The 71,086-nt window shown below is 36.0% G+C and overlaps 6 protein-coding genes across 8 annotated transcripts; 4 read left to right on the forward strand and 2 right to left on the reverse strand.

The window, feature by feature from the left end:
• Window positions 1–756: 756 nt before the first annotated feature.
• On the reverse strand, window positions 757–2,813 carry LOC147279353 (uncharacterized). Its single transcript, XM_086251492.1, has 2 exons — window positions 2,010–2,813; window positions 757–1,544 (listed from the first exon to the last, which is right to left on the reverse strand). The coding sequence occupies exons 1-2, from the start codon at window positions 2,653–2,655 to the stop codon at window positions 904–906; spliced, it is 1,287 nt and encodes a 428-aa protein (XP_086107618.1). The 5' UTR covers window positions 2,656–2,813; the 3' UTR covers window positions 757–903.
• Window positions 2,814–10,974: 8,161 nt separating this feature from the next.
• On the forward strand, window positions 10,975–17,070 carry PPK1 (putative protein kinase 1). The gene is made up of 6 exons (XM_086251739.1): window positions 10,975–11,287; window positions 11,786–12,196; window positions 12,458–13,428; window positions 14,083–14,283; window positions 15,209–15,370; window positions 16,242–17,070. Exons 1-6 carry the CDS (start codon window positions 11,122–11,124, stop codon window positions 16,803–16,805), a joined length of 2,475 nt encoding a protein of 824 aa, XP_086107865.1. The 5' UTR covers window positions 10,975–11,121; the 3' UTR covers window positions 16,806–17,070.
• A 268-nt stretch (window positions 17,071–17,338) lies between these two features.
• On the reverse strand, window positions 17,339–21,682 carry SDG37 (SET domain group 37). Of its 2 annotated transcripts, XM_086251184.1 has the most exons (14): window positions 21,547–21,682; window positions 21,327–21,472; window positions 21,100–21,234; window positions 20,952–21,006; window positions 20,747–20,865; window positions 20,444–20,532; window positions 20,284–20,365; window positions 20,048–20,152; window positions 19,762–19,852; window positions 19,529–19,648; window positions 19,219–19,325; window positions 18,569–18,638; window positions 17,897–17,960; window positions 17,339–17,642 (listed from the first exon to the last, which is right to left on the reverse strand). In XM_086251184.1, the coding sequence occupies exons 1-14, from the start codon at window positions 21,644–21,646 to the stop codon at window positions 17,483–17,485; spliced, it is 1,443 nt and encodes a 480-aa protein (XP_086107310.1). In that variant the 5' UTR covers window positions 21,647–21,682; the 3' UTR covers window positions 17,339–17,482. The 2 variants fall into 2 exon arrangements, with proteins under 2 accessions (XP_086107310.1, XP_086107311.1); XM_086251185.1 differs by lacking the exon at window positions 21,547–21,682 and having other exon boundaries at window positions 20,956–21,006; window positions 21,327–21,462.
• Window positions 21,683–21,872: 190 nt separating this feature from the next.
• Window positions 21,873–27,522, forward strand: LOC147279356 (biotin--protein ligase 2-like). 2 transcript variants are annotated; one of them, XM_086250117.1, is made up of 10 exons: window positions 21,873–22,013; window positions 22,110–22,377; window positions 22,473–22,534; window positions 22,646–22,794; window positions 23,402–23,522; window positions 23,745–23,900; window positions 24,390–24,435; window positions 25,347–25,413; window positions 25,866–25,942; window positions 27,250–27,522. In XM_086250117.1, exons 1-10 carry the CDS (start codon window positions 21,884–21,886, stop codon window positions 27,290–27,292), a joined length of 1,119 nt encoding a protein of 372 aa, XP_086106243.1. In that variant the 5' UTR covers window positions 21,873–21,883; the 3' UTR covers window positions 27,293–27,522. The 2 variants fall into 2 exon arrangements, 1 of the variants encoding a protein (XP_086106243.1); XR_015123285.1 differs by lacking the exon at window positions 27,250–27,522 and having other exon boundaries at window positions 24,390–24,450; window positions 25,866–25,923.
• Window positions 27,523–39,178: 11,656 nt separating this feature from the next.
• On the forward strand, window positions 39,179–47,958 carry LOC147279357 (Pleckstrin homology (PH) domain superfamily protein). The gene is made up of 10 exons (XM_086250138.1): window positions 39,179–40,186; window positions 40,395–40,751; window positions 44,099–44,198; window positions 44,445–44,893; window positions 45,020–45,175; window positions 45,960–46,127; window positions 46,203–46,343; window positions 46,909–47,136; window positions 47,404–47,517; window positions 47,632–47,958. The coding sequence occupies exons 1-10, from the start codon at window positions 39,617–39,619 to the stop codon at window positions 47,797–47,799; spliced, it is 2,451 nt and encodes an 816-aa protein (XP_086106264.1). The 5' UTR covers window positions 39,179–39,616; the 3' UTR covers window positions 47,800–47,958.
• Window positions 47,959–61,514: 13,556 nt separating this feature from the next.
• On the forward strand, window positions 61,515–66,659 carry PIP5K2 (phosphatidylinositol-4-phosphate 5-kinase 2). The gene is made up of 8 exons (XM_086250283.1): window positions 61,515–63,157; window positions 63,244–63,408; window positions 63,592–63,757; window positions 63,966–64,076; window positions 64,184–64,377; window positions 64,489–64,619; window positions 64,715–64,808; window positions 65,500–66,659. The coding sequence occupies exons 1-8, from the start codon at window positions 61,995–61,997 to the stop codon at window positions 65,807–65,809; spliced, it is 2,334 nt and encodes a 777-aa protein (XP_086106409.1). The 5' UTR covers window positions 61,515–61,994; the 3' UTR covers window positions 65,810–66,659.
• The last annotated feature ends 4,427 nt before the right edge of the window (window positions 66,660–71,086 follow it).

Here is a 71,086-nt window from a genome sequence, read left to right on the forward strand (position 1 = left end):
TGCTAGCGGACCACATTTTGCAGAAATTAATGTGCCAATTAATGGAGGCCAAAAAAAATGTCAATTAATGACCACATTATGTAAAAGTTGATGAGTCAATTAATAACTAATCATAATAGTTAGAGTATTACTACATAGATTACGAAAAGTTCTAACTTCTTAGCTATAAGGCCTAGTTGTTTCATGTTATGCTCATTCATATATATTCACACACTCAAAAAATATTTTAAATCTATCACTTTTGTGTTTAAGTATGCTGACTTCAATAACTATATATATACTATTCTAACAAAAGTCTTTGTACATGTGAAAGTTTCACATCACTGATCAATAATGGTGGTGAGATCTATTTGTATATGAAAGTTTCACTACTATAGTAACAATTGATATGGTATAATTACAATATGATATAAAAATATGTTCTAAATACAATTGATGTGCACCCAATCTTCCATATGCAATAATGTTATATATACTATATTTTGGTACTATCTTGTGTACCACTTCTATTAGAGAGGTGAGACTCATCAATACAAATAAGTCTCATTTTTATTAAAAAAAATGATAGACAAAATGATACTAAAATATGATATAGCTAATGTTACCCCTTCTAGATAAGTTATGTGATTACAGACAATATTCAATCCACCAATCTCATGGGGCAGAGAGAAAATTAGAAAAAGAAAAAAAGACAACAGGCTGCTCGTGGGGGCATTAAGTTCTGAGTCTTCTGACTGATAGACTGGCAGTGGATCATTCATTCACTCCCCACAAAACACCAAATCATAGAAGACAATGAAAGATTTTGCAGACCATGATCAATCAGTGAAAGCATGAATTCTTAATTACCTTGCCCATAATAACAAAAAGTGTTAAAAAAAAGCTCATTATTAGTCATTAAAATTAAAAACCTCCATATATGACAACAAAACAAGGCAAAATGGCCTTGGGATTAAAGACATACAACTCATCCAAGTTAGAGTAGACGCCCACGGCTCCAGCCACTGAGTCATACTCATCCAAACCACCACCACCACCACCACCACCACCAGCCTCCACATTCTTCTTGACCCTCCCTGCAATCACCCTGCAAACCAGCATTGCCCTCTTGTCTCCATCCTCCGCCGCGGCCACCGCCTTGTCGTGCGCCCTGCCGCTCGTGGCGGTGGTCAAAATGCCCCGTTCCGTCAACTCTGTGGCGCCCTTGAAGCCGCTCTTGATTATGCTGCAGACATTGCAGTGTGGGATTGAGTTGCAGAGGTTGGAGGAGCCGTTGAGGCCTAGTGAGCAAGAAAAGGTGGTGCAGTGGAACCTGAGGAGCTCGTTGCCGTCTGCAATGCAGCGAGGGTGCTTCTTGGGGAGCTTGGTGGCTTTGGCTTTGATGGACTCTCTGTACTCTTCGAACTTGGAGATGGTTTTCTGGGTGTTGTGGACTTTGAGGATGCGGTCGATTTTGCATATTGGGGTCTCTTTTTTTAACCAGCTTGACTGGAATATGATCTCCACTATGTTCTTGCTTGTGTCTTCAGGACCCAGTTCAGAAACTGTGGATTTTTGTGACCCAGATAAAAAAAAAAACTGATCAAAATTTGGACATGGGTTGTAAGTATAATGGTGAACACGATTTTGAGTGAACTCAGATTTGAATAAATGAAACACTACCAACTTTATTTGGTGTACAAAAGTACTATAATGACGCATCATTTGATGAACTATGGTTCACTAATTCATTGTAAGTTATAACAAAGAGCTAGAAATGGTGCATTGAAGTATGAGAGAGAGAGGGGGGTACTGAAACTGAAAGTTGATGATTTCACAAGTCCTAGCTGATAATATATAATATAAACTCAGACTCTCAGACTAAAGGTAAGGAGAAATTAATTTTTTTTTATATATATATTATCTCTATTATGAGAGACATTGAATTATTAAATTGAGAAATAAAGGGGTTTCTGTGATCATCACATGTGTGCATGATTAAAATTAATTGTTGAAAATTGTGAGGTTACCTGCATGTCTAACAGTCTGATGGAGCTCCAAGTTCTCAGCTTTCATGAAAATCTCACCACATTCAGGACAAGAACAGATGCTTCCCCTCAGAGAAGGGTCTCTAGCAATTCCAAGAACAGGGTCAACCACCATTCTACACTCATAGCAGCCAGAGAATCTTCTGAAAGGCATTGCTCTGAAAGACCCACTAATGGAGGAATTAGAAGACACAGCGAATGAAGAAGAAGAGGTGGAAACAACCCCATTGATCTCATGCAGTGGGGCTTTCATGGATCTGCTTGAAGCTTCATTGTTGTTGCTTGAACCCATTGAATTAGCCCTTTTCTTATGGACCTCAGGAGGAGACTCTGTTTCAGGCCTGTGCATGATTTTTGTGTTGTTGCACAATGAGCCAGAGCACCTCATTTTCTTGCTTTTCTTGGCAGTACTTTCCTCCAAGGCTTGCTCATGTTGTTGTTGTTGTTGCAGCTGAACTGCTTGGAGGTGTTTACAGGTCAGCAGGCCTCTCACAACTGACCAATAGGGTGGCTTCTCTGCCTTTAGGGGCTGCTGGTTCTGGTTCTGGTTCTGTTTCTGGACCTTTTGGTGGGTTTGCTTGGTGGGTTTTCTTTGGTTTTTGATTTTGGCCATTGTTGATGAAGACATGTAATAGGTGAGGTTTGAGCTAGCTAGACAAATGGTGGGTTTTGGATTTAGTTTCAGAATTGCAGATGGGGTGCTTAAGAGACATAGGAGCTGGGACAGCTTGAGAGGGTGGGTGGGGTTGCAAAGGCCAAAGGAGCTCCTTTGCCTTTTGTAGAAAGCGTTTCTAGATTAGGGTTATGTGGGGCTCTTCTTGTAGTTAACTAATTGATTCGTGCAAGAAATTGTTTTATGATAATGATGTATGAGTGATACTTGGATGGCCATGAGAGCATTAATGGGTTCCACATGTTAATAACTTAATATGTCATGTTTCAATTTGTGATTAATTTGTAAGAAAAAAATAATTTCTCACATTAACTTTTTTATGAAAACAGAAAATATAACACAAAACTATAATTACAACTTGAATCTCATCTATTAAAATTAAAAACTAAAACAACTGAAAGAGAAAGTGCATAACGTCAAATCTAAAAGGAGCTCATAGAGTGGCCAAAGAGAAATTAAAACATCATCTAAGAAGTTTGCTACACATAAAACATGATGAAGCGTGATATTTTCAAACAAAATGACTACTTATATGTAAAGAGCCAAATATTATTCTTTCAAAGGTTAATTATATCAATGTTCATTGAATTATCACACAAGTCTCACTTTGTCTCCTGAATTTCATTTCTACTCTCCTCTTAATTAATTTGCATGTTAAGTTATCTCAGTCCATCAACCCAATTAACTCTTATGTCTTATATGTTAATGTAGCACACACATGGCCATCAACAAAAATGACACATAGCCTCCTAAAATTGCCACATTAACAGTGGAGATGGAAAAGTTAATTTGGTTGATGGATTGGGAATGTGTATGCCACGTTAGCATTGGAAAAAGGTTGATATGGTTGAGGAATTAGGGTAACTTGACACACCGAATTAAAATTTGAGGAGGAAAGTAAAGTTAAAATGAAATTTGGAGAGCAAAATGAGATACATGTGATAATATGAGGGGCATTACTATAATTAATCTTCTTTAAAAAGAAACTTATAACTTTTTTTTTTTTTGGAGAAAGGGGGATCAAATTTGAGTGCAATTTCACAACTCTTATAAGTTCCAATTAAGGTACCCAACAACTACATATAAATGATTAGCAATTAAGCCATTCATGGAACTTAAAATCTTATATTAATACTAAATTATATAGATATTGATCGGGATACACTACCCAACTGGGGCTCGTTTTCACAAACCCAACAGCAATTTATGGCGAGGCAGAGATGAGCACATAAACTAGGCTGCTTAATTGGTACCATCCTAAGCCCAAGAAAGACTTTTTGGGCTAAGCACAGCGCACAATAAGGTAATAACACTAATTACACAATAATGCTGCTTTGCTTCTCAACTCTCACTCTTATGGGGAAAAGCTGCTTCATTTTGATTCCTTTTGCTCTCAAAATCATGCCATTGGAATAAAGTTGTGTACTTTAATAACCAACAAAAAATCATCCTCATCAGTCACCCCACCACCACCTTCTCCATCCTAATTAAATCTTTAATTGTTGCTTTTCACATCCTAAGCTTTAACGCCAACATTTTTCAAAGTATTTTTAACTCTACTCTGTGTGCAACTCACTAAAGAATAGAAGAAACCTTGCTCAGTTGCTCTGCTAACCGTTGTTAAGTACAAGGTGTGGTCTATGAGAATCACACCGTTAACAGTTCAAACATGCATTACTATCAAAAAAGTGAAGGAATAACAATTTGAATTGGATTTGGACCTCCTTTTTCATATTGTATTAAAACTAAGAAAGAGTTTTAGGAGGTGGAAAAAATTGTGAAAGAAATGTTGAGCACTAACCCATTTCAAACTTAAATGATCACATGCAATGCAACCATCTAGCTTGTAATTAGAAATATAATCACAAGATTAGATTTTAGAAACAGATAGTGTTATAGTGATCAGTAAAAAGTGAAAGTTGAAAATTTGGTATCCCACTTGATGGTAGAACTTGCAGTGACAGTATGTCTTTTCAACATGAGTTATTTGCTAACTGCTTAAACATTTTCAGCAGGTTATGGATTCAAAATTTCTAATCCCAATTCTTCACTGTTTTGTTAACCTGCAAAGTGAGATTGTTATTGGAAAAAGTGGCTTAGATTAGAGTTGTGTATTTGTAATCTCATATCAGTTATGACAAGTCATCAATTAGTATATAAAGAATTAAACCACACAAACTAATATTGAGACATTTTGATAAAATATTTACTCGGATAATTCAGATGGCTAAATAGGGAGAAATATTGACATGTGTGGTGTGTGTGGAATTCTAAAGATGCACGGTGAGACACACCAACCGACTTTCACACAATTATACATATATACCATAATTATACAATTTTACATACATTGTTCATATTTATTTATCGAAGGATGAGACTCTACATAAAAAAGGTTATTAACTTGATAACCCTAACCACTTAAGTTTTAGAATCCAAAGACTATCTAACAACCTTGACAATCAAATTTGTACAAAAGTGGTTGATATTGTGTTGTAAATTCCACATATTTTAGGACCATAACCCATCATTTTTTTCCTTTTTTGAGATTCCTTGCAGGCAGGGGCACGGTACTTATTTGCATCTCCAAGGCTAGTTGAACAGTGAACATTGAACACCTCGGTTGGTGAACCCTTTCCTTCTTATCTTGTTTAGTATCAGTCCTGAACAAGTTTTGCCTTAAAACTTTTGAAGATCAGACTATGAACTCGGAGGAAAAAGAGAGACTACTCATGTACTTAAGTGAAGCAATTTCAGCTAAAAATTTCTCAACAATGAAAGAAAATTGAACGGTGTTATTTTGCATTCAAAATTATGTTTTTAGAAGTAATTTTTTGATGTGATTGTCATACCGCTATGTGATATTACTAATTCACTTATGTTATAACATGTATATATTTATTAGTATTATACACTAAAAATATAAACATCGACCACTCATATTATAACACGTGGATTAATAACACTACTTGACGATATTATAGTCACACCAAAAAGGTTCTCATCTTGCTACCCCTTCAATTGTGTGATGTGGACACAACTACATATTTAACATACATAGATGGAGAGTAGAGTTTGTTTTTTTTTTTTTTTAATAATGGAGACTAGAGTTTGAGTTAACACAAATTAATTTGAAACAATTAAGGCTAAGATTTTTTTTTCTGAATTAAGTCTAACATTAATCATGTCATTTCTTCCTAAAAAAAAAAATTCTTTAAAATTTCTATCTCTCATATTTTTTTTAGAATGCTACTATTCTCATTCCTCATCTCTATTTCTCCCCCACTTTATTTTCTCACTCCCACTAAATCTTAAAAAAAATATTACTTCTACTCTTCCCACCCATCTCATAAACTCAATATACCTAAAATACTCATAATCCCTAAAGTCTATTTTTTATTTGAACAACAACCACCATTGAGTTGCTATTTGTCATCCTAAACATTCACTCAACCATCACTATCTTCTAGACCTGGCAAATGGGTCGTTTTTTGCGGGTTCGGGTCAAACACGACACGACCCGTTAAGCTTAACGGGTTAACACGACACGACCCATTAAGTAACGGGTGACAAAACCCCCAACACGAACACGACACGAATTAAAACGAATAAACACGACACGACCCGTTCTACCCGTTAAGAAAATTAATATTTTTTAAACAAAATTACAATTAATATATATCTTACAATACTTACAAAAATTACAGCCCAAAATTCCATTCATGCAATATTCCAAAATAAGTAACAGCCAAAAATTACAGCCCAAAACAAAATTCAATACATATATACAATGTTCCAAAATGAATAAACAGCCAAAACCAAAATTTATCACAATGTTCCAAAATAAAACAGCCCAAAATTCTCTAATTCTCCCCAAAATAAACAGCCCAAAATTTATCACAATCTTCCAGGCTTCCAGCCATAAACAGAACACCACTTCAATTAATGATTAATTCCACATTGCCACACCAAGAACTTCAATTAATGATTAATGCCACATTGCCACACAAGGGAGTGATACCTGCAAGACATTTGGTTCTTTAGTCAAGGAAGAGTAGCATAAAAGAATTACAATACAGTATTCAGTGGCTGCGTAGCAAGACAATGTCTTAATGAGGTGGTGCAAATTATGTTGACACATCACAATGACACCTAATAACAATTTCCAGTTTTAGAAGAAAAGATTGGAATGAGATCAAAGAGATCTTAACTAACTTATTCACAGCAGCAACAAAGCTCACATAGCCTATAAGTAGAAGGGAACAAAACATTCATATAGATCAGCTCTCCAGAAAGACCAAACTTTTAATAGTTTTACTTACAAGAACAGTGCCCTATAATAAGAACTAAGAATATATGTAATAAGAACTAAGAATCTTCAGTTATATACATACTGTGCCAAAATGGTGGTTTACCAAAACAATGGTGGAAGATGGTTCCAAGCCACTATATACCAATTGCTTCATAGTGACAGTATCAGGAGTACCATATCCACATAATCAAAATCAAGAATCTTTATAGTGGCTCTTCTAAAAACTAATGATAATGTATGTTTCTATATTTTTCCATATCAACATTGTCAGTTCCATTAATATTGTGCAATCAAATGCAAACAGAAATACATATAAATTACAGCTACAACAATAAAAATACAGCACCTTTCATCAATCATCAACAGAAATGGTATTAGAACACTGTTCAGATCTGCTTCCTCTATCCTCAATGGTCAAATTGAAAACATCTTCACTAAGTACTTCCAAGTCAGCATGTTCTTTATCAAACACTAAGCATAAAAAAAAAAACACTAATTACAAATATAACTTTATGAGAATAAAAGAACATAACAGTATAATGGCATGTAAAATTTACCTCCCTTGCCAAAAATCCAATCTCGAGTACATAACAAAGCTTGAACAGTTTCAGGCAATAATGAACTACGATATTGATCTAGTACTCTACCACCAATACTAAAGGCTGATTCGGATGCAACAGTGGAAATAGGAATTGTTAGCACATCACGAGCTAAATTAGAAAGAATAGGATAACGAAATTGCTCCATTTGCCACCAAGAAAGAACATCTAACTCTTGCTTTCTGTCTAGCCTTTCTTCATCAAAATACTTATCCAATTCAGTTTTTGTACTTGAAGCTACACCACTGTTATAACTATTATCAAAATCCTACAAAGAATTATAAAAAACATGAAATTATCAAACAAGCACTTATAAAAAAAGATAAACAATTATCAAACAAGCAATTATGAATTATATAAAAAAAACCAGCAATTACCTCAAAGATGGTGTCTCCATCTTCCGTGTGACTAGCTGTCTCATTCCTTGGACGATTTGAATTAACAAGATGTGACAAATTTTCCATGTACAAATCAAAAACAGAAGACAAAGTGTCACTAACACGTTTGAATTCATAAGAATCTTGACCATAAAGCTTGGTATAAGCCCATTCTACAAACTGCAATTTATAACGAGGATCCAAAATAATTGCAATTGCAAGAATTAAACTGTAATCTGACCAATACTTTTCAAACTTTAAGTTCATAGAAGTTCCCAGCCTTCTCATGAAATCATTCCTATCTTCCATGGCTGTTTTGATACTGTGTTGGATTATGAACACTTTAGGAAAGAACAAATTTGATGTGGGGTACTTTGTTCCAGAAAATAAGCAAGTAACTTCATAAAAATACCCCAAAAATTTTGAAATCTTTCCTATTTTATCCCACTCTTCTGTAGAAGGGCAAAAACTGAAACTTGAATCACTTAATCTTAGATTGATAAAAGCACGCTGATAAAAAAGTGCACTGTCAAGCATGGTATAGGTTGAGTTCCACCTAGTAGGCACATCTTGTCTTAAGCCTCTCCTATTACCTGCTATCCCTACTTGTGCAACACATTCAAAGAACTTTTGTTTCCTCCCAGCTGAACCCCTTATGTATTTGATACATTCACGAATCTTTAAAACAGAGGGATCAATTTCTTTAAGTCCCTCTTGAACTATCAAGTTTAAAATGTGAGCACAGCAGCGAACATGAAAGAATTTACCATTCATTAATAGTAGACCTCTAAAGTTCAATTGATTTTTCAAATGATCAACAAAACAATCATTTGCAGAAGCATTATCCAAAGTAATAGAAAATAATTTCTTCTCAATCCCCCAATCAGTCAATAATGAATTAATTTTTTCACACAAAGCAACACCAGTATGTGGAGGGGGCATATGACAAAAGTTTAAAATCCTTTTATGCAATCTCCATTCTTGATCAACAAAATGGGCTGTAAGAGTTAGGTATCCATCAGTGGTCAAAGAGGTCCATAAATCAGATGTTAAGCAAATCCTTCCTGGAACCATACTTAACAAATTACCAAGTTTAAGTTTTTCCCTTTTAAACATCCTTAAAACACATGCCTTAACAGTATTTCTACAAGGCAGCTTGATATCAGGAGATATATATGCAAATAAAGCTCTAATGCCCTCATATTCAACAAAGCTAAAAGGTAAATCATGTTTGATAATTGCTTCTATCAATAAATCTCTAAATTTCTCATGATCAAATTTTGGGGAACGCAATCCAGACTGTGATAACATTAATTGCTGCAAATCACCATGTGTTTTCTTAGGACAATTTTTCATGTGACTCAACATATTACCCGTCCCACATTGACTATCACATATATATATCACACCACATTGTCTACATTTAGCACGCTTCTTTTTATCTGGTTCCATAGGCAATGGTTCAAACAAAGTCCAAGCAGGAGATCTTAATTTACGCTTACCTACTGCCATGCCTCTTGCCCTTTTCTTTGTAGGGCTTTTATCTGCTGTATCTTCTACATGTTCAGCACTTTGACCCACATTGTTTCTCACTGAAACTTCACCAGACTCCTCAACAATATTACTTGAAGGACTAGGATTCATCTGCATTGAACATTTAATAAGCTAGTTATATATAAAAATAAAGCATCCTATGATTCAGATTTCAGAATAACAAAAGAGGAAAAAAAAGCATTTAGCAAGTCAGCCAAGTTCCTGTTTCAGTATAGATTTATATTAGCCACAAAAAGGGGTTTCGGAATTCAGAGTACCTTTGAGGCTTTGAGGCTTTGAGTCGGGCTGACTGGCTGAGGGTCGAGACGACGTCCTGGGCTGCAGTAAGTAGATCGCGACTCGTTCCGCCCCTTGTCCCCGAATATGGGTAATATGTTCTCAAAAAAAAGTTGCTCCAATCTGACCTAGCTGGCGAGCGATCCCAGTTCGCGGCAGAGAACAAGACAGCAAGAGACTCGAGAGGGAGAGATCGCAGAGGAGGGAGAATGATTCTTGTGTGCAGCTCGCAGAGACTAAGGGTCGATTGTAGACTTGCAGAGTGAGAGATCGCAGAGGGAGGGACAAGAGAAAGAGAGAGAGCCAGAGAGGGCAGCTCGATCGATGTCAATGGAGGCTGACTGGCTGAGACGACGATGCTGGGTCGATGGAGGCAGAGTCTGTGCAGCTCTGTGTGAGGTCGATTGCAGAGGAATAAGAAGAGAAAGGGAGAGATGCTGGCAAAGTGGCAGCTGGGTCGATGAAGGCTAAGGAGATTGGAGGCTAAGGCTGAGGGAGACAATCTAAGAGGCAAAGAGGCTGATGGAATGATGGATCATGGAGACATGGAGGATTGGAGGCTAACTGGCTAAAGGCTAAGACATGGAGACAACAGCTCGCATTTGGGCATTTTGCAGAGAGCCAGAGAGTGAGAGACTCAGAGAGATAAGGTGAGAGGCGGCTGAGTGTTTTGTGAAATAGGAAACTGAATGAATTAGAGATTAGGGTTACTGGGTTAGTGGGTTAGGATATTTTGTTAAGTGTAGCAAATTACTTAAATGCCCTTATTTTTAACGGGTCTTAACGGGTTTCGCGGGTTGACACGAACACGACCCGTTATCTAAACGGGTTGTTAACGGGTCTACACGATTTGAACACGACCCAATTAGCTCAAACCCAAACCCGCAAATTTGCGGGTCGTTCCGGGTCGTGTTAACGGGTCGTGATAAATTTTGCCGAGTCTAGTATCTTCATGTCCCTCCATTTACAGATTAATTACATGACCAAATTTGAATCTACTATGTTGGGCCCTGTTGGGTTGAGCTAAACTGTAATTCCAGGTCCAATGGGTATTGGGCCACTGGGCGCAATAAAAGCCCATGAGAAGCAAGCAAGAGCGCCAATAGGCAGTGTTTTCAAAATCCCATTGTTTCCCTCTCGCTCAGTCTGTGTTGTGGTTCAGGTGCTCCGACAGTCTTACTCCTCAACTCATGGAGATCAACCCCAAACCACATCCCAGTTGAACCTCTTCCCGCCATTTCCTTCTTGTTCGAATTCCCATTTTGCCCTCCTGTCCCCATAGAAATGCCGGTTAGCTCCGGCCATGGACAGGGAGGCTAACCTTCCAGTCCGACCCGCCGGGGCGACGAGTTTGAGCCGTCCGATCAACCCGGATAACACATCGTCTTCGTCTTCTTCCTTCTCTTCGTCATCTCCGCCGCACTTTCTCCGCAATGTTCAAGCCGCCTTCAAGCGCCATCGCCCTCTCGGTACCTCTCTCTCCCTCTCTCAACGTTAATGACTCAATTAGGGTTCTGTTTTATTTTGGGGGTCAATTTGGGAATTCGAATTTAGGGTTTTTCTTGTTAGGGTTCTACAGTGAGTGTTCCTTATACAATTTAGGCTTCGTCTTGATTTCGTAATGCTTGTGCCTTCATATTTACCTTATAGGTACAAAGTTAGAGCTTTTGTTTTAGCTAAGTGTTCAACTTGTGCTGCCCTCATTACAATTTAGCTTGACGATTGCGAGGCTGATTTGGGGTTTTAATGAATTATGATTTGGGTTTTCAATGAATTAGAGTTTGAAACTTTTGGTAACATTTTTATAATAGAGTATATGCATGACAATCTTCGGAAGTACCCTTGTGTGAAGTTGGGTTAAATGATTAAGATAAGATAAAGTTTTGCGAATTACTATTTCAATAATTTGAATGTGATGGGTAAATGCACACTGTATTCTTCAAGTGCTAATTCTGAGGAATATTCAGGAGTAATGCAGTCAAATAGCATAAGACCTAGGCGCATGATGGTTCCCCAGCGAGAAGTATCCAAAAGTTCAGCTTCAAGTGTGGCCCCTCTCGTTGACACAAAGAAGTCCCGAGATGTAGTTTCAATTGGTCAGGGTAATACTGCAAAGGATTCAATGGTGCAGCCAAACAATATGCCCACTGTTAAGGAAAGTCAAGAAGATGTATCGATTACGCCACTTTCCAGTTCAGGCACTATTACCCAAACCCTTGATGACAATTTAAACCCATTTGACGTGCAGATAGATCAAACCAAACCTGCCATTGGTGGTAAAGACAATAATCCTATCTCTCCCTTGCATTTCGAGTCTCAACAGATTGATGGCCAGAAAAAAGTCCAATTTTCACGTGGAAGCATTGGCACCTCCCTGGGTAATATTTCCTCACTTCTTTTGAATCTGCTGGTTTTGACTGCTGTGCTTCTATGCTTCTTTGCTTCTTAGGCAGCTCTCTTCGTGACATTGTAACAACTTTCCAAATTATTGCTAATGCTGTGTACAAAATACTATTTTGAATTTGTTGCTATACTCCGAATATTTTCTTTCCTTCTCTCTGAATATGCAGGGGCCGATGATCATATGGCCACTGGATTGGAGAACTTATCTTCTCATATGCGTTCACTTGCATTGACAGAAATGGAATGGGTTTCCAGCGGTCAAGTAGAGGCATCAGCTGTCATCAATCCCGAGTCAAAGCATCAGAGTATTCAGAACATAGAATCTGATATCTGTTTGAAGTCTGATGGTGGAACTTCTTCTTTGTTGGCAAAGAAAACAACTGCCATTCATGATCAGTTGCATCAATTCAGGAACTTTTTAAGCCAGCCTATGACTCAATCTTCAGTTGTTGGGCCATCATGTGCTACAACAACGTCTGTCCATGCTACTTCAGCACCCATGCTTAGTTCAACAACTTATTGTTCTCATTTGCATAGCAGTTCTCATGTGGCAGTAGAACCTTTGGGGGATTTGAATATAAATTCTCAACCAGTAACTCAGGGGAATATGGTACAGCCATTGAATGCTTCTTTAAAGGACACCAGTGGAATGTCAACTGACCAGATAGCCGTTGCAGCCCAAACTTCTACCTCTGCAATTTATACCCAAATGCAAGTTAAGGAATATGACCCATCTAAGGAGAAAAAAGGCTGCATGCTGAAGGAAAGTGAGATTATGAAAAATCCTATTCTTGGTGATGTTAAGCCAACTGATCAGAAAGGATTTTCAGGTGATGTTACCAATGCAAGGGATCAGGTTACTTTGCCCCAAACTTCATGTTCTGATACGAAGTCAGAGCTTTCTAAATCAGGAAAACAAGAAAAGCCAGCAAGTGGTAAAGGTGCAGCAGCCCCTCGTAAAAGGAATTATGATCCTGACTTGTTTTTTAAAGTTAATGGGAAGCTCTATCAAAGACTCGGAAAAATAGGTAGTGGAGGGAGCAGTGAGGTCCACAAAGTCATATCATCAGACTGTACAATCTATGCACTTAAGAAAATCAAGCTCAAAGGGCGTGATTATGCCACTGCTTTTGGCTTTTGTCAGGAAATTGAGTATTTGAATAGGCTGAAAGGAAAGAATCACATCATACAGCTTATAGACTATGAGGTACTCACTTTCAACCTAAAATTGCTCATACAATAACATGCAGATCATTGCATATACAGCATTGCTATATTATGTCCTTGTAAAACTATGCAATATAAATTTTGATATGCTGCAACAGAGATGAGGACCTTAGAGAAGTCAAGTTGAAATTGCTTTAAGTTTCAACTTAGAGTGTTGGTGATAAAGTCTTGACCTCAAGATGGCCAAAAGCATTTATGTCCAGATAATGGATTTTCAAAGGAATGTTTCACAAGATATCTTAATGTAGCAAATTAAGTGTTCTAACTTGACCAACCAAGTGGCTCTAAAGAGTGAAATGTGCTTATAGGAGAATCAGATGGCCAAAATGGTGGTCGATTGAAAGGGTTGAGTAAAATGAACTCGGAAGGAGATTGAGGTGGCACTAGAGTTGGCTAAGTACAGTTAGGTGGCTCATTTGGTTCTCTGATCAAGCTAAAGAAAAATGAAAAAGAGGAAATGTAGACTTAAATTCTTTTTAAGGACGTATTTGTTCTTTCTTGTTCTATATTTAGTTTGGGTTCACTATCAGTATCATGCTTTATTATGTTCTTGTTCAATTTTCTTATATTTTAGGTTTAGAATTGGTAATGTTCTTTTTTCCAAATATAATTCTAATACCTGTTCTTGTTCTAGGTGACAGATAAGGCTTTGCTCCGTGAAGTCTTGAGTGGCTCCATGAGTAATAAAGATGGAAGAGTCAAGGATGATGGGTACATTTACATGGTACTTGAATATGGAGAAATTGATTTGGCTCACATGCTGTCCCAGAAGTGGAAGGAAATGGATGGCTCCAATCAGACCTTAGACAATAACTGGTTACGATTCTACTGGCAGGTCTTTAAGCTACACCTTACCTTGATTTATAGTTGATAAATTTCTGCTGTGCTTTGTGTTGTTTTTGTACACAAAATGATGATCATTTAAAGGTTCACTTTATTTTTCCCCTAATGGTTTAATGTTTAGGTAGTTACTCGTTCTGTTTGTTTAGAGAACTGTTTTTCCATTAGGTTTTTTTATTGATAGGACCCATATAGATAACACTGCTGTTAGACTGTTATTTATTTATTTTTATTTTTTCAGAGAAGTTGAATTTCACTTTCTTTCCAGGAGTTGGATATTTATTTATTTTTTAAGATGCAGATTAATATTGTTTCAGATAGTTAACACAAGAATGTATTTATCTTGTTTAGATATTTTTTGTTGAATATTGGATTTTTTGAGGAACCAATCCATAATGTTTTACATAGAATCTGGCATGTTGCCTCTATATATTGTTCCCACCCTCCCAGAGCCACCATATATGTCCTCACTTATATATGTTTGTCCTAGCATGCGGTCAACTTAAGGTAACATTAAGTTGACCTCATTTCAACTAGTGTGATGATTGTGGTGTTTTCTTCATATTAAAATTCCCAAGTAAGAATGCTATTAAAATGACAATGGACTGAATTACTCGTCAAAAAGATAATGGACTGAGTTAATTTCCATTGTACATCCAAAGGCCCATAAAAATATTGCTTTCCACCACTTGTTGCCAATTGACTGAAGTATGAATGAATTATCAGCTTTTCTAATTTGGTTACTGTTTTTGAAGCAACCATTTCTGTATTTATATTCTAGCATTATGCTGGTAAGATTTGCCAAAGGTATACGGCATAATTGTGTCCATGCACATGTTAATTATTATGTGGAATAGATTAATTCTGATGCTTATTCTGAGTAGGAAAAAGTGAACCCATCTTGTTGAAAAACATGGCAGCAAATTCTGATGGCGGTCAACACTATACACGAGGAACGTATTGTGCACTCTGACTTGAAGCCAGCTAATTTCCTTCTTGTCAAAGGCTCCCTAAAGCTAATTGATTTTGGGATTGCCAAAGCCATAATGAGTGATACGACCAACATCCAAAGGGATTCTCAGGTGATCATTACTTACGCCCTCCCCCTTTTTCTCTAAATTTATATTTTCTGGAAATACTGTCTGTTATTATCTGTAAATACCAGTCAAGTAGAATGCATATCCCATTTAGCTTGTTCCTCTTTGGACAAACATATAATTGCAACATCTAGAAGGATAGTGTCTCATTTTCTTGTTCCTCATCATGGCAAAGGCTGCAACTCCAAATTGCAGATTTTTCATTTTGTTTGTTTTAAAATAATTTCTGAATTGCATATTGATCAAAATGTGATGGTATCATCTTTAGTGATTTGGTTTTAGGGCTATTTTACCCAAGTCAAAAGTTTCAAAATAAGCAGTATGGTATGAAAGCTGTACATGTTTTAATAAAATTTCTGAATCAAACTAGATACTGTTATGTAGTTGCAAACTTTAGAAAAATGATTTTGTAATTTACTTATATTTATACTGTTCATATTAAATATTAGAAAAACTTTCCTTCCTATATATATATTGCATGTTTCTATTAGTTGATGTAGGATTCTGAATATTTGATAAGAAGATTACACAATGAGGTTGTCCAGACATTACACTGTTATAGCCTTATAGGGTAATGGTACATTTAGGATTGGAGAAATTTTATCTCAGTGGCTAACTGGCTATATGTTAACTTTGTTTGTTATCTGGCCACTTCTTTCATAGTTGTGAATTGCATCTATGATCACATATTTTAATTTAACTCTTAGTATTTGAAACCTATACTGTATGCTATACAACACCGTGCTCTCTTCTATCGGATATGGCTCTTGGTTTATCACCTGACTAATCGGAGTGTGTTGGACGTCATGGGAATCTGGATAGCTCTTTGCTTAGTGTTTGTATTCTACTCGTGCAGGTAGGTACACTTAGCTACATGTCTCCAGAAGCATTCATGTGCAATGAGAGTGATGCGGATGGAAACATCATCAAGTGTGGTCGGCCATCAGACATCTGGTCCCTTGGCTGCATCCTTTATCAGATGGTATACGGGAGGACCCCATTTGCGGACTACAAGACTTTCTGGGCAAAGTTCAAAGTTATAACAGATCCCAACCATGAAATTGCATATCCACCAGTGTCTAACCCCTGGCTTCTGGACCTTATGAAAAAGTGCCTTGCATGGGACCGCAATGAAAGGTGGAGGATTCCTCAGCTGCTTCAACATCCCTTTCTTGTTCCTCCAGTTCCACCCCAGCCAGCTTTACCTCATGACCAAAGCTGTAATCTGCTTCAACTAATTGCCCAAACTTGTGCCAATGACTGTGAAGCTTCAAAGCTATGCTGTCAGCTCCAACAACTGCTCAAGGACCCTGTCCCTTCAATGACATCTCTGTTACGAGACCAACAATGTAAATTGCTCTCCCAAATGTCAAAACTTTGCTTTCAGCTCCAGGAACATTTAGCAAATTCAGAGAGATAATAGGTGAAGGTCCAAGCATGTGATCACAATGTCATACCCCATTTTTGCGAAGCTCACATGTCAAGAGGTATCCACTTTTATAGCTGATTTTGGCAGTAGGGAAACCGTTCTTGGTTACATCCATTCTCTTCCATCTATTTGTAATGATATGTAACAATCCTGCTGTGTTATATTGTCTTGTTAAATAGAATAGAAAAGATGCTCCGAGTGATTGGTATGTGTAATTTTTTTACTTATGTCCTTTGCACCATTTGTGTCGTTTGGAAATGAGAATTAGATTACCCGTGTGCAGCGTGATTATTAATTTATGGAAACTTATGTCCTTTACTCCGAATTTATAACTCAACTGTCAACCAATGCTAAAGCACTATTTGGTCATGCTTACGGCAAAAGTTTGACTCTTACTATCCCCTCTTTTTTTTTGGCCAAATTACTATCCCCTCTTAATTACGAGAAAAGAAATATCAAACATATGCAGAACATGATCACAGACTGAATTATTGGTTTATTAGTTGCCACTTAAAGTGAACCACTTTAATATGCTTTCAAGTGCCAATGGAGACATTTAGGAGCATCACAAACTTACAAGTTACAAGATGGTTTAAATGCAAATAGGTAGGAACACTAGCTATAGATGAAATGTACAACAACAGCGAGTTAACAGCGAGCAGAGCTTTCTACTCTATTGATGAAAGTTTATAAGAAGCTTCAGCAAGAGCCTCCTCCAACCTCATCAAAAGGTCCTTCATGAATGGCGTACTTGTCCCATGAGTAATCCTTAGTATCTCTACAGCCTTGGTCAGAGATTTGATAGCATTCTCCGTTTCTCCTAGTAACCTGTAAATATTAATCAGCTTGTTTAAAGATTCAACATCAGATTTCTACAGAAAGCATGTCATCCGTATTAAATTCGCATCACATGGGAGCTTCGTATATAACACAAAAAGTTCACTGCACCCTAGAAGTGCCAGATTACTGGTTGTATAAATTCCAAGTCGGAACCTGGGCCGACACTCCTAGCATTTATGAAGGTTTATTTGTACAACAGAAAAATGACTAAGTGGAACTGAAAGGTAAGCTAAAATACTAACCATTCAAGCTTCCCACAGGTATAATATTGCAATCCAAGCAAAGGATGGCAGCCTGGATATACTCCTATGGTGGAAGAGAGTGAAATTCGGGATGTCAGCAGCAGTATCATTTGAAATTAGCATTAGCAACACTACTACTTGAATTTCATTTATGAAGAATCAGACATTCAGTTCAAGAACAGATAACCCACTACATACAAATTCAACTATGGACGACGTATAAACATTTGTAAACAGATGAGCATCAATCATGAAAATTTTCAATGTACTTTTCTAGTAATACTGTACTGAGGTAAATGCAGTGTGCATGTCAAAATAGAAGCTTAAACTTGTATAAAAGAGCCTTGTTAGATGGACATTTTATCTCACATGTGGAGAGCAGACAGACCTCAATTGGCACAATCCACAATATCCTAACACCTTCCTTTCCCTTTCCTTTACCAAACTCAACTTATTTCTGTTGTACTTTTCAGAGATACCCATTGATTGGGCGACTGAGAACAAAATTAATTTGATCTTTGAACCAGAATGAAATATAACTTATGACATGAAGACACCAACTTGAGCAGCCAAAATTTAGGAGAAAAGTATAGGAATTAAATATCTGAATTGTGGATTCAAGCAGAAACAAGAAATATTCTCATTAAAAAAAAGAATAGAAATAATACATACTTTGATACAATGGAATGGTCAATCTGCAATATTCTAGAGCTGCACTCCAGTCTTCCAGCTCCATTAAAATCTGGAGACATGATTTCATGAAATTAAATGCATAATTTAAGTCAACATTAAGGAATTAAAAAGTCACTGCATGTTACCTTGCAGTGTTTGACGTGTCAAAATTTACTACTACCTTAGTGAATTGTGTACATAATCATTGATCTAAAAGTATGTTAACCTTTAATATCACGATGAACAGGCTCAGGACTATTGCTAACATCTTATAAATAGTCAATAAGAAACCATTTCCAAGCTGTGCAAAGGAAAACATAATATATCCATTTCACAAGAAAGTAAAACAATACCAAACCTTATATCATACTTCAATCCACAGAGGCCAACCCCACATCACTGGCATGAATCTTGCTAATTCTAGTTACTCACTCAAATCCTAATTGATACAATGCCGAGAAAGTAAAGGTTTTTCTTTGTATTTGTACCTAAAGGAGCCAGTCAAGATCTGGTTTTGCATCCAAAAAAACAAACCTTGAACAAACTCTTCTCCAGAACCATTTGATACATATATACGACTTCTTTCATTACAAATGAGTTCCACATCTCTACTTTCATTATTATACCAGGGAAAAAACTAAAGGAGCTACCTTTAAAAGCTCCTCCCGAGTTTGCATCAAAGCGAGTGAAAAAGGATGACACAGTTTCTTCTGGAGTGTCTCAACTGCCTTATAGACAGATACAGCTTCCTGGTAGTCTAAACTCAGTCAAAGATCAAACCACTCAACATCAATACTTGTAGATAAATCCTATTTCCACAGTACCAAAGTTATTATATTTAACAAGACTTTTCAAATCATGGTGATGAAATTTGAGTTTAAACCATGGAAATATTATGTGTAATCATACACCAGATTGCCACAAAGATAAGTAATTCGTAGCACAGAGAAAGAAGGATACTGTGAGAGGAAGTAGACATAAGAGCCTTGTCTGACAATGATTTTACTTCACTTGCTATGTTTTTTATCTCTTCTTTGCTCCTAACAAGTCCACATTTTTGGCATATGAATCCATTGCCATCTGCACATCCAAATTGCAAAAGATGAAATATAGTTGCTTCAGCTAGCTGCGTAACTCACTCTTATTTTCTATTTTGTTTCACCTCACTGACATGACTACAGGTAATTACGTACCAGACTCCTGAAGCAAAAAGCCATTGCATTCATTATCCTTGCATCGGTAGCCTTCCAGAATTGCACTTTCTTGGATATCATCGTACTGACCCTTCAATATAAAACCAACTTCAAACTTCTTTTTTTTTGGTACATGAATACAAAATCAACTATTTACCATCAGAAAAAGATAAATATCTAGATAATCCACTAATCCAGTATCAAAAGACAAAGTGCTACATAACTTACAAGGTAACATTATTGAAAAAAAAAAAAAGAAGAAGAAGAAAGAAATAGTCATTAGTACCAGTTTAATGCAGCGGGGGCATGTGCAAGTAAAAAGGTATTGTTCTTTTAGTGCCTTTTGCCGAGTCATAGTGCTTCCAGCAGTTTCTATGTAACTTATCAACACCTTAAGAAAATTTCACCAACAGAAAAGCGTTTAGATTTGACATGCTGTAAAAAATTATGCAAGACATTGACATTATTCACAAGAGGAAAAACACCATAGATATAAACACTTTTCTAAAATTTATACACTACCTCAGCACCTTTGGGTATATGTTGCACAGCACGTACAACAGCTGACCTCCCCTCAAATAACAAGACAGAATTGGGCAAGCAGCTACAGCACCAGAACCATTTAGCAAACCAACAGCAAGAATGTAAAACAGAAAACACATCAATCCACTAAAACAGTTACCTGTGGTTAATAATGGAAATGACAGGATAGAGTCCTGTACCCAGGGGTCTTAATTCACTGTCACAAATTGTGTGTGCATTACATGCAAGCTGCATGAATTGCGGAGAATCAAATTTCAGAAAGATCTCCTTCTAAGAAAGATTTCACTAAAAGTAAAAATCTTCCTAATGGACATGATACTGAAGCTTTGGAAAGAGAATGTTTTAAGTGTTGTAATAGTACACCTCATGGAGGCACTCCTTTTAATAAAAAAAAACAACGATTGAGAAAAAACAGAACACAAAAGTTGTTTATAAAGAACACCTTGGAGAAGTTTTCTGCAATCTCTTTTATATTGATTTCGGGCCACTGAAGTATCAAGCTGACAAGGTTAGCCATCTGAGCATACAGCACCAGTTGCTTCTCATCAATCTCCGACATATCTTTATTAAAAGAAAAAGAGTTAATTAAAACAATAACCAGCCACAACAACAAGAAAAGCTTGATAGGAAAAAGCCAAAAAGGATACGAGCCACCAATGCCTCCACCAAATTGTAGGTGTCCATAGCAGAAGCAGGAATGATCTGGAAACAAAAGAAAAGAACGAGTAAAAAGCTCAATACGCATTAATCTATTATACCCACAAAAACCCAAAATTCAAAAATGAATCTTTTTACCTTCTGAGTTTGCAATTTTGTACGAAGGTAGAGTTTGATCATGAGGCGAATAGAAGGCGTGACAGCCATTCGCCTCTCCTTGTGAAGCTTCGAGAGAGCTTCGCATTCGAGACGATGCAGCTTCCATTCAGACTTCTGAGAATTGCCAAACCAAAGCTTTAACGAATGAGAAGTACAAGAACTCTATGAATCAATGTAGTCCTAGCTTCTAAGCCTATAAGGCATACCTGGCATGCGCTACCACAGTAGCTCACAACGTGACAAGCTGAGCACTTCTTGAGGTTAGTCGATGCGAAACAAGCATCGCACCTGGACTCCATAGACGAGTTGTTTGGTACGCACACATACGGCTCTTGGCTTATTATCACTTCTCCTGCGTTCAAAAACCTCCATTATCACCATTCCAAAGCAGTAACTGAGAGCCAGAGCTAGAGAGAGAGAGAGGACCTGGATTGAAGTCTCTGGTGGTGAAGAGGCAACGGCCTTTATCTGGAAGATTCGAAACGGTTAAGCCGCGAACCTCAACAGCGCTCTGCAATGCCTCCATGAATGTCGTTTCGGCGTTCGCTCTATTCACCAAACGACGCCGTCAACGGTGAAGAAGGTGATATAGCAAATGAGATTTTCTTCTCTCTTTTTTCATTTTTTTTTTTTTTTGTGATTAAGGTGGCGGGTCCCACAATCGATGACGTGGCATCCAACGAGGGCGCCTGCTCTTGACTCGTTGACACGTTGTGGTATCGTATTTTCCGTCTCCGACTCGAAACGTTTCAATTCGAAGTGAATGTCCTTCGCCCTGGCCTTCACGAGCTCGCTGGGGTGTCTCTCTGTACGGAACTCACTGAAGAAAGCCATTTTCTCACACGGAACGAAGAAAACGAATTGCAGTCTTTCTCTACCCATGGCTGCTTCAGGTCAGTTGGTCCTTACTGTTTGGTCGCCGCGAAAATCCAGTAAAGTGAATTCGTTTATGAATTTACTAATCTGCTTATGTATATGTTTCGGTTCAGTTATGGACTGCAATTCGAGTTGTACGTTGGTGTTATGCGGAAAATCACTGGCAGAGAACGAAATTGCTAAGACGCTGAAGAACAGTACCGCTCTGAAGCTCCCTGAGAACACTGAGCTTTCGATTCTTTTACACTCTGAATTGGAAAAACAGTTCAAAAAAGACGCTTTTGGAATCGATTTGTTCATGAACTCGCTCTCGACCAATCGGTTCGGTAGGTTCCTCATTTGGTCTCCGTGCTTGCCGTCGACGCACGACGTCGTTTCTAAGTAAGTCTCACAAAACCTGATTTTTAGTTTCCCTCTCTAAAACCGAATAAATCGATATTTTCCGGATAGTGAATTCTGTTTTAGTTTTCTCTCAGAAATTTCTGTGAGCTTCCAGTCGGTGCGGTTTGTGTTGCTGATGTTCAGAACAAAGGACGAGGTTTGTGATGCCAATTAGCGGTTAATTGTGATTGACTGATTGTAATTTTGTGGTTGCATTCTTGGAACTCTATTGATTTTGTGGTTTATTTGAATTTTTTGATTTTTGCAGGTCGGTCGAAGAATGTGTGGGAATCTCCGGAAGGTTGCCTTCTGTTTTCCTTTACCACGCAGATGGAGGATGGAAGAGTCGTGCCTCTCATACAATATGTGGTGTCTCTTGCCGTCACAGAGGCAATAAAGGATGTTTGTGATAAAAATGTGAGTGCATTGTTCGTACTGAGTTTGATGTAAAAAGAATTAGAGCCAACTTTATCAAACTATTTTGTCGTAACTGTGTTCTTCTCTCACTGCGAATTGTGCACATTATTGACAGGCATTGCTAGCAATTGTCGGGAAGAAGTAAGATTTAGTCGAAATTGTAATTTTATAATTAATATATAAGTGGTCCATCGTATGTTTTTTAGATGGTCATCTTGACTTCAGGCGAGTATTTTACCTCATTATTGTTTATTGTGGCTTCTTTTGGGGTGCTTTGATAAATAGAAGTTGTAGGAAGTATTTTAACTGCGGAAAGGTTACATCACTCATACATGAAATCCAATCTGTAATATACTGTAGGAGGTATTTTAAATGCAGAAACGTTACATCACTCATACATGATATCCAATATGTAATATACTATACCAAGATAATCGTTGAGCCTATACAAAATTGTATTATGCAAACAATTAGGTTCTTGTTATCATGTATTTGGTTGGACCATGCACATTGCATATGATTGTTATATTGCAAATTTTCAGTTAATATGTGACGCTATAGTCTAGACTTTGATACACTTGTGTTAAGTACATCTTCTCCATTTCAGGGCTTGCCATATGTTGATGTTAAAATAAAATGGCCAAATGATCTTTATTTAAATGGCCTCAAAGTTGGAGGCATTTTATGCACCTCAACATATAAATCGAAGCAGTTCAATGTCTCTGCTGGTAATTGGTCTCATCCTTTGGGTGCTGATTAGCAGATCTGATTGGAAAAAGCATGCTTTCACATACCTACCGGCTACTTTCTTTCTTTTCTATAGACCCTGTTCTCCGTATTAGATGAATGTCACCATCAACACACACACTAGCTCACACACTTTGAATACTCATGTACTAAATTGTACGTTGATAATGACAGAGATACTTAAATTGCTTCTGTTCTTGCAGGTATAGGTTTGAATGTTGATAATGGGAAACCAACTACATGTTTGAATGCATTTCTTAGAGAATTGTCCGTTACCACATACCAATTTAGAAGAGAAGAACTTCTTGCTGCCTTCTTTAACAAGTTCGAAAAATTTTATGACCTTTTTATAAGTCAAGGTAAATCATCATATGTCCTTCCAGTTATCAATTATACCATTTCCTTCATTTTTAATTTTAATGCTTAATCTTATAGTTCCACCTTAACTATGCATGTTGATGCCTTTTTCTATTTTTATTAAGCCCATCATGAAAAATTATTTCAAAGAACTTTGCCAACTAGAACCCCCTGTAAATGAAAGATCTTTGAAACTTTGTTATATGAAGTTTTATTTTAATCTTGGCTATGTCATCTCAATCAGGTGCTTGCTTCTTTTTCTTTTTCTTTTTTTCCTTTTTAACAGCTTAATTTGTTTACCATATAGAGATATGGAAAAAGAAAGGGAAGGCATAATTATTTCTTATTCCAAAATTTATCTAGTAGCTCTTGTTTCCAGAGTTTCTGTTTCAGCAATAAGATTCTAATTTGATCAGAAGCACGACAGTGTATTCATTAATGACAAATGATATGAAAGGTAAATGCAAGTTCTTTTGCTTCATGTCATGCAGGATTCCAATCTCTTGAGGAGCTATACTATAAGACATGGCTACACAGGTGACACATTGACATGTATATCTTGATTCTCCTGTGTGAAAATTTGTCTCACTTGGTACACAATAACAATTTGACTCAAACCTTCAGAAGCCATTTTCCAACCTTTTTGTGATGGCTTCTTGATTTTCTTGTTATAAAGTACTGAAGCCATAGTTTTGTTGAAATCATAGTTGTCATTCATCCCCTTATTAGTATAGTCCCACATCGCCTGGGATTTATGACTTATAAACACATGGGCACCCTTCTTTGTAAGATGGTTTCAAGGATAAGTCCTACCCATGGGTTTAACATGGTATCAAAGTAAATGTATCGCAAGGCTGGGTCAGGTTCATATCTCTAGCCTTGTGTTGAGGGATAACCAAGTGTCTCCTGCCCTAGCATTGAGGGGGAGTGTTAGCATAGTTCCAGATTGCCTTGTTAGATTTGGGATGCATGGTGTATAAACACATGGTACCCTTTCTCTGTAAGCCAGTTTTCAAGGATGTGTTCTACTGATGAGGTTAACGCCCCTTCCCCCTTCTTTCACATTACCCATGTTCTTTGTATTCAATTTAAAACTTGTGAGCTATGGTTCTTACTTGGGAACAGGTGGTCTATGTTGCACCCGACTCTGAAACATGTGAGCATACTCTCATCGTGCTGTGCTACCACCATATCTCAAACATGCACATTTCTTATTCATGTCATTTTTGCATTATTCAGCCTTCTCAACATCATTGTTTTCTCCCCTCAACTAGACCACAAATTCTTGTAACCTTGAGGCCTTTGCTGCTTTTCCTTTTCCTTTGTAGATATAATACCTTAATAACGAAAGTTGAACATGTATTCGTGCACAAATCCATATCAATCAGAATAACTGTGCTCAAGCATGTAGGTCTACTTTTGAAATCAATTTTGTTCTGATTTTGCAGTGGGCAGAGGGTTATTGTGCAGGAAAAGAATGAGGACCAAGTGGTGGAAAACGTGGTTACCATTCAGGTATGACAAACTAGCTTCGATATGCATGCGTATGTAGATGAAATTGTTATGCCCTTTCTTATGATATAAACCCAAATAAAAAATTTTATATTATCCTTTCTGGTTCAGACAGGAAATTAATGGTTAATTTTATGGATAAGGATTTTAATGACGAAGTAGACGTAAACCCCTGCCATTCAAACCCGGGACTTGCTGGGCTTTGGGTTATACCACAAAGCCAACAAGTCACAAAGGGACCAGCAAGGATTTTGGTTTTTTATTCGTAAAAGATTGGCCCATTTATCTTCATATACAGAAGTAATAGAACTTATAATGAAATTCTCAATTGTTCTCAACAGCAATTTGTATGCAGACTTGTGTCCTTATGGTGCTAGATGGTTCGAAGTATGATTATATTGTCAATACCATATATTGGTATTTGGTTATTCAGCATTTAAATCTTTCATTTGCAGGGTTTGACGTCTGCAGGATATTTGTTAGCTATTGGTGATGACAATCAGATGTGTGAACTTCATCCTGATGGCAATAGGTAAATTTGCTTAATAGATTTTTTTTTTTTTTTTTGTGTTAACTATGAATGGTGTATAAGCAGTACCTTTATAAGTCTTTTTTTTTTTTTTTTTGTTTAACTATACAATAGTTCAACTAATAAGTAGGAAACCTGAAAACTACTGGAAGAACGTAAGGTAAGCAAGCCCTAAGTTGGAAATAAACAGTGTGATTTTCTTTTATTTAAAAGTGCTAGCACAATTTTTTTTGGCCGATGTGCTAGCACAATTTAGAGCCACAAAAATAGCAATACAATTTTCATTGTGAACCAAAGCGAACACTACCTGGTCAAGATTGCTTTAATTCATTTCTTCCATATGGGATACCTGGCAATAAGGTTCAAATTTTTTCATGAGCATTACTGAGATATAATTCATGGTATTTATCTGAAGTTAGTTTCATTGTTTTGCTGACATATTAATGGATTTTAATTGTTAGTTAAATCCGTGTCCTGGTTTGGTCCCAGTTCCACATTATATAGGCTTTTTGTTTAAAGCCATGTGTCCTTCACTACAAACTAGGCAGATCACATGAGATTTCAGATGGTCGAAATCTGGACATTGCAACACCACCTTCTTCTATAACTGTTAATTTAACTTGTACCTCTGCTTTCATGTGACAACAATTGTGTCAGGTTGCTTGGTCAAAAGAACAGCACTTTGGTATCATGTCCTTTTCAAATTTGGTTTTACCATCCGTAGGTGTACAGAAGTTCTGCTCATGTCTCTTGTACTGTCCTTTCCTTTCCAAACCTGGTTATGGTGAAAACTTTTGCATGCATTTACCATTTTAAAAGTGACCTGGTTTATTTCTCATTTACTGGCCTCTTATTCATAGCCTTCTATTTCTGTACTAAATCCATATCTATCGTTTCCTGGGTGTTATATTTGGGGTTGACTGTGAGGTAATCTTGACAAGTCTTTCTTGTCAAACTTTACACTCCTGTATGTGCATGCGTCCATCTAAACCTGATATCTACCTGATACAGTGATACTTACTATAGACAATAAATAAAGACATACGAGCATTTTGTAAGGTTTTGATGTAAAGTGCTAGAGGGTGACTAAGAACTTCCTGATATACGTTTCACTCCTTTTCTGATCAACTATAGTTATAAAGAATACGCTCAATGTGATAGCATCCATTGCATTCCCCATGTAAGATTAGTCACTACGACATTTATCCTACATGTTACATCCACATGTTACAATTTTAGAAGTTTGTTAAGACATGAGCCTGACTATTTCTAACCTAAGTAATCATGGTATTGTTTCTATTTGTCTATAGCTTTGACTTCTTCAGAGGATTAGTCAGACGAAAACTTGACTGAAGAAGATTCCTTGGCACCTTGCATCAGTAGCTACAATTTTGCTGAATCATGTGCACTACTGAGAATGTTTTATCTTTTGTTTTTTTATTTGTCTCTAAACTTTATCAAATTATTCTTTTCTTTTTTTGTGTATTTTGTTTTTATTTATTGTTCAGTATAGATCTTGGTCAAACTTAGATCTGTATTTCTTTGCTGAATAATGTCAGAACTCATGGATTACATGTTTACAACCACTGTACTGTGTTTACCCGCAAACAAGAAATGGATTATACTGACTTGTGTCATGAACTCATGATCAACCCAACTAATGAATCCTTGCCAGCTAGCTTTGGTTTGAATTTAGTTTTGTGTTTGTTGGGGGGGAACTATTTAGTTTGTTTTTTTATTCTTGTTCAATGCATGCTCAAAGATATGCTTAGTTTGTTGGCTTAGCTAAGAATCTAAGATCTACAGGCCCCAGCATGACCCACTTGTCAAAATGTCATGTTTGCAAGGCTGTTATTGTGATGCAATTAGAACTTTGGTTGGTTGAAACATGTAGGATAAAGACTCTCTTTCGGAGAAGAGAAGCCAACATTCCTTAATGGTATGTCCTGTGGTTGAAGGGTACTCTCTCTCTCTCTCTCTCTCTCTCTCTCTCTCTCTCTCTCTCTCTCTCTCTCAATTTGGGTCGTTGTGTTATAGTGACAGAACCCCACCTCCCCACATGCACAGCCTTCTATATTAAACAAAATTTCGCAGGTGACCTACATTGTTTTGGCACAACCCATGGTAGGGGTCCATCCATGTAGTACAAACCTTTTTCACTGTCGCAATTTGGAAATTGGTTAAGCCATCTTCTACAAGCTGATGCAAAAAGGTGAAGCCTAACACCCAATATAATGCTCATTAGGTCCTAGTGAATCTAGTCCTTGGTCATGTTTAAATTCTTTTAAGATTAGTTTCTAAGTTAGGGTCCGCCAATGTACCAAAAACACATACAAGTTGCAGCTTTTTGTCTCTCATAGGAAATTATTGTCTATTTGTCTTTGCATGGGGTGTAAAAGTTGGGATTCGCATTTGGACAACATACACGTACACCTACTGATACCTTGTGTTTGCTGGTACAGGTAGCATAGTTGTGATTGTGCTGGGAGGGGCTAGTGGGGGTTGGTATAAAAAAGTATTCGTCTCTGTGTCAGGTTGTTGTTGCTAAAGTTATGGTAGTAACTAAATAATAGTCTGGTAGGGGTGCAGGGGCTAAAATCCTTTATTTTATTTGAAGACTTTAAATCGAAGTGAAAGCGTTGGGATCATTGGCATTAATGGCTTATTGGTTTAATAGTATTTTTCTACATTTTTGTTTGAAGAAGTTCGAGTTTGAATCTCTAATCCTACGAAAAGAGATTGGAATGAGAAAAGAAATGGGTGTGAAAGGGGATTATGCAACTTTTACAATTACTTGCAGGCAGCACTTTTCTAGAAGAAAGGTGAAATTTGGGAATATTAACCTCGTAAAGAAAATCTCAATAAGATTTGATGTCTAGAATCTTAATGTTTCATATTGGTATGGTTAAGTGTGAAATATAGCTATATTATCAACTTTTCTATTTAAAGAAAAAAATCCCAAGTTAAATCTTCTCTCTCAAAAGAGAAAATTTCACTGTGGGGAAGTCGGCAGAGTGCTTCCACTTACACTCTCCTGAGGCAAAATCAGAGATAGAGGGAGGGATTCAAGTCCAACTTCGTCCTTTGTTCACAGAATCATATTTTCTATTAAAATAAATAAAAATTGTGTGAACAAGATTTTAAATAATGAACTCTTTTGGTCATTAATACTTTACATGAATAAGAGGATAGAATGCCATTAAAAAAAAAAAAAAAAAAGAACAAAAGGATATTATGAGTAGACATGAAGAAAGGAACAAAAGTTATGTTAAATTACACTCTTGGTCCTTAAAATTGAAACAATGTTGTCCATCCTTTTAATTTACCTAGCTATAGTCATATTTTTGCTACAAAATATGCTAAATTTGACATGTAATGCAAGTGTAAGTATTAGTGCAAACTAATCTTACATTTAAATGAAAGCAACCTAAAGTTCTAAATTCCTAAATTAGGAAATAAATGACTGAATGGCAATGCAAGAAAATCGCATCAGATGTCACTTCCTTTTGATATTCCTTCAACCTTCTTTAGGTTAATATATAATACGTACTATATATGGACAAGAATGGTATTTATTGTTTGATCAAAAAGATAAAAGGTCTCTAGGTCTCTCAAGTGAAATATTTAAAAGAAAATAACAACTAAAATGAAATTTGAGTCAAACTTCAAGGATCGATAGAGATATATATGTACTAGTTTAGCCCTACAAAGTCATTATTCATTATTCAAAAGATGCACGATTGGATTGTTACCTTGTAGTGGAAATTTGGGGAAGCAGTGAAGGAGATTAGTCAAAGATCTTCATTGGATTATCACATGACATTATGGCAAGCAGGCCTGGTGGACCATGATGGTTGAGAGAAAAAGAGAGGCGATCTGACTCTCTTGTTTGTTTAGAAACTGCAGAAAGAGATCGATAGAGTACATGTATGGTGGAGTACTGGCATGGAAAATAGGAGGGTAATAATCAAACCCCAATCATATTATCTAGAATTGGATGCATGACATATATCATAGTGATATCATTTATTGTGCATAGTGCTCCAAGAATTTCTTTAATGCGGAACGAGAAATATAAGATTCTTGATGCGACAGTGAGAAAGTATTCAAACACCAATGATGAGTTTGATCACTCTTTCACATCACGCATTATTTCCATATTTGCATCCTGAATTAGAGAGAGCCTCTAAAGTGCTGCTCAGCTTTTGGGCTAAGTTGATCTACCATAAAATGCAATAGTGTTTATTTCAAGCCATATATTGCATCAGTTGGTGCATCTCTGAGATCTTACAGTCTACTGCTTTACATTCAGTTCAGCTTGAGCATGCTAAACATTGTATAATATACTCGAGTTGGGTCCCTCTCTCTGAAAGCTTTCTGGTCTTTAATTTGCTTTTGCTGTTTTGGTGTTCGCTTTGTGGGTTGTGACTTGTGACCCTCCAAATATTTATTATTCTTTGGAGTAAAAAATTATACAAAAAGGAAAAAAAAAAAAAGAGATTTCATTGAATAAGAATAATATGGTTGTCAATGACTGGGTTTTAATTAAATAATCAGCCAAAAAGAAGGGCATGTTTAGTGGCACTAATTGAGAACCAAAGGTCAAGTTCCCTTGGGTCAGAGGACCATATATATATATATATATATATGGGGTATTATTGCTGTTTACACATTTTTGGAACTCTGGGTTTGGGGCATGTGATGTATGCATGAAGTACATACAGGTCTCTGATCAAGTGAATGTTAAAGTACGTGTGGTTCTGGATACAGTAAGTACATTTGGACAGTCAATCATATACCAATCATCACTTTCTCATGCTGATTATTTAGATGGGTTGGTGGTACAGGTTAGATTCTTCTTCACCTCTGTTAAACTTTTAAATATATATATAAAGGATGAAAATAGGAGAGAGAAGAGGAAGTGCATGATGATAAAGTTTCCATTGGTTCCACACTTCCACCATAAATTGATAACATAAAAATATTCATCATGGACGGGTTATTGGGTTGTAGTTGTACCAATGGTACTAGAGTAACCTAGCTAGCTAATTATTGTCTATGTAAAACCTATGTGTCATGATTATGAAGACAATTATTCCCTACCAGTGCACAAGGTGAGGGAAATGATTAACATTTTTCTCAAGTAATATATGAGAGAATAACTTATTGGTATCCCACTTAGAGATGTAAAGAGAGAGAGAGAGAGAGAAAGGGAAAGATAATGAACTAGGTAGGTAAATGATTATGTCTCACATCCAATATCGAACATGTTGTCTAATAATTCATGTATAATACTCGTTTCTTCTCTTTCAATGAGGATACTAAGGCTTCTTTTCATTAAATGATATCGGAGAATAAGGTAATTGAACTTAGAACTTTGAGTGTATATAAGTTAATACATTTAACCATTAAAACTACAAATTCCCATAAAGATATCAAGGCTTAAATGAAGGAAGATTGTGCAAGACTTGAGAATTTATCTAAATGTTAAATCTAGATAAGCTATTTTGGTGGTGAATGTCCACAGCAATTAAAGGCCTATCTAATAAATTCACTTTCAATTTTTATATATACATCTTTTTTCTATCATATATTCATATCAAACTTTTTTTTTTCCTAGCACTTTTAAGTTCTTATATATTAATTGGACATGATCTATTGATTTCGTATGGTATATTATTTATGGTTAACACACTTAGAAAAAAAAACCTACAAATATAAACACATGTATATCGTTGTTGCTGTAGATCAATTAAAAAGTTAGTCTAAAAATTCCTCAGAGTACAGTTGACTCCAATACACTATACTAACTATTCCCTAATATTTTAATTAAAACACCAAAATCAACATGGAAATTGGTTCCAAATGGGAGAAGGTGAATTCGATCCATGTTTTTCTTTCTTTTTTGTCTTTAATTAAAAAGGTTTAGAGTGCTTCTCAGTTGAGAACAAAATGAACTGCACAACCATCTTATCACATGATTAAAATGGAAGGAATAAAAGATAACCCAATGTCAAGCATCGTGTCTCCATCACTTCTGTCATCATCATCTCTCTCAATATTATTCTAGCTACCATATATATCATCAGTGACTCACCAAGCTACTTAAATCATTGACTTGCCACATTTATTATTATTATCCTCATCAGTCATCGCCACCAAATTTTTACTCCAAAAAATTTTATTAAAATATATTCAATTGTACAAACACTGATATATACTTGCCACATTTTATGACATATAAATATATATATTTTTTAATTTAATTCTTATACAAATTTATTTTTACACTGATAATTAAGATATTTATTTTCTGTTATTAAATATATTTATATATCATACGATGTTTGATCTTATTATAAATAAACTCTATACCACATCTTATATGTACTACCATTGATTGAGCTATGACACATACAATATATATACATTTATGCATATATATATAACACATACATACACAAAACTTCTCTGACAGACGTCTGAATTTCAACAAATTAATATCCAATTAACGGCCAATCCCAGAGAGGGTCTTCCATGGGGCATGCCCCATTTGTGGGTCCCACCTCATGTGAGAGGTGCCCCACTGGGGCATGCCCCATTGAAGATTTATCCCCAATCCCACCACCCTCACCTTGATCCCTCCATAAAATTAGCACCATGCACCTTGCTTCCACTGCACTGGCACTACCACCATCTTTCTCCCACCATCCTCAAATGATGTTATGTAGAGTTGGGTTAGAGCTTAGACTATAAAGTCTAGTTCTTAAATTTTAGGCACGCAAACTGAATCGTTGTTTGAATGACAAGAGGTTGAAGACGAGAGCATCTAATCATCTTTTTAAGTTGACTATACATACATATACATATATATATATTTACGACCTAAATTGTCAATTGATATTCGTTGCTTGATTTTAACGCTTTTAGTTTTGGGCTCCCATATTTCGCGGTTATATTTTAAGTTTTAATTTTTGAGTTTTAGACCAAAATTTAAGAGTTAAAATTTAAAATATAACCTCGAAAAATGATTTTATATCCTAAAATATAAAATTATATATCTTAATATCAAACATTTTTAAGAATAGAATAAAAAATATATAGCAAAAATCATAAAATGACTCACGTCCGTTCTTCAGTTGAAAATAAAAGTCATCCACATATAATTTGCTATATCACCTTCTTGAAAACTACCATGATTGCCCCCATTGCATCATCATCCCTAGAAATCATATCACTTCTAAGCACTTATTATCATACAAACATGTTTCATACAATCATTGAATTAAGAAAATGCTATTTGCACCTTCAAACAAGCATCTTACATTTTTTGTATGTGAGTATATATATATATATTCGATCAAGTGTAAACATATGAACGTGCGCATCCATTGTCAAGCGCTCGGCAGTTTGACAATGATTTTTTAACACAGGCCGAGTTTTGAGGATTATTTTTGCCTAATTCCCTCTTAGGATCTAAAATGAGCTTAGTGGAGGCATTCGTTTAAAATTTCAAAATTAAACTATAACATAAACACCATTGAACTAGTACTAAAAGCTCAATAGCTACAAAATTTTGTACTACCGAGCATTCAGTATAAAGTGAGACGTTTACACCTGAATGAGACTATATATATATGAGTACTAGAGTATACAAAAAGCTTAATTATTTGCACCCTATATATATTATATAATTTTCATATTTTTACATTGAATAATTGGGACATGTATTATATTTATATATATATATATAGCAAATTATTTGCAACCCCAGAGAAAAAAATAAAGAAAAGAGAATGGTCGTCCTTTCTCATTTGTCCTCTATAAAGAGTATAATTAATAGAAATTATACTAGTGTAATGTAGAGATGTCCGACAGTACGTACATATGTGCAGTAAAAGCTATCCTTCTCACTGTTCCACTCTTCACAAAGCCGCGTGCAATCACCGTCACCGTCTGCGCGCTTTGACTCACTTGGTTTTTGGTCAAGCTCAAACCGTACGTCTCTCTCTCTCTCTCTCTCGTCTCCGTGATCCTCTGTGTCCCGGTACATGATACATGCACTGCTATCTCTGTCACAGCAGTGTCCTTTGCACACGTGTCCCATGTAGACACGTTAACACACAGGGGCCTGATTATCATTGTCAGAATCAGAACACCACTTGCTAATCATTTCATCAGAGATGGTAGTGATCAGTATCACTTTTTTTAAATTATAGTGGACAAACTTTGGTTTTTGTCTATTTCATCAATTTTATTTATATTTTTTTAAAATTTAAATACATTATCACGATAGAAAAAAAAATAAAAAATAAACTATTATTTTTAGTTTTTAAAAGAAGTTCACATGTTTGAGATTAAAATTAACAAAATAAAATTGATGAAATAGACTTAAGTTATACATGAAATAAAAATTCACAAATTATAGAATTCATAAAATAGGTTCATGGATCAATATAATACTAAGGGTTAAAATTAAGGACCATTATTGTAATTTACTCTTACTTCAATTTATGCATGCAATGTATTATACAGATGAATGTTTTTTAAACTTTGATCGGTTTCGCATTTTAGTTCTCAAACTATGAAACTTTTTCTCCCTAAATTAAAAAAATAAAATGTAACCTTTCAATTAAATCTTTACATTTTCATTCCTGTGTCTAGCAAGTATGAAATAAAATATTAATTTAAACATTAGATAAAATAAGAAGAATTTTATCCATTAAGTGTTACCCACATAAACTTTACATTTTTCTATCTATCCCATCGAAATACTCACGAAGAGAAACATAAGGATATCCAGAGGTAATCAAATTCTTTGAGGGAAAAAAATAAAGAAAAAAGAAGAGAAAACATGCCCCAATTGACCTTTGAGGAAAAGCATGCAATTGCGTGTCTTAAGAATTAGATTAGAATATTAGATTAATAAAATTCTTGATTAACAATAGTCAATAATGATTAATCTATAGGCACGTTCGGATATCCAGAGGTTCTGATTCGAAATTCTTCTTGTTCTTGACTTTTAGCTTGGTATTGTTCAATAAGTGTATGCCCCCACGTCACTCTCTCTCTCTCTCTCTCTCTTTCTTTTGGGTGCTAGTCACCATCTTAATTGGCCGTGGATGCCAAATCTATTGTACCATTCACGACTCTCTCGCACACACCTCAAACCAAAAAAACAAAAATAATTAAAACAATTATAAATAAACAGAAGATAGTCGACATGCTTTAAATGGTTACTTGTTTGTCTTTTGTAGGGCCTTGACATAATGACATCCACATCTTAATTTCTCCAAAATAACAATTTTTAAAACTAATGCTCTCTCATAAAATTGAAAATTATATAATAATAGTTGATAATTACAGATAATACAACAAAAAATTAATGTATAAACTAAATCATACTATACTAAAAAAGATCAAAAGTAATGTTGGGAAATGAGGCGGAATTTGAACTCACAACCTTGAGTGTAAGCTCTTAAACCACAAGTATGTCTCATAGAAAAAGCCAGTTTCTTATTAGTAAAATTGATTATCTGCATTATTATAGACCTTATCTTCTATTAAAGATTTGATTTACATTATCCTATACAAGATTATTATATATATCTTGTTTTAGTTATAACTTATAAGGATATATTATTTTTGAAATTTATTCCGCAGTGTAATTCAATAATCAGAGTCGTCTATTTTTAACTTTTACGTCTCAATTCAATAATTATCTCCACAAAAAATTAAACAAATAAAAAATCGTTTAACAATTTGATTAAATAATCATCATTAATAAGTATTTATCAAAATTACTATATTCATGAAACTCGAATGGAGAAAAATTTGTGTGTAACGGAGATATAACTCTCACAATAAAAAGTCACCTGACTAGCATATAGTGAAAGTAAGGGAATATACTCCCGTTACAGACAAGTTTTTCTCACTCGAATAATACCACTTTTACACGTGTACTGCATAATAATCATCAATTTTTCAAAAAGAGAGTGTTGTAAATAACTAAATATTGACTTGTATATTAATCAAAAGACACTAATATTGACTTGTCTAATATTCTTAAACTTGGAATATTACACCTCAATATACACGTACTCTCAAAATTTGTTGGAAAGGAAAAAGTCATGTGAGTATTGTACGTTGGAATAGGTTCTAACGTTGGAATAGGTTCTAACATTTAAGAATGTTAATGAAGACAAATATATCATCTATTCATTTTTTTATAGGCAATCAAGACAAACCATTATTAAAGCGATTATCATGATCTAATGATTGGGTTTAGGGAACAAACCCCCTTTCATTTGCAAATTGAATTTTCATGCATGTGAGGCAATTCCTTGATGTTAACCCTCATTCATTTAAACTAAAACGCAACAATCTATTGTTAGGTTTTTACTATTCTGACGATTGAAGTTTAATTTGATTGTTAGGCTTTCATCTCTTTTTTCATTATAAACACGCATTATGTGTGCTTCGAGGTAGGGGTGGACATCAACCCGTCCGAGTTAATGCTCTGATCAACCCGCCGACCAAATCACCCGAAGTCGACCCAACCCGATAGACACTCTCGAGCTCGGGTTCTATCATCCACCGACCATCGGCACCCAAGCCGACCTGTCAAGAGAGAGAGAGAGAGAGAGAGAGAGAGAGAGAGAGAGATCCAGGCGAGAGAGAGTGAGACCTAGGTGACACGTCGATGAGAGAGAGAGAGTGGTAGCGGCTGCCATTTTTTTCGGTGAGAGAGTGAGAAAAGCTTGTCAGCTTAACCCATCTTTGACCCCGACCCGATTGACGCTGACCCGCTCCGACCAATGGCTGTGCGGACGGTGTCGATTTGAGCCCCAACTCGCCCAATCCCCACCCCTACTACGAGGACTAATATATATGTACATGTGTGTGTGTATAAGGCATTACTAGTGACAATGACATAGATGTGTGACACTCTTGTATAATTAATGAGAGAAACTTTCGTGCAATAGGGATATGATTGATTTGGTATCTCAATCCAATAACACAATGATACCTATGTTATATACTTCATAACATAACAATTTCTTCAATTTCAATACATAATCTATCTTTTGAGATGTCAAGTCAACCTTTGTCCATTTTATGTAAGTTTTTCTCATAATTAATTAATAAAATGATGACATGTGATGATCTACTATGATCGCAATGTTTCACAATTGAAATTTGTGTATATACTATACACTTTTTGTTTTTGTAAAAATTACGTAACTAAAATTTGTAACTTAGGCTCTACTCTTCTTTGACTACCTAGTATTGTTTGGAAATGTTATGACCTTTTAGCAACTATTGATAATAGAGGTGAGATTTGGTTATTAGATACCTTAAGAAACCAGCCCAAATTGATTGATGTAGATTGAGTTGATTTGGTTTTCTTGATACAGTGAGTTGCGTCTAAATTTTTGTAAGTCGGTGAATTTAATTCCATAGAGATCGAATTGTACCCAAACTAACTTCAAGAAGTAGAATGAAGCAATGTACATTATTTATTCATTTTTTGTTTTCTTTAAAACTTTAGTGCCTCGTTCATATCAATTATTAGCTTACAAATTTGAAGGAAAGTTATAAGAATTAAGATTTTTATAAAGAGTATTGCTAGGGATCCCTAATTAATGTATTTAATGGAATTTAGTTCTAATGACAATGGGGAGTGGGGACATAGGTCAAACCACCTTTCCCCTTTCACATTTTTAATAAAGAAAACATTGTTCTAAATTTAGAGTTTATATTGGTATGGTTTGAGGTCGACACGTACAGGAATATTTGGCTGCAATATATAGTTGAAGAAAACTAGAAAGATCAATGTCACCAAACCTACATAATTAGACCCTTTTTTTTTCATGCAAATGACAAAATGCTTAAAAATCTAAGTACTTTCCAATGTAATTTTTCTATCATTTTCACATGAGGTTTTCTTTTTTATTATTTTTAGCATCCTTGTAGTATGCAATCATACAACAAATGTACTATTTTGATTTTTCTAAATTAATTTGATTGAAATACTTTTCACAATACTTACTCACTTTGACATCTTAGTTAAACCGAATTGACCGTCTAATCCAACATATAAAATGTGATTAGTCTGTTTTTATGTTGCTGTTGGATTAGTCACACAGGAATTAGTAGTGAGCCTTTTTTTTTTCTTGATTCGTACTAAGCATTTAATTTTAAGATTCGTTGATTTTATGTATCAAATTTTAATATTTTTATTTTAATTATAAAAACTTTATTTCATTTCACTTTAAATATTAAATTTTAGTTTAAGTACCAACTTTAAAAAACGTAGTTCTACCGAATACTCGGAAAAATAATTATTTTATTGTTTACAAGTTCAAGAGCAATCACAACTTTTTTACTAAAACATAGTCATAACTTAGTTCATTAAGCTTTAATGTTTAATTTTTAGGTTGTAGGATTTCATCTCTCCAAGCTAAATCAAATGCCTTATACAATTACATCTTTATAAACTTTAAATTTCTATAAACTTCATACGGTCACAATTGTGATTGCATGTCGAGTAATCATAGATATATACCAAACTGAAAGAAGAAAAAAACCAACGGAAGGTTACTGAGTGCTCAACACTTTGCCCGAGTGATCAGTGTCAAAAATTTTATATTTTATACAAATTTGTGACTTAATTTAAAATGTTTTGCTCCATATTAGTATTTAAACTAAAAAAATTTGCATCTTTTGCTAAGAAATATTAGCATTTGATATTTAATCTTAAATTGCTACTAATTTTATGCCGCCGTTAGTTGGCCAAAATGGTTAAATGTAGGTAGTTACGGACGCTAATTTTTAGATGTTATCGAAGTAATTCATTTTTAATAAAATTTGCTTTATCCATTAATTTATAAAAAGAAAAAAGAAGTTTCCGTATCTAGTTTTGACGGTTCAGATTGGACCGGATCTCCCAGGACCAAAAGCCCAAGTCCCCGGTCAAAGACGTGAAAGCCATTTCAAATTTACAATGCCCGTCAAATAAAACCACCAAACACCCCCCCCGCCACTCACTAACAAGTAACCACTACTTTCCCGCCACGCGTCCCTAATGCCACCTCCACCTGTCACTCTCCCCGCATGCCGGCGGCCGTTCCCACCTTAACCACCCTGAACCCTCCCGCACCCGCACACAACCCATTTAAAGACGGAAAAAGCCGGAGAGAGAAACAGAGTCATAAACTCAATGCATATACAGTGGCCAACCGCCTCTTATTTTAAAACTTTGGGGGAAGCATTACAGAAGAGTCGTGGTTTTAAAAGTTGTTATTAATTCGTTTCATTTCTGTGCGGCGTCGTCGTATTGACCGCTTCGCCACCACCGTCGTCGCCGTCGTACTTCGTCAAAATATTCCATTCCTTCCTTCTCCGCCACCTCACCTCACCACCAGTCTCGCTCCCCGCACTTTTCGCTCTTCTTCTCATAACCGTCTCCTCCCATTTTCACGCAATCCTCGCTTTATCCGTTTCGCTCTTTCCCCAATTCCAATTCCATTTCCCCAACAAAAAAAATAAAATCAAACTATGAAACCCCTGACCACCACCACCACCACCTCCGCCGCCCTCCTCCTCCGCCACGTCAGCTTTACCCGATCCCAATCCCAACATTTTCAGCCCTCGCCTTCCTTCTAATTCCGCCGCATGCATCCCTTCTGCTGCATCACCACTCTCTCCGATAACTCGGCCAACCCCTCCCCTCGCGCCTCGGACCTCTACATGACCTCTTTCGGACCGCCCGGATCCGATCCAAATACCCGACCCTCCAACCTTCCCATCCACAAGGACCAGAACAATCACAGCCACAGCCAAAGCCAATCCAGCAGCGATTACGGCCGCCTCAGCCAGCGGACCACGGCGGCGGCCGCTGCCGCCGCAGTGGCCGCAGCCGAGGTGGCGGTTCGCCCGCCGCCCGTGCCGCAGCGAGAGCAGCCCCTAGACGTCAAGATAAACGACATCGTAGGGAATGCCGTCTCCGGAATACTGTACAAGTGGGTGAATTACGGCAAAGGCTGGCGGCCGAGGTGGTTTATGTTGCAGGATGGCGTTCTGTCGTATTATAAGATTCACGGTCCCGATAGGATCGTCGTTAGCCACGAGACCGAGAAAGGTTCGAAGATTATCGGCGAGGAATCGATGCGGAGGGTTTCGAGGAATAAGAATACCAATCCTCACCAGCTTCGCCGCAAGCCCTTCGGCGAAGTTCATCTCAAGGTTTAATTTTTAGTCTGTTTCGATTTTCATATACGTTTTGATTCAGTTCTGTTCTAATTCAAATTTATATTATATATATCTGTGTTTATTGAAATGCAAAAGGAATTTTCTTAAATGCGGTTTTAATTTGATTAAATTACGCTTAATTTGGTTTTATTGATTTTCTGGGTGTTTTCAATTTTTATAATTTTGATGAATTTATTCACAGGTTTCGAGTATCCGTGAGAGCAAGTCAGATGATAAGAGGTTTTCGATCTTCACGGGCACCAAGAGGCTGCATTTGAGGGCGGAGACCGGAGAAGATCGATGTGCATGGGTGGAAGCATTGCAGGCCGTGAAAGACATGTTCCCACGAATTTCCAACAGCGAGTTGATGGCTCCGGTAGACAATGCTGCCGTTTCTACTGACAAACTGAGGCAGCGCCTTGCAGAAGAAGGTGTTAGGGAGGCAGCCATTCAAGACAGTGAGCAGATAATGAGGACTGAGTTTGCCGCGCTGCTCAACCAGCTTCTGCTGCTCAAGCAGAAGCAGTGGCTCCTCATGGACACACTGCGACAGTTAGAGGTATGGAAACCTTATGCCAGTTGAATTCGGAGTTCTTCTTTGGTTTCCTACCATACAGAACTCTAATTTTCTTAAACCACCAATAAATTTCTAGGAGGCTGTTGGCTCTGTGTTACAGCTTGTGGAGTAGTAAATTGTTGTGATTTGTTTGTGCAGAGTAGTAAATTGTGTAGTAGGAAATTGTTGCGATTTACTCAATATTTTGTAATTATTTTAATATAAGTATTCATCGTATTATTGCTTTTGTGGTCTTTTGATTTGAGTGATGTGAGTGTTAATTAATGTAGGAAAATTATCTAGAACCAGTTTTTTTATGTCGAAGAATTCATGGAAAGGTCATTAGACCAGAAGATTGCATTGATCTTGCACAAACCATACCATTCTTGTTTAGCTTTCACACTATTGTGAAAAAGTAAAAACCATCCAAATTTGAAAATTGGTTGATTCAGACTTTACCTTATCTTCTAGATTGTTTGTTCAAAGATTGATGTGGTATAGACCTGTGGTTTTCTCTTGAGGATCTTCCCATTACATGGTTAATGCGATATGTGTACAAGGATTGATGAAATTCTTTAAAAACAGGTCATAGTAGTATCCTTTCACATTTACATTAAGACTAGGGTATCTAGATGTGTCTATGAAGGTAAATGTGGAGGGTGTATATGCGTATATATGAGGCTACAGCTTCATATTATTTTATTTTTCAATTGTGCATTTTGGATGATATTTTGAGCATCTCATGTGTTCAGTTATGTAGTTTCTAAGAGACAGGTAGGATGTTAGTTTGTATTGTAACATATTTTGTTGATCGTATTTATATATATTTTAAATTTATAGCACCACTTTCTTTGACATATGCTTTATGTGTATGCTACTTATTACCTTCTGCTAAAAATACTGAGGTAAGTAACTTACTACCTTCTTTGAGTAGAGCTCTCAGTTTCGTGTGGGAAATATTTTAAAATTGAAGGCAGACTGCTCACATTGCTGTCAGGGAAGGTGGTTAACAGTAGTAGTAGATAGTGGCACTTATAATGGTGGATGGGTGGCAACAGTGGCAGGGTACTGGCAATCGTTTTTGTGGATTTATAAAGGAGCTTTTACTTGTCAGTGTTCTTTAGTTTGCACTTTGCAAAAAATGATTTTAAGAACTTATTTGATGATTTTCATAATTGTGTAATTCCTAAAAAGACGAAATATGTGAAGATATGTTAAAGTTGTATTTACCATGCATATATTGGGATTTAAGGCCATAGTGTGTTCTTTATTTTTTTCAGAAAATCTTTCCCATAGTTTTTATCTAAGTATTGTTCCTTTCAATGCATGGCCCAACAATTGTTTAAGACAATCAAGTGGAGCTGGCTTAAAGGAGGTACTTACGATTGCCCTTCCTATACAAGATTGCATCTCTTATTCTCCTTATCAACTGGTATTGCATGGGGGAGGTTATAATATCCAAAATTGCTTTAGTGTCTGTAAATTATTATACCCTCATGTTTCACTATTTCAGTGAATGGCACTTGTGATATAATATAAAAAAAGACCTAATGTTTGTGTATCGCCCATTAGTGTATCATGTACAAAGAGGTGGTCGAAAATACAGAGGCACAAACTGTTTGGGGAAGCAATGTTGAATTCTGTAGTCCCATCACGTGTTTCCTTGTTCATTTTAATATTATGCAATGTTTTCTGGAATTGTATTGTGACGGCCATTTTTTGTGTTATTTGGATGGAGAGGAATAAGAGGATCTTTGAGGACTAGTGTGGGGAGGATGTGGAATTATTTTGGGATAGTTATGGATTGTAACATCTTTTTGGGCCTCAGTTTCCAGTGATTTTCGAGATATTCCGTTTCTCTGTTTCCATGTTGATTGGGTTGCTGTTGTTTCATGAGCTGATTGGGTTCCTTAAGTATTAATTTGGCTTTATTTGGATGCTTATTTTTCTTAGTCTTTGTTTTTGGTGGGTGTTCACATCTAATGCAAATTTGATCACTTTATGTTAACTAAATATTTCTTTTTTTCTTATCCAGAAAAAAGCCCTCATGTTTTCCATCTGCCTTCTCTTAATAGTGTTTTTGCTTTTATGGACTTGTTTAAGTGTTCAGTCTGTAGGTCTGTAGGCAAAAAAATAAAAAAAAACCACCAACTTGAATGAGTGTTGAAGAATTATTTCATTTCGCGAATCAGAATCACATTGGACATCAGTTTTGCTGTTCTGCCAAGTTATATCTTGTACTACTACCTTTGTATGAAACTTAGTCTCTAGTAAATTTTATGCTACATCTTGTTCTGCTGATATGCTGTCAATTCTGAAATAGTATTCCCTTGAAAAAATATTTACATTTGAAATTGGTGGTGCATTTGGTACGGAATAAGCTGATTTCATTAGAAAACATGAATTGATGAGCTATAATACATCTGGGTTTTATTAATTTGGTGCAATGGAAGACTATGCCTCTCTGTATGGGGTTTCTACCAGGACACATTTTGTAGTTGCACCTTTACTTATGTATGAGGTATGGAAGGTGAAGCTATGAATTTTTGACCTGGTTTCTCCAGGATGATTAAATTTCTAATATTTGCAGTTCGTCCTTTTAGTTGATGATGGAAATATGTGCTTTGAGTTTCTTCGTAGCTTTACTTCTGGCTTTGAATTTCCTTCGAAGGGTAATCTGTGTTAACCCTTGAATGCAAGTTACCATTTCTGTCTCTTCTTGGCACTTTCATTGTTATAACTTTTTTCTTGACTGTTTATACTATAGCTTTTTTGAATCAAGACTAATGTTCCTGATTGAGTTGTGAGGCCTGGCATCCTCCATTTTAGCATAAATATGTTTGAGGATTAAAAAGTACTTTCATCAAATTTGAAATGCCTTAAAAACCAACCCCCTTTCCTCATACCCCAGTTTATCACAATATTATCACCTGTAAAACTACCCCACTTCCTCCTTAAAAAGGGCTTTGTAGTCTTAGTTCCTTAACCAACTACTCATGTTAAAAACTGGAAAAGAAAGAGAAAACTACTCATGTGGGAACATCTCACACACATTTAGTGGGTATGGATGTGCCAGTATATGATTAAATAAAGAAGGGAAAGAGAAATGTCATTATTACCCTATAGGAAAAAAAGGTGGACACGTGACATTTTAAGGGATGCAAAAAAAGACTCTAGTTAATTGTACAGCTCTGCTTATTTTGTTGATGTACATAGCATTTTTTTATGAAGGATCCTGTGTTCATACAAAGGTTGCTTTCTTTAGAGTTAACTTCTCATGCAGGAATTTTTTTCCTCATTTACTTCTTTGTTTCTTGCTTATAAATTGTTATCTGTACTGTATTTTGTAGACAGAAAAGGTTGATTTGGAGAATACAGTGGTTGACGAGAGCCAAAGACAGTTGAAAGATTCCGGGTCTTCCTCTAGGTTAAGGCAAGAAAAATTTAGTGGTAAGCATCAAGGAGAACATTTACATCACTTATTCCCTGTTACCTGTAACAAGTTATATATGTTACTTCAACTACTTTTCTTTCAATTTCTCTTTACCCATACTTCTGAAGACTATATCTTCCATTACTAATTTTAAAATATGTTGACGCTGTGGTATGTGAAATAATATATTCTTATATCTTTTCTAGGTTTTCCATCATGCTTCCTTATGCTGATGTAATCCTGCATTGGTTTGAATTTTTCAGAAGGAAGTGCAAGTGAATCTGATGATGATAATGAGAGAGCTGATGCTGCAGAGGAAGAAACAGATGATGAGGACAATGCTTTCTTTGATACTCGTGATTTTCTATCATCAAGTTCGTTCAAAAGCAATGGGTCTGAGTATCGGATATCATCCGTCTCTTCAGAAGATGAAGGGCTATATGCCTTTGAAGCTGAAGATGGTATCGATCCATCCATCAGATCTGTTGGAACTAACTTTCCTTTTGTCAAGAGGCGTAAGAAATTGCCTGACCCTGTTGAAAAAGAGAAGAGTGTTAGTCTTTGGTCAATGATTAAGGATAACATTGGGAAGGACCTCACGAAAATCTGTCTTCCTGTATACTTTAACGAGCCTCTATCATCTTTACAAAAATGTTTTGAGGATTTGGAATATTCATACCTCATTGATCGAGCATATGAATGGGGTAAAAGGGTAAGACCACAAAGCCATCCTTATTGCAATCCTGTTAAGAGTCCTCCCAACATTATCTTTCTTACATGAGTTAAATTAGCATGATGCACTCTTCACTTATTTTTGAATTTCCTTGAAGTCCTGCAGGGTAATAGCCTTATGAGGATTCTTAATGTGGCTGCTTTTGCTGTATCTGGATATGCTTCAACTGAAGGAAGGATTTGCAAACCATTCAATCCATTATTAGGAGAAACATATGAGGCTGATTATCCAGACAAAGGCCTCCGGTTTTTCGCAGAGAAGGTGTGAAAAGTTCTCACACATGAACTTGAAATTATGTTATTACTAAATGGATAATTTTAAAATTAAAGTGGCATACTCTATTTATGTATACTACCTGTTCTTCATTTGAATAATTTTTAAATTCTGAGAATTAGGTTGGACCAGCTTGATGCTGTCCTATCTGGGTTCACAAGATTTACATGTTTAAACTGAGTGGTGCATTTATCAAGCATTTTATATCAAATATGCTTGCATGTCAGTGACACTAAAACATGATTGCAAAGAATTTGACTTGGTCAATGAAAAAAATTGAATCTTGAATTTAACATCACTATTTGCTGAATGTTGAAGAGTGTATTTTGTATCTTTGATTTGCGGTTGTGGGAAGATAAAGGTATTGTCTTGCAATAGAAGCTACTTTGGGATTAAAGCGTTCTAAATTGATCGTTTGATAAACTATAAAGCAAAAAAACTATTTATTGACATTTGAAACTCCCCAGATAGCCTGAATTCTTGATAGGAGATCTGAAAAATGAGAAAGGGACGATGAACCTCAAAGAAATGAGGGTTGTTTGAGCAGAGAAATGACTTAATCGTGAAAGAACTCAGGGAATTTAGGCAGCCTTATAATTGTTATATGGTGTATGTGGAAGATGTTCAACCTATGGCTCACTTCATTTTATTCAGCATCCCTTCTTTCCTTAGAGTGCAACCTTTATATATCTATTTAAAATGTGTAGAGTCTCATTGTTTTATTTTTCTACTATGTATCAAATAGTGAAGATACTTATATTTTGGGTGTCAGGTTAGTCATCACCCCATGATTATTGCTTGCCACTGTGAGGGTAAAGGATGGAAATTCTGGGGAGACAGCAATTTGAAGAGCAAATTCTGGGGTCGCTCAATTCAGCTTGATCCTGTTGGTCTTCTGACTTTGGAATTTGATGATGGAGAAGTCCTTCAATGGAGTAAAGTGTGAACCAGACCACTAAGCTATTGTTCATTCTTTGCTAGGTTCTTCTCTAAAAATGGAACTCTTTTCTGCCAGGTTACAACGTCCATTTACAACCTCATATTGGGAAAGCTGTACTGTGATCACTATGGTACTATGCGAATACAGGGAAAGCAGGAATATTCGTGTAAGCTGAAATTCAAGGAGCAGTCTATCATTGACCGAAATCCTCACCAGGTACTTTCTTTTTCATTTTACATTGATGATGTCAGCATATAAGCCTTTTTACTATGTAATGCATAGACTGGTGAGTAGATTGCTGTATCCTTGGCAGTAGGTTATTTGAGATTGAAAATCCCTTTCTGTATCCATGAATTGGAGAAATCCAGAACCATACCTTTTGTGGGTTTGTAATTCATTATTGCCCATATTCCTTTGCCTGATGAACTTATTCAAGCAAGAGATGATGGCTTTATATAATAGAAGCCATCTTAGAATGTGACCAAGTGATGTAGTGTTGATTTTATGATTATGTTGTTAGTCAACGGGTCATGTTATGCTGTTTAGGCTAGGTGAGGAAAAATGTCCAGACGTATTGCGGTTCACCTCATTTTTACCACTTTTCTAGTTTCTACACACGAATATCATATACTTGGGCAGTGTTCTACAATGTCTTATAAAATAAAGGAATAAAGCATTTATCAAAAACAAATGGAATAAGACATGGCTTCTGTTTATAGTAGCTATTTATTAGTTACTAAAATCTTTTAACTATTTATATGTTTTGTGTTTTTTCCATTAGGTGCAAGGCATAGTTCAAGATAAGAATGGGAAAACAGTGGCAACATTGTTTGGCAAATGGGATGAGAGCATGCATTATGTGATTGGAGACTGTTCTGGGAAGGGAAAAGGTGAGTCTTTATCTGAAGCCCGCCTGCTCTGGCAGAGGAGCAAGCCACCCAAGTTTCCAACTAGATATAACTTAACGCGCTTTGCTATCACAATGAACGAACTCACCCCTGAACTGAAGGTGATTACTGTGATGAATTTATTGCTCAGTTGGTCCATCTTATTTTTCATTTTGGTGCATGGAAAGAACTGCCTGAAATGGTGCCACATGGTTTTTTTTGTTTTAATTTTAATTTGAGTAAGTTCATCAAAACTTAAAGATGTTTGAACTGATGAAACAGAATAAACTCATTTGACTGCTATAAACTGGAATGGAGATGGTTTATTACAGTTTACTTTCTGAATGCACTGCTAGCGATTATGACTCTTCAAGTTTAATCATGTGCAGGAGAAGTTGCCTCCAACAGATTCAAGGCTGAGACCCGATCAAAGGTATCTGGAAAACGGAGAGTATGAAATGGCAAATGCAGAGAAACTGAGGCTAGAGCAGAGGCAACGGCAGGTAATATTGGTTTTTATGTTTATGTATCAACATATCCGCATATTTTGCTTCAAAAAGCATTCATTGGTTTTGTGGAAATTGACGGGATATTGCTTTGATTGGGATTTTTTTCAGGCTCGAAAGATGCAAGAGAGTGGTTGGAAACCACAGTGGTTTGCAAAGGATAAAGCAATTGATACATACCGGTATATTGGTGGATATTGGGAGGCGAGAGAACGAGGAATTTGGGATTCATGTCCAGATATTTTTGGCCAAGTCCCTTCTGAACAGCTAATTGAATAAGTTCATTGCCGTCTCTTATGGTTACCAATTCTTTTTCAATTTTTTCCAAGCGGATGGGTGATCAATATTGCTCATCCCAAGCAGTTAAGGTCTCCCATGATTTGCATATAAAGTAAATTTGATGAAAGGTCTTGGCAGGTAATAAAATGAAATTTTTTCTCTCACATGTCTCACTGTCCATCTTTTATATATATATATATATATATATATATATATATATATATATAAAAGGAGGTGATTTTCACACTCTATTTTTCTCCTCTTGCACTCTCTTTATTTCTTTAATGTTTTTTATATAATTTTATTACTTATGTTTCCCAATCTACCCCTTCATAGCTTTTATCTTTCAAAATGTTAAAAAAAAAAATTAAAAAAAAAAAACTGTTGTGCTCCTTCGCAGCCGCCAAGAAGTTATGCATCCTTTGTTGGATCTCTTTTTCTAAAATATTTTGTCCAACTCTCTAAATTAGAGAAGAAAATAATGAATGTTGGATCTTATGTTGTAAGAAAAAATAGAAATTTTGGATCTTGAATTGATGTTAATTTGTTTCTAAAATTAAAAGGCTCTGGTATGTTGCCATAATTTCATTTTTTTATGTTTTTGGTTTAAACGTATCATATTCCACTGGTAAGGTTGTTCCATTACAACCATGAGATTGAGGATTTGAAATGGGAAACGACATCTCTATCAGTAGGGATAAGACGAACTTGTATTCAGATTTCAATGATGGGAGTCTCATTGGATACAAATTAAAATATATTAAAAATCAAGAGCTATAAAGGGTAAACTTGGAATACAAATTATAAAAAATATATAAAAACAAGCTTAAAAAAATAGGAGTGCAAAGTGGAGAAAAGTGGAGTGCAAAAATCATTTTCCTATATATATATATATATATATATATATATCATTTTTTCATATAGAATAAAGAAAAATACGAAACCAAACTGCACTTTTTTTAAACCACTGATATCATTTGAAGAAACGTATTTATATTTTTTAGTTTAACCTTGACAAAAGTTTGAGTTAAGATTCAATTTGTTCATATCCTAATGTACCTGCAATTGAGGGACATCCATCTTACATTAAGGATAAAAATATGAAAGATTTGATGGCGTTTGTATGGAGCGTGATCTGAGTTTTGATTCACATAATGTTGAACAGTAGTTATTCAACGTCAGAAAATACAAGTGTATTTTATTTATATAATTCCTAATAATTCCGAGTTCAGATTTTATATGCAAAAAAACAAAAAAAAATTGTATTTATTTGTTTTCGGCTTGCATTCCTAAGACCCAAGAGCCCAAGACCCCTCTTGGTAGGAAACCAAGTCGGGAATAAGTGGATTTGGGCTTTGCATTTGCATTGCAAGAAAGGTTTGACAATGAGGGTAAAAATATGAAAGATTCGGTTACGTTTTTATGGATCTTGTTATGAGTTTTCAACTTTCGACAAGTGAATCTGAATGTAAATAACAACAGTCCGTACTTAAAAGGTACACCAATGTAGCCAAAAATAACAAATAAAGAAGCTGTTATGATTTGAGACCCATAAATGACATAATAATGTCGGACTTTTCAATCTACTTTTAATCAATTGATTTGGTGGGAATAGGATATATCCTCCCATAAATAGTCGGACTCTTTAGTCTACTTTTAAATAAGGGTGGATTCGGTTCGGTAACCGAGCCGATTGGCCGAAACTGCCTACCGAACCGTCACCATCAAATTGCCACAAAACAGAGCAGCTACCGTACTGTCGGTCCTCAATTTTCGACTGTTCCGATGTCGATCAATGGTAGTCGATATCGGTGGTGGTGGTGGTAGATGGTGATAGCCGAATTTTGTAGAGAGAGAGAGAGAAAGGAGATGTTGTGGTGGTGCTGGGTTGGTAGTCGTTTGTGGTGGAGGTAGAGGTGATGGAGGTCACCCACGGGTTGTTGGTTTCTGGAGACTGAGAGAGTGAGAGGTGATGGAGGTGTGGTGTAAAGGCAGCGATAACGTTGCAGATATGAGCGGGAGGAAGAGGCGACGTTATAGATTTGAGCGAGAGGAAGAGGATAAGAAGCAGACATACCGAAAGAAGCAGAGAAGAGAAGAGAAGAAGAAAAAGAAGAAGCCAGAAACCAGAGAAAAGAAGAAGAATGAGAGAAAGGAGGAGGGTCGGTCCCCAGTTGGTATCGGAACACCGACAGTCTGGGATATCACAGACCGTTTCTGAGGCTGAGTTTGCCAATACGGTTTGGTAATCCTACCGATACCGAAATTTCATGAAAACCAAGCGAACTGTCGATATCGAAATCGGTTGGTAGTCGGTAATTATCGGTTGGTAGGGAAAAAAACCTAGCCTTACTTTTAAATAGTATTGCTCATGATACTTACTTCTACTCAAGGAATTAAATTTCGGATTTCGAAAAAATTTCAATGAAAATTTCGAAAATTTTTAAATTTCGACAAAAATTAGATGGAAACGACGGAAATTTTTAATGAAACTTTACCATATGTTTATTTAACATATTATCTACTAAATTGATAAAAAATATTGAAGAAACCAAATTATATAGTAGATTTCATGTGATATAAGGTGAATATAATGCGCGCTGGAACAAATACTGTTAAATAAAATTAGTATAATGAATAAATAAAATTAGGGGTGGGAATGGGTTGGTTTTTACCAACAATCGACCCATTACCAACCCATGTTTCCTGGCCGATATGCACCCGAAAACCAACCCAACTTAGTCGGGCCGATAATTCCAACCGACCCGTGTAGAGGCGGGTTGGTAATGGTTTTGAGAATTGGCAAAAGTCGGGTGGCTGATAATGACCCGAGCAACCGACTTTGGTAAACTCAGCCCAACACTCACTCTCACACTCACTAACTGGCCTAAGCCCACAAAAAATTGACTTGAGTGGCCCAAGCCCAAGCCCAAACTCAGTCACTCTTGTCTCTCTCTGACTCTATCAGTCTCTTGAAGACTCGATCTCATCTCCTTAGTCCTTACTCTCTCAAGCCAGTCAACTCTCACTCTCTGTCTCTCTCAGCTTGACACCACCGCGTCGCCACCACGCCCCCACCATAATCTTCTCCCCTGCGCCAACACCACACCACGCCTCTCAATCTCTCCCTCCTCAGTTCTCAGTTCTCACTCTCTCTCATCTTCTCTAAGTTCTCTCAACTCTCACTGACCCAGTGACCCGCGCCTCTCTCTCTCAAACTCTCCTCTGTTTCAGACTTTCAGTCATCATGTTCTCCAAATTAGACTCAGGTATGTTTAATTTCAACTTTATTTTACTTTTCTTTAGTTTAATTTCCACTTGCAAACAATGAATTGGTTTTGTCATTTAGGGTTTTCAATATTAATTTGGGGATTTTGATGTTGGCAGTTCAATTTGGGGAATTTGACTCAAAATCAGGCACTTGGTGATTAGCTAGCTGCATGACGAATTGGATATTGATTTTGAATCATTGATTGTGTTCCTTTTTGTCTTCTTGTTCTAAAAGATTGGATAATGGATATTAAATTATTGATATTGATGGCTGAACATAATTAGCCAGCTGCATGGTCAATTGGTGATGAATCTGATGATGTTTTTTGTTTTGGTGATGATATTTGCCTGTTATAAACTTATGTTTAAATGTTTAAAATTTTAAATTGTTTGGGAAAAAAAAAAAAGTCGGATGCCATTCATTACCGACCCACCAATCAACCGACAAAGTCGGATGACACCCATTACCCGACCCATAATAGTCGGATTGGTAATGGTTTTGAGAATTGGCTAAAGTCGGGTGGTCGGGTGGGTCAGTTGTTTGGCCGATAATGGCTCGACCCGACCCATTCCCAGCCCTAAATAAAATTAGTATATTTTTTATATTATATAATTTAATTATACACTAAAATCTAAACTCTAATACTCTATATACTCTATATATCTTAATGCTTTATATACTCTATAATATATCTTAATGCTCTTTATACTCTATAATCTATACATTAAACCCTATATACTCTATATTTTTTAGGATATTAAGTTTTAGGCCTTTTAGTATATTTTTAATTATTTTTTTAAAATGTATTAGAGTTTAGAGTTTAAAATAATTAAACGAAATCTCAAACTTTTTTTTTTTTCCAATTGCCCAAAGGCCCCAAACCCCCCTCCCTTTTTCTTTCCTTACTTTTTTTCCTCGTGCCTCTCTCTTCAGTCTTTTTATTTTTATAATTTTATTTCCTTTTTTTTTTTCCCGTGCCTCTCACCAGCCAAGCTTTGTCTTCATTGAGTGTAACAACCCAAATTTTGGCTTATGGTAATTTTGCTCTTAAATTTTTCAAACTTGTTTTAAGGTTTGTTTAAAGGAATTAGAAATTTCCTTAAGTTTATTTTAACTAACTTAGACTTTTGGTTGTAGTTTTAAAGCTTAGTTATGTGGAAATGAATTTTAGAAAATGAAAATTCAAGAATTTGGCGATTATTATTTTTTTTCAAAATTAAATTATGAGAGTAGGATTTTTCGTAATTTTTCTGAAAGCAATTTGACTATTTTGAGGTCATAGAAAATTAGTACTCATCAATACGAGTCCGTAGAATTTTTCGGTGAATTATTTGAAGTCTCGAGCTATTTTTGGTGAATTTTGAAATTTAGAAAAATTAGAAAATAAGAAAATTTCAATAATTTCAATAAATTTTGATAAATTTTGACGAAAACTTCACAAAAAACTGTTGAATATGTGTTTCGATTTCGAAACCCTAAAAAACGAAATTTAATACCTTGCTTCTACTGCTAAAATTAAAATCATCCAATCTTTGTATTCGTCTTTGATCCACATGTATTTTCATATATCATATTAACTGATTAAGTGGTTATGTCAATACCTACCTTAAAAATTTGATGATATCAAACAATACACGTATACCATATCAACAGATTTTTAGATCACATATTATGACAAGTTCACTTTTTTACTCAAGAGTAGTGATTTATAATCTGTTAAATCTTTCTATGTGTCATACGATGTTGGTCCTCCAACACCATTATCCTAGAAAATGAGATATACTGGCGGGACTTGTAATGATGGACCATCACCTACCTTCCTTGTGGTACTTTGATGGATGGATGGATGGGTGACCCGTCGGATCCAAACCCATCATGCAGCTGCACATATACAGCCAGCATTCTAACATAGTAACATAGCCGTCCAATCAATCCTGACCGTTCAATTTAGACAGCCCCATTTGATCAGAACCAACCTGCTGTCACCAGACCAGACCAGACCAGACCAGACCAGCCCAACAAACCAAAATCCAAGATGATCCAATTTTTTTGTTTGGTGTGAGACATCACAGACGTATCAGAACCAGATTGCTATTTTTTATTTCTACCAAAAAAAAAAAAAAACAAAGAAAAGGCTTGTCCTGGACTGATAGATATATGGATAGGTGATGGTTTTCATCATAGTTTTCAAACCCCAGCAGCAGCACAAGAATCTTTTGCTGGCCAATTAATATGTTTTTTGCTTTATTTATTAATACTATTGTTGTTGGGTTGTGGTTATGAGACTTGAGAAGAAGAGTAGAAGAGCCCTGGGGATGAGGGAAACGAGGCCGTTTTATTGTCAAGTCATGTCATATTATCACCAAAATATCATCTTCAAGACGTTACTTATTTGACGTGATCAGATGATTCAGATCTGCTGCTGCTTTTCTTGTAAGTTGTGGAGCACAGCATATACGGCTGCAGCTTGTTTGATTCAATCACTCACCGGCCATTTGGCTTTTTGGTTTTTCAACTTCTCTGCCTTTGACCCCCATTGATTGAGCTAGTTGAGTTACTTGCCTTGCTATCCTTCTTTGCTGCATAAGATGCATGCATACTTTTGTATCAATAATACTCGATAATCTGTCTGTATTTGTATTAGTATTTTTGATGACTGATTAAAATAAAAGTTAGAATGATCACCTCATGTTAGTAAATGGTAACTTCTGGCAATTAACATATTGAATATCACTAATTCAAATCATATGTACAAATTTGTACGATAAATGCTTAAATAAATAGTTTGATAATATAACATGTTAGATTATTTTATTATAGAACACTTTTTGTTCACTTTTATACATGATCCCATTAATGGCTGATTAACCACATCAAAATGATCCAAGGTTGAAACATTTGTGTTGTCATATGGAAGTCCTGGTCTCCTAGAACATACTCCATTACGTACTCAGTACTCACCATTGAATCATCATATATATGGGTTTTTAATTTTCTTTTTCATTTCTCGAACCCCACCAATGGGTAGAGCATACGTGAAAGGTGGGTGAGTGTTTGGGATGATTTGAGCAAAGAAAACTACGTACACCACCAAGGCACCAAGCAGAGAAGATAAAATCACACCCTGTTTGGAAAAGCACCAAGTTGTAGATCGAAGTGACTTTCTACTAGGCACTGAGTTGTCTGCCAGAGTTTGACCCCAGTGTGCACCATTTGATTTAGTTACACGACAAGATGTACACATTTATTCCAGCTGAGACGATCGATCAGCTGATTCGTTGGGTGCTTTTATAGTACTGCTTTCATGAGATGGTGAGAATTTTTGCCCAACTTTCTCTTTGGGACAAACATGACAAGCAAGTTTATGAGTTGCTTTGCTTCTACAGCTACTCTGGGCTGAGATTTTGGGATGGAGTTTGGATCACTTTTGTTCAGGACATAAGGTTTTAGCCTTTTGGAGCAAGACCCGGCCCATTTCTACAATATTCTGTTTGATAATGAATTACAATATTCAAGCATATGTATTGGAGTTTGGATGTGAATTACAGCTACATATTCAAGCATATATAATTTCATGTAGTGAATTATTGTAATTGATAATGAAACAGAACATCTTAAAACTGTGTTTCACGAGAACACTTGAATGTTGTAGGCAAGTAAGGGTCCAAACCCAGGCAGGCTAGTCTCGCAAAATATTCTTAAATGGAGTGGTCCAATTATCATTTTGTCTCTCACAAACGTATCGTGACGACGAGTCACACAAACAACCAATGGACGCGTGTCACACAACCGCCCATCTCTCCTTCGCCACTCGATGCCTCTCTCCCTCGTTTACGTCACATTATCTGTTCCAAAATTCTCGCATGCCTCCCCACCTTCATTCACAGCCCATCCTTCCTCTTGCGCGTGTTCTCACTCGCGATGTCCAATTCGTAGTTTTTTCCTTGCTTAACATCATTTTTTTAGCTGGCAAAAATAAACCCATTTTTTAGGTTATATAGCAAATCCCCCGAATCATCACATGTATGGATCTCACTTTATATTCAAAACTTTATTTTATCTTACTTTGTTTCTCAAATTTGATTTGTGTGTCACTTTACCTCAATCTCTCAACTCTCATAACTTCTTAAACTCTCATGTTGATGTTGATGTGGCTTATACATGACAAATTTTAGAAAAATATCATTGTTGGCACAAGTCTGAAGAAAACAAAATCTAGTAATGAGAAACAAAAATACCCCTCCGAAATTTTAATGTCAAACTTGTGTTGAAAAAAATACCCTCCAAAATTTTCTATTTATAAGCCATATATGTATAACAAACGAAAGGTTAACAAAGTCAACGAATTGAGTAAAGTGACATGTGAATTAAAATTTGAGAGATAAAGTGAGACAAAATGAAATTTATAGTATATAGTGAGACACGTGTGATAGTTTGGGGAATTTTGCTATAAATGACCCTTTTTTAATGAGAAAGCAAAGCAAATTGGCACTTAAACCTTCTAAAACCTCATCATCAAATTTAATAAAAACTTTAACGGCCCAAGAAAAATTTTAAATCGGACAATATATCATAAGTTAATTAAAAATGACCGCATCATGCCCTAAATCAGCCAAAACATCATAACAAAGTTAGCTTCACAACCAATATGTGAGATTGATAGAGTAATGGCCCAACAATTGGAAAAATTGGGATAACATAAGCTTAATATCCCCAATAATACATTAGATCCTCCAAGGATCTGACCCTACACCTTTGATTGGATTACTTGATAATTAATAATTTGCAAGTCAGCTTCAATATATATAGTTTAATATATTCTTCCTTAAGTTCATTGATAAGTTTATGTTTAACCTAAATGAGTCTTATTGAAATAACATTTTCACCATTCTTTATATTTTCATTTCAATTATGAGACTTATATTTATTAAAATCCGACTCATCCTTTTTAGTACTATTGAGTAAAATTAACCGTATGATTATTTATCTCTGTGGTTTAATAGAATATATTTAAAATTAATCACAGTATTGATTGACTTGTAGAAGTGATTGACTCATTCATTTTTACAAATGTATTCCACTTAGGATTTAAATATTTTTTATTCTAAGATATATTTTAAAAAAACAAAAAACAATGCCACCTGTATAAATTACAACTATATTTATTTAAACAATTCAATGAAAGAAATCCTAAAAAACAAAAACTCCAATTAATATATAACATCGATCCGGCTCACATATAAGAGAAGGTTACTAAAATTGTGCATTATTGGTTGATGTGTATGTAATCTTGACCAGTGATCGATGGAGAGAAGAGAATGATTTAGTTGTTCTATTAATTATTATTCATATGATTGGTCACTTAATTAATTAATTGGAAGACAAGATGTTTCAATTAAATAGTTGAATGACCAATCAAAATCCTCAAAGTGTCTTGCTAGCTTGTTTTTCGGTGTTTAATTTATAGAGTAGAGCATACCAAAACACTTAAGACTTCATTTTTTAATATGCATTGAAAGATATAGATTGGCATAAACTATGTGGAAAGTCGTTAAGGCTTTGTGCATGGTAATGGTATTTATAGGTGCTTCGATCGGAATTCATTGGTTTATTTTTTAACCGTTAACACATGTATCACGTTATTTGGTGACTCTAGTATATCCCCTATAATTAAAATTATTTTTAAAAATTAAGGATAGTATGACAATTACATTGCAAGGTGTCTGTACTATGCATTTCTTTGCTTACAAAAAGGGATTCCTCTTTAGAAACCTCTATACATATCAGAAATAATTTTTTATCAAATAATAAATTTAGATCATAGATTCATATAATAATTAATTAATCAATTATTCAAATTTGTAGTATGACAATATACATCTTATATTGCTAGACATATAAGCCAACATTACCACACATATATATAATATAAGAACAAGATATATATATATATATAGAGAGAGAGAGAGAGAAAAAACTCATCAAGTGACCACCAACGAATATGCGTACCTGTCACCGAGCGCTTGGAAATGTTTTTTTAACACAGGTGAGCACTGCTTCCTCCGCTAAGTTTTTAGGGTAAACTCTCATATTTTTACCTTATCTCGTCCTAAGGTATAGAATGAACTTGATAGAGGCATTATGTTAGGGTTTAGCTCTGGAATTTTGGGCGGTAGCTACAAAATTTTCTAGTACCGAGTGCTCGGTGTCAGGTGCGAACGTACGAACATTCGCACCTGAATGGGCCTATATATATATTTATAGTCTTATTCAAGTAAGGATGTCCTTAGTTTAAGAAAAGTAAGAACATCATCTCTGGGTACCACCCGATAGTGCAGTTTTATAATCAAAACTGTTTATGTTATAGGTACCTTCTCAAGGGTTATCCATGTAAAAAATCAGCCAAATCGGTGATTATTTGATCATTTAAACTGTGCAGGCAAATACAATCATCGCATAAAATTGAATTTGTGTTGATTGTAATAAAATAGCTAAATAGTTTCCAATTTGGCTGTTTTTTTGTAAGGGTGATTTTTGAATGATATTTTAAAATATGAACAGTTATACTCATTGAATTGTAGGTTCAAAGATGATGTTCTTAAAGTAAGAACATCTTTACTTGAAAATTTCTCATATATATTAGGGTTGTGCATTATTAGTTGATGTATATACAATGTTGAATTAGTGATGGAAGAAGAGAACGATAAGTTGATTAATTTGGTTGTTCTATTATTCATATTGGTTTTGAATTAATTAATTAAATGGTAGAAAAAATGTTTTAATTAAAATAATTGAATTGAATAATCGAGAAATCAAAATGCTCAAAGTGTACGTCCAATTCTTGTATTAATTTCAAATTAAGTTGAATGTCTATTGAGTAGTTCATATCATAAACTTTATTTTTAATATGCATTCTCAATTTGTCATTGAAAGATATAGATCGGCATAAATTATGTATAAAGTCGTCATGGGGTTGTGCATGATAATGGTATTTATAGAGAGGGTGGGCTGGCATTAATCGATATATCATTGTCATCCATGTTTATAACGCACCGAAATCAAAAGGGCATAATTAATTAAGATATATATCCTATATATGTGAGTGCTTAATTTTTGTCTGTACAAGCTTTTGTCTTGTTCAATTAGCTTTGTCCTTCTTCGATCTCTCATTGCATGCATGTCTTATAGGTCCTGTCCATAAGAATTAAGATAATCACCATTTAAAAGAAAAAAAAAAAACAAAGAATTAATTAGTAGGGCTCTTCGATATGTTTAATTAGGGCTATCTTCTTTCCTTTATGTAATGCAGTATTAATGGTTAATAGATCGAGCTGGCATCCCCAAACCTTGTCAATATATATAAGGGGATTCAAGATGTTACGTGGCAACAAGATCGAGCACCATTCGAGCATAACACAGCTGGTATTAATATTGCTAAATGATAGGTATATGATATATATACATGATCATGATATTATATTTCATCCTTTGAATTATTTTCTATGCAATATTATTAAGTCATTAATTAAGCACATTTTTGCATGTAACGATCGAATAAACCCAAGTGATTGCTAAGGAAAAAAAACAAGTAAATTAACAAAATGGTTCGTGAATTAGTGAGTGATAATGCTAAAGCTAGTATATATAAAAAGTTTTACATAAATTGTCACTATAAATTGAGTGACAAATGTGGAGAGCTACTAAAGTGCTTATTCTCAAATCCATGATAAGAGTATACATAATTCTTGTTCATCTTCCTAAATAAAATATTATAATTTATATACCCAGCAATATATATAGCATTACTTGGTAAATGATAATATGCATTAATTGCATGCATGTTATCTTTAATTAGCACATCAATTTGTTCATGAACTCTTAACTGAAGTACCATGACAATAAGATCACGTGATCGAAGGATATGTCTTTAATTTTCTCAATTTTTTTTAACTACCAACTAAGTTTGAAAACTATTTTGATAAAACATTTTTTTTTGCAAATAGTATATATTTCATTTACTTTTTTTTTTTTTGCTAGGAAGTATTTAATTTACGTTGCTAAATGGTAGCTGGAGGTTTAAAATCCAACTTGATTGTTTTGTGACACTTTTGTCCCCTTGGGCATGATGGCGCGGGACCTTATTAAATAGATGGGTCACGGAGAATGGTAAGGTAAGGTGAATACTTGATGTCCAATTTATGATTCATAGATGAGTTGCATGGTTTGTAAGACTTTGACCATTATTTTTTACTTCTGTCCAATGTACATTTAATTATATATAAATGTGAAATAAGGTCGCTCTAATAAATGCCTTTAATTCAATATCAATAATTTCTTTTATTTTTAAATGATTATAATTTAAGTTATCCCAATGCCAAATGTGGGTCAATACTCAATAGTCTTACATTTTGCAATTGAAGGATTATGCTAAACCCTTATACAATTTTTCTTTCACAAAATTAGATTGCACGATTAATATGAGAAATTATATACATAAAGAGGTTGAATGTAACGTTTGTATATGTGTATAAAGATGTTAATAAGCCCTTCCAATTTTTGTGATAGAGTAGTTTTTTTATTTTATTTTAAAGAATTAAACTCATAATCTATTGTATTTATAAGTTACTGTACTTATTTTTTATCACTTGAACTAACTCTAAGAACTAATGAAGAATGATATAGTAATAATTGAATTTTTGTCCCCTCCATTTTCACATGGAAAATGAAAAAAAAGAGGTAAACGTCACTAAAACAGTAGGCTACATCATCATATACATATGGTCGCAAAAAAAAAAAAATGTCATTATGCGAGGGTTGATTACATATGAGAATGACGCTTGCTTATTTTGCAGTCTCACATATGCTTTGTTCCAAATTTGGGTCATCATCTTAGATTAATTGGACAACCCACTACTGTAAATGGGCCAAAAAGTGGGCCCACACATGCTAATATAGGTCCATCCCTTTATGATTCATCGTGCACCACATGGCCATTTCCAAAGCTTACACATAGAGATTCATGTTTCCACCTTTTGACCAGGTACTCATTTTCAAAACTTGATATCAACCCTTCCAGAAAAAATAACAAAATAAGAAAAAGCAAATAATTGATATACACTAAATACACCTGATACAAAAAATAGCAAGTTAGAGTTAGTCATTACTTAAAGTAGACTTAAACATAACCCGATAAGCTAATTAGACCAGTATCAAACATGAATAAGTCGATTTTGTTAAGAGAATGACTATTTTTTCATTTTTTGTTCCATTTATTGATAATTATTGATATAGTATATTACATGAATCCCTCTTTGAATTAAAGTTTTTTTTTTATTGTTGGTTTTGCAAGCATATTGGTAGAGTGAGATTTTATTTTATGGGATGCATGAGTGATGAGTTTATTTTAGATATTAGACTCGATACACATCAATAAACTCCTCCCCAATTATTGGAGAGTTTTGGACATTTTAAAGCACTAATTAGTCTTCAAGAGACATATAATAGTCTTTAAATATGGTCCAAACCTAATAACAAAAATGTTTTCTCAAGGTTGGTAACAGGCCTAAAACCATGTGAAAATATACTACAATTCAGAAAAAGAAGAAACATCCCACAGACACATAAATTTATATGGATCCCATTTTCCTGTTATAGAATGGAAGCATAAAAAATTTCCCAATTTGCTCTAAATTATTATTATTATTGATGAATGATTTATAAAATAGAAATATTGACATTCTCCCCAATTCACCTGGATTGGCTCTCAATCTCCCATCATCATCATTCATCAAAATCGTTTTCGATTCTTATTTTTTTTGGCCAAGGAAAGCGAAGGTTCAATTAATCGTATAATACACTAATACAGGGTACATCAAGCCACGACCAACACAAATAATTATAGATCTCAGTACAAAAAATAAATTAGACATTCTTCTGAGGTTGCAAAAACAACACCCCATCTATCCAGTCCTTCATAGCAATAGAAAACAAAGAATATGAATAAAATAAACCAACCACAAAAAAAGAAAACAAAGAATATCCATTAAATTGTTTGTACGTAGCATAATTTAGGGTTTGACAACGGACTAAACAGCAGCACAGCACAATTTAACCTTGGACGTGTCACAGGAATTTGGGAGAGAGAGTGGGGACCACAGCGTGGCAATACCGTAATAAATCGAAAAGCGAAGTCGTAAATTGGTAATTACAGAGTTTCCAGAGCAACGAAAAGACGGGGGCAAACGAGATTCACGAAATTACGTATGTGTACATCAGCCCCTAGGCGATTCCGTCACGTCACGACGAAACGGCGAAACCACAGAGGGAGAGAGAGAATAGAAGTAGATGAGTAGAAGGGCAAAAAGGTCATTAAAGAAAAAGGAGAAAGAAAGAAAGGTGAGCTGGTTGGGCATGGTGATATGAGTAAATGGTGTACATGACTCGTTAATCGTTTTGCTGCTACATTGTATTTGTAGGTAGCAACGTTCCCAATGCAAAAGCCGGCTCATCAATACTGCATTCTTCTCACTTCACCTTTATTTTTGTTTTTTGGGGGGTTTTTTGAATTTTCTTTTTTGGTTTTTTTTTTTTTTCAATTATCTCTCTTCTTTACTCTCTCTCTCTCTCTCTATCCTTTTCTCCGCTGTGCCCCTTGTGTCTGTTTGTAGGATTCCCACCTATTTTCCCAACACAAAGCACCAAAGAGAGAAAGAGCGACAGAGACACACAGAGAGAAAACAAAAAGAAAAAGAAAAAAAAACAAGAAATTCCTGCTTGGAAATGCCCACCGGAATTCATTTTCCGGCGACTTCTTCTCTTTCGCCGAAACAGGTCGAATGCTGAAGCTCTGAGACAGAGGGAGAGTCAGAGGGAACCGTTTCCAGTTCTGGGTCTGTGTGGGTCTGTAAATATATGTGAGCCGAAAATGCGAGAGGCACTGCTATGTGAATCGCCGAGCGACATCGTTTTGAGCACCGCCAAGAAGAAGAGGTCCGAGGACGAGAGCCACAACAATAACAAGGTAGAGAGAGAGTTACAGTCGCCGCAGCTGGTGGTTGCCGCAGCGCCGGTGGTCCCCATCGGCCGGAGCCGATCCCAAGCCGGAATCCGTCGAGTGACACCCACCACGACGACGGCGACGGCGAGCGTGGAGAGGCATCTACCGAACGGCGATCTCTACATCGGGAGCTTCTCCGGCACGGTCCCACACGGATCGGGCAAGTATCTGTGGAGCGACGGGTGTATGTACGAGGGCGAGTGGCGGCGAGGCAAGGCCTCGGGGAAAGGCAAGTTCTCGTGGCCGTCCGGAGCGACGTACGAGGGCGAATTCAAGTCGGGTCGGATGGAGGGCTTCGGAACCTTCATCGGATCCGACGGGGACACGTACCGGGGCTCCTGGTGTTCGGATCGGAAACACGGGTTCGGGCAAAAGCGATACGCCAACGGCGACTTCTACGAGGGGTCGTGGAAGCGGAATTTACAAGACGGACAAGGACGGTACGTGTGGCAGAACGGGAACGAGTACGTGGGCGAGTGGAAAAACGGAGTGATTTCGGGTCGGGGCGTTTTGATTTGGGCCAACGGGAACAAGTACGACGGGCAATGGGAGAACGGAGTTCCCAAAGGGAGTGGGATTTTCACGTGGCCGGACGGGAGCTGCTATGTCGGTTGCTGGAACAAGGACTTGAAGATTCAGCAGCTCAACGGCACTTTTTACCCGGCCAATGGCGGCAAGGAGCAGACCTTGAACGACATTGGGGCTTTTCCGGCCGACAATTTGACCACCACCATTACCATGCGGAAGCGCTCCTCCGTCGACGGAGCTAGAGGCAGCTTGGCGGAGAGGACGTTTCCCAGGATTTGTATTTGGGAGAGTGATGGGGAAGCTGGGGATATTACTTGTGATATTATCGATAATGTGGAGGCCTCCATGTTTTATCGGAATGGCACTGCGTTCGATCGAGATGCCTTCCAGGGCTTCCGAAGGACTCCCTGTTGTTTTTCCGGCGAGCCCAAGAAGCCCGGCCAGACCATTTCCAAAGGGCATAAGAATTACGATTTGATGCTCAATCTGCAGCTGGGTATTAGGTACTTTTCCGATTTCTCGATCATGATACTTTTTTCTGCTTTCTGGGTTGTTTTGGAGTTTCATTATTTGCTGTTTTTGTGATTAGGTACTCTGTTGGGAAGCACGCTTCGATATTGCGGGAGCTTAAGCCCAGTGATTTCGATCCCAAGGAGAAGTTCTGGACCAGGTTTCCACCTGAAGGATCCAACAAAACGCCGCCGCATCAGTCCTTCGAGTTCCGATGGAAAGACTACTGTCCTTTGGTGTTCAGGTATGTTGTGCTGTTGGTTTTCAGGTTAATTATCATTGCATCAGTATCTTTCATGTTAATTGAATTCGAATAACCCTTCTTCTAAAGAAGCATTGCCTGCTTCAATCAATCTACATTTTGCCACAATTTTTTTTTATTCTTGTGTGGTTCAGTTTCGTGACTAAATCTTATTGGGTATTTCAGACATTTGAGGGAGCTATTCCAAGTAGATCCTGCAGATTATATGCTGGCTATTTGTGGAAATGATGCCCTTAGGGAGCTTTCTTCTCCAGGGAAGAGTGGAAGCTTCTTTTACCTGACTCAGGATGATAGATTTATGATAAAGACGGTCAAGAAATCAGAAGTCAAGGTTAGTTGCCCACTTGTTTGACTTCTATCCTATCATTTTTACCTTTCTGGACACAAAAGAACATTTGTGTCGCATGATTAGCGCTTTGAAATTTTGTTTGTTTTGAAACTTCAAACTTCCACTCTGCTTTCTTAATCAGACAACATCTAGAATGTGTTGTGTAACTTGTGTTGCTGAAATGAACTGATGGCTGACATTTTGTTTTCAGGTGCTTATTAGGATGCTTCCAAGTTATTATAGACATGTTTCTCGGTATGAAAATTCTCTTGTGACAAAATTCTACGGTGTGCATTGTGTCAAACCTGTCGGCGGTCAGAAGGTAGTGTATTTGGGGGACTAATTTGAATGGCTTAGAAAATTAAGCCCTTTGTTCAGTGATGGGGTCTTGATTTCTATCTAACTTCTTGTCCTTTGATTGGAAATCAGACAAGGTTTATCGTGATGGGCAATTTGTTCTGCTCAGAGTACAGAATACATAGACGATTTGACCTGAAAGGATCATCTCATGGTCGAACAACTGATAAGCCCGAGGGTGAGATTGATGAAATCACAACCCTCAAGGACCTTGATCTTAATTTTGTGTTTCGTCTCCAACCAAAATGGTTCCAAGAGCTTATGAAGTAAGTCCTCTAACAAAGTAACATTTTCCCCCCTTTATGGAATTGCTTTTACCTTGTTGTTTCTTTTGCATTCACCTTGGCTTGTTATTAATTAGGTTGAAATATTGGCAGGCAAGTTGATCTAGATTGTGAATTTTTGGAAGCGGAGAGAATCATGGATTATAGTCTTTTGGTTGGTCTTCATTTTTATGATGGCAACACATATGACAAAATGGGGCTGTCACCATTTCTCTTGCGCTCTGGTAATTGACCATATCTTCCTTCCATCAGTAATTTGTAGGTTAATATTTTTGTGGGTCAATCAGAATGTTGAATCAAGTTTATTTGCCCCTTGCAGGTCAAAAGGATTCCTATCAGAATGAAAAGTTTATGCGTGGGTGTCGATTTATTGAAGCTGAGCTACAAGATATGGATCGAGTTTTGTCTGGCCGGTATGTTTTGACGATTCATTTCTTGTTTTCTTCTAGTTTAAGCTATACAACCTAATGTAACCATGAAATGATTTGACCAAGACTTCTAGAAAGGATTTATCAAAGAATTTTAAGAACATAATGTGGTTGAGCTATGTCATTCTAGTTTTGATGGCATTAGGTGAACTAATGATTCTGCCATTGAATTCGATCTAGTTGAAATAATTGAGGCTTGGTTTGTCTGAGTAATTTTTGTGGGGTATCCATTAGGCAACAGTTGTGGGACACATGCAGGATATCGCTTATGCATTTCTAGATAAGAGTAAGGTTGTAATTGGCTCATTTCCCAAATTAAATCTGTATCCTGTATCAGTTTAAATTGCTAGTGAATCTATTACCATGGTTGATCAGTAATGGTAATGCCACATTTCTGCTTCACTGGCAGAAGTTAAAACCACTGTTTTCATGGTTAATCTTCAAATTGAGGTCAATTGTTTTTTGATATATATCTCAGATACATTCTCCCGATGCGGAAAACAAAGATTACCATTAATAGACCCTTGCATTTTAACCCCTTCTTTGAGGGTAGGGGCATAGGGAAATAAACAATATAAAGATGTGAATGTATTTTTTGTGATGCTATGGTGATTCTTGAATGTATTTATGTGAGTTAATTCGCGAGAATGGGCTAATTGTGTTTCTTCTCTATCAGGAAACCATTGATCTGTTTAGGAGCCAATATGCCTGCAAGGGCAGAGAGGATGTCTCGAAGGAGTGACTTTGATCAGTACACCCCTGGTGGGTTCAGTCATTTGACCCCTTCACGCAGTGGTGAGATATACGACGTAGTTCTTTATTTTGGGATCATTGACATTCTACAAGACTATGATATCAGCAAGAAGTTAGAACACGCATATAAATCCTTGCAAGTTGACCCAACTTCGATCTCAGCTGTTGATCCGAAGCTTTACTCGAAGAGGTTCCGGGATTTCATTGGTAGAATTTTCATAGAAGACAGGTAGTCTTAAAAGTGAAAATTGCTGGTGGAAAACCGGTACTGTAGCATAAAGAAGATTCACCAATCTATCCTCTTTTGAGAGAAGGATCAAGCTGCTCCAGCAGGTGGATGGAGCAAAGACTTGGAGGGTTCAGAGACTGCAGCACTGCAACTGCGGTGGAACAACAAAAGCGTGGTGATTTGTTGTTGGGGACCCCTTTGGCTGAATTTTGAAGACACAGCCAAGGTCATTTGGTGTTGGCGGGGGTGGGTCTTGTACATTCAATGGGGGGTTCAGGTTTGAGTTCTGGTTTTTTTATTTTATTTTTTTTACCTGAGGTGAAAATTTTTTTGGTAATCAAGGAATGTGAAGATTTGAAAGATAGGTATAGGGAACAGAGTAAAATGTGTTTCCCAGAGCGAAGATTAAAAAATGTGGGGGAGACTTGGAATAACAAAAAGTGTACAGGTTTATTATAGAAAAGGTTGGATTGCTTATGGAATTCAATGGAATTTTTGTGATATTTTAAAGAAAAAAAGGAAAAAAGTTTGAATCATGTAGACAGAGAGACCCCGCGGAATCTCTCTCTCTCTCTGAGTCTTGCCCTTTTATGAGATGTATAAAAAATAGGGATGCAATGTGGAGTAGAAATGGGGTCACTGCTTTGCTTTTGCAGTGAAAGGGAGGGCATTGGGCAGGAGGAGATGTTAGACGCATCAAAAGCAGTGAAAGCAAGAGAGAGATGCGCTGCTGTTTCTTGTTTTTGCCTACTTTGTTTACTCCCACCCCTTCCTTTATTTACTGTTTTCGTAGCATCAATATCTATTTATATATAATTTTTGGGGAATGAAATTCAAGAAGAGGGGGGAGTAGCTGTGTAGCAGGTAAAAGAAATACTTGCCAAAGCAAATCTGGGAATTGGGAAAAGAACAATGACCATTCATGCATTGACCAACTAAATGGTAGATGCATTATTTAAGAGGAGGCAAGTACATACAAACACAGTTAATACAAGGGTCGTTTTACACTAGAATATTTTTGTGTTGTAGAGTATGTTAAAATATGGGGTTTTATGGTTGTGATATGTCATATGTGTGAGCAAAAGAGCAGTGAATTAGAGAGTTAATGAATTTCTAGTGTGGGAATTCTTGTATTAATAATGTTTGGTAACTGTATCATGACCTCAAAAAGAATAGAATAGAATAAGAGCATTGGGAGTGGTGCACTGAGTTTGCACTTTGCAGAGCTTAGGTCAAAGTTGTGGAGGGAAGAGAGAGAGAGGGGTAGTCTTGGCTTGGCTGGGTCGAAGTCTCTTTCTCATATAGTAGAGTAGAGTTTTGTGTCTCTTTTTGACCATTCCATGGCCCTTTTGGGACCAACTAATGTCTGGTAGCTCAGACCTAAAGCAGGGGTCTCCTCCTGCGGTCCTGCCTACAGCCTTCACTGTTGCCATGGGGCCATATATTTTCATTGCTATCGATCATCAATCATCTGTCACTATTTTTCGTGTTTGTTTTTCTCATCACATTTTATTTTCATACGACGCCGTGATAAGAGATAAATGACATATTATTATATTTTATAGTAAAAAATATATTTTAATAGTAAAAAAATAAATCCGTTAATATTCAAGAGTTAAAAACAAAAGTGTACAGAGAAAGTTTTTCCTTGTGGAAATGTTTTGGGCGGTGACATGTGATTTTTAACCATTTGGATAGCAGGAAAGTCAAGGTGATGAGTTCGATATGTTACAAACTTCAAGAAATTAGGATGAAACCCAAAACGGTTGAAGTAATCATATTCACCTTTTGCTCAATTTCTTGAATCCAAATTTATTAATGTATAGTAAGGCTTGCGTAATTATATATGCTATATAATATATTACATCTTAACCAAATTATATATGCTATAGTATTACTTTCTTAGTACAAAAGGTAGCTAAAGAGAAGAGCCTAACACATCCTAGACCAAAATTATGAAAAACTAGTTTGTGATAATTGTGTCTAAGAATTTGCGAGTCCAGAGCTTGTAAGCATTAACTATGTTGTCTATGTATCCGAATAAAACGATCACATCAACAGTGTCATTTGCTTCTTTGTATGCACCATTTATGAGAGTTTCACTTATTCTCATACTAATGAGTTTAATTCTCACATCTTTTTACTCTCATAATTGAAAAAATTTATAAATTTTAAAACCTTAATAGAGGAAAAGAAATGCAAACCTTAGTATGGGAGAAATTTTTGGGTGAAACGGTATTATGTATGTTTTTATTTGGGTGACAATTATTATTTTGTTAGAAATCATTAACATATAGTTTTGCATGATTGTTTGAATCTATTACATCAACATAATAACGTGGTATAATCGTCTAAGTTTTTTTCACAAAAAAGCGTATAATTTTCTTAAGCAGTTGAATGTGATATGTTTATAGAGTGTGATAATACATGTTTTTTATACTAAGGAGAAGGTTTTGGATTTGACTTTTAATTAAGAATTGAATTCTAATCCAAAAAGGTGTGTGTATGATCTGTTACTATATTTATAAAAATAAAATAAGAAATAATCGGAATTTTAATTATATGTATTCAAAATTCATTGTTAATTACCAAACATGTCTAATTGCTTATTTATTTGTTAATTTTGATATTCTCATCTTCATATCATTGTGCTACATATTAGACGACCAAGCAATGCATTAGGGTCTGGACCTGTTTATGCCTTTTTGAAAAATAATTAATACCCATCAAGATTGAAGACCAAATAAGTGGATATTAAAATCCCAGCCAACCCAATTAAGTCACTTTCTTTTTATTTATTTGGGTTGGTCCAAAGACACATTGTGAAGTCAGAAGTGAAGTGGATGTTAAAATCCTGCTGTAAAGGACCTGTCCCTTACTGTATTCTGGTATTTAGTTCAACAAAATGACACGTTCTAAGAGCATTTGAATCCCTTTTTCTTTTTCAGTTATGGCCTTATTATATTTATAGGTCACCTTACCCTACAATGAAATACGCATATGGGTTAACTTATAACCAATGCCTTTTTTTTTTGTGGGCCGGTATAACCAATGACATTTTTATATGGTAGCATTTGTTTTTAGAAATTTTAGTCACCATCCTCCGATTTGGAGGCGGGTAAGGTCATCGGTCCCTTCTCTTCTTGTAGATAGAGAAGGGAGGAGGGGTGGTCGCCGACGGGAAAGGATGGTGGGGCTGGCCAACAGGGTGGTTGGGGGCAGCCTCATTCTCCTAATTAAGAACAAATTTTGAGTACCAATAAAACAGTATTGAGGGTAAAAAAATATTTTTTAAAAAAATTGGGGGTGTGTAAAGCAATTGGGGCCGGGTACATTTAGAAGAACCATTCCATAAAAGTTGGTTGCATCCATGTCTGGATTTTGCCACTAAACGCAAGCAAAACTAGTGGTCTAGTATGGGCCGTATTCGCTATGCAACTTGGTATCAGTATGACAGTATGACAGTCCATTTAGTTGAAAAGTAAAAACTACCATTCAATTTTCCCAACAGTTTTCTTGAGAACCAAACAGTCCATTTAGTGAAGCAGAGGAAGAAACCAAACCAAATAAGTTGTGCACAGATATCAAAAACTGACGTGTGCATGGTAAGGTGAGGTAGCTTAGCTAGTTGGGTAGAGACTAGAGGGGTAGGGCTAGGTGGGCTTTGGTGTTGCATGCCTAAAAAGCATAAGAAAAACGTTATTTCTTCAAGGAGAGGAGTGAGTGAGTGACTGTACGGAGATTTCATCTGCAATGGAGATCTAGGCTTTGCTTTGCTTTGCTCTGCTGTGCTCTGTAATTTCTTAGGGTTAATAATGTTTGGTTGGGACCAATAAAATAAAGGGACAAACGAATAATAAATTAATTGAAATTGTACCCTGTGTTGTGGGTTATTCAGACAAAGTCACCGCCCATAGCAGACCAGCCACATGTCAATTAAGTTAAAGCTTCCTCATTCTACAGTACACAGCCCTATAATAAATGCTGCACAATTTCATTTCAACACTAGGGTTTTAACTTCTAACTATAAATATATCGGGCATGTCAAACTAGTAAATATTATCTCCGACAAAAATGTGTCATTAAAAGTAGTAGGTTAGACCTACACCTACTTTAGATAAGCTTTCCAGGTACAACTACAATGGTAAGTGATTGTGTCCCTCTACATAACTAGTAATTCTAACTTAACAACAAAGTCTTGAGTAAATTAACGCACTTTAGAAAAATAATTAGATACGCATTGGATATCAGTAGAATTTAAATAATTTTATGTCATATATATATATATGGGTTACATAAATTTTTTGAATTTAATCACACTACTGTAATTACATGTCACTTCATTATTAATTAGTTTGTTTTATCATGTTAGTATGATTACGTAATACAATTGTTATACTATAGACTTTTAAGTACATTAGAATATTTCGCAGTAACGGTTCATTTGGAGAAAACTTTTATTCAAATCCTTGGATATAAATGTACACACAAATTCAATCTTCCCTAACAAGCTTACCAAATCTAAGCCTATGCAACTCAAGACCAAAGCATACAAAGTCTATGATGCATATGCATGATTTCTTCACTATTTAATCTTGGCTTATACTTTCATAGCACACCTACGCTTGCTAATTAACAAGCTTATTTTTAATGGGTTAAGGAAAAATACTCACTAAGTTTAATTATGTCACAATCTTAATTAGTAGCCTCAACAAGTTTATAATGGACTTGATTTGACTGTGCACAAACAAACTTGGCTGGTGCATTTGGTGACATGCATATATATAATCACCTCCCAGAAACTGGGAGTTGATACAACAGGACCTCACACATGTTCACTTCTATGTATATATATCGTACCTAATTAATTATATAATTTTATGATTTTTCCTTTTTTTAATCACCCTTATCTCACTTGTAATATTAATAATAATAAGCATATATACGTAATATTAATATTGATGACAGTGAGCCCCCAAAGGTTTGTTCTTGAGTTGTAATTAATTCTGATCGAGTAGTATTTGTTAAATACATAAATGGGGTGCGGCCACATGTCGGGAAAAAGCCAGAGTGATATCCAACATGAAGCTGATTTGCAGGGAGGCAACTCCATCCATATATATTTCTTATATCCAATGGTCTCCAATCTCTATAATTAAATACTTTTACACTCTAATTATTGTTTCATCCACCCAACAAAGATTGTGCATATATTGTATGCAAAGAAAAAAGTAGGCTGACCTTGCTAATTAATTATGGTGTCTTGAGGTTTAATTTCCAT

Source organism: Dryas octopetala, chromosome 7, assembly GCF_963921425.1.
Source record: "Dryas octopetala chromosome 7, drDryOcto1.1, whole genome shotgun sequence".
Lineage (NCBI taxonomy): Eukaryota > Viridiplantae > Streptophyta > Magnoliopsida > Rosales > Rosaceae > Dryas > Dryas octopetala.

What these genes read in the sequence shown, in the direction of transcription:
- LOC147279356 (XM_086250117.1), top strand. Translation starts at nt 21,884, where the DNA reads ATGTCCTTCGCCCTGGCCTTCACGAGCTCGCTGGGGTGTCTCTCTGTA. An exon ending in TCTACCCATGGCTGCTTCAG is followed by an intron (nt 22,014 to 22,109) that starts GTCAGTTGGTCC and finishes GTTTCGGTTCAG; the next exon opens with TTATGGACTGCAATTCGAGT. An exon ending in AGGATGTTTGTGATAAAAAT is followed by an intron (nt 22,795 to 23,401) that starts GTGAGTGCATTG and finishes TCTCCATTTCAG; the next exon opens with GGCTTGCCATATGTTGATGT.
- PIP5K2 (XM_086250283.1), top strand. Translation starts at nt 61,995, where the DNA reads ATGCGAGAGGCACTGCTATGTGAATCGCCGAGCGACATCGTTTTGAGC. An exon ending in ACCATTTCTCTTGCGCTCTG is followed by an intron (nt 64,620 to 64,714) that starts GTAATTGACCAT and finishes TGCCCCTTGCAG; the next exon opens with GTCAAAAGGATTCCTATCAG. An exon ending in GATCGAGTTTTGTCTGGCCG is followed by an intron (nt 64,809 to 65,499) that starts GTATGTTTTGAC and finishes CTTCTCTATCAG; the next exon opens with GAAACCATTGATCTGTTTAG.
- LOC147279353 (XM_086251492.1), bottom strand. Translation starts at nt 2,655, where the DNA reads ATGTCTTCATCAACAATGGCCAAAATCAAAAACCAAAGAAAACCCACC. An exon ending in TCAGACTGTTAGACATGCAG is followed by an intron (nt 1,545 to 2,009) that starts GTAACCTCACAA and finishes AAAAATCCACAG; the next exon opens with TTTCTGAACTGGGTCCTGAA.
- PPK1 (XM_086251739.1), top strand. Translation starts at nt 11,122, where the DNA reads ATGGACAGGGAGGCTAACCTTCCAGTCCGACCCGCCGGGGCGACGAGT. An exon ending in CAAGCGCCATCGCCCTCTCG is followed by an intron (nt 11,288 to 11,785) that starts GTACCTCTCTCT and finishes AGGAATATTCAG; the next exon opens with GAGTAATGCAGTCAAATAGC. An exon ending in GGTTACGATTCTACTGGCAG is followed by an intron (nt 14,284 to 15,208) that starts GTCTTTAAGCTA and finishes AAAACATGGCAG; the next exon opens with CAAATTCTGATGGCGGTCAA.
- LOC147279357 (XM_086250138.1), top strand. Translation starts at nt 39,617, where the DNA reads ATGCATCCCTTCTGCTGCATCACCACTCTCTCCGATAACTCGGCCAAC. An exon ending in ACACACTGCGACAGTTAGAG is followed by an intron (nt 40,752 to 44,098) that starts GTATGGAAACCT and finishes TGTATTTTGTAG; the next exon opens with ACAGAAAAGGTTGATTTGGA. An exon ending in AACTCACCCCTGAACTGAAG is followed by an intron (nt 47,137 to 47,403) that starts GTGATTACTGTG and finishes AATCATGTGCAG; the next exon opens with GAGAAGTTGCCTCCAACAGA.
- SDG37 (XM_086251184.1), bottom strand. Translation starts at nt 21,646, where the DNA reads ATGGAGGCATTGCAGAGCGCTGTTGAGGTTCGCGGCTTAACCGTTTCG. An exon ending in CACCAGAGACTTCAATCCAG is followed by an intron (nt 21,473 to 21,546) that starts GTCCTCTCTCTC and finishes TTTTGAACGCAG; the next exon opens with GAGAAGTGATAATAAGCCAA. An exon ending in ACTGTGGTAGCGCATGCCAG is followed by an intron (nt 21,235 to 21,326) that starts GTATGCCTTATA and finishes GGCAATTCTCAG; the next exon opens with AAGTCTGAATGGAAGCTGCA.